Below are 72,089 nucleotides of genomic sequence, written 5' to 3'. Positions count from 1 at the left end.
ACATTTCACCAGAGATGCCTGGAGTGGGAAAGGAACTATCTGGCACAGCTGAGTAGGCATATCCTAAGTATTGGCTGTATGTTTATTAAGCTTGAAGGACAAATAGTTCCTATTGTGCATAAAGCCTTATCTCAGTTTCCTTGAAACTCTTCCTTGAAATTTTTTCAATAATGACTGAAGAGAAAGCTGCTCTGCGAGCACAGCCTTGTACAGTTAGGGGAGGAGAAGAGGAAGGTGAAATTAACATTTCAGAAAATGTTAGAAAAGGCCTTACTCAAAAGCTAACAGACTACAGAGTCACAGCTAGAGGTGGGTCAGTAACCTTCATGATTGAGGCACACGAGTCATATAGAACAGAGGTATTCTATTCATGGGTTAAATTCCCACAAGCAGCTGCACAATCAAATATATTTTATTCTTACACTGAAGATGATGCACCAGATGAATACTGTCCATATGAGGACATTAAAATTCCGCTTACGTACCAGGGCACATATACTGGTCTAAAGGTGCCCTCCCCCACACAAAAGACAAAGTAAGACTAGGTCTGCTCGGAAGAGATGGAGCCACTTGGCCAGTCTTAGCGGCTTACACACCACATCTGGACATTGACTCAATGCCAGTGGCAGACTTACGTTCACTTCATAAAGAAATAATACAACTTTACAGAAACCTGGCACAGTTCGTGATGGGAACACTTACACTTCAGCCAACAAGAGCTACACAAACATGTCAAATTCAGAGTTCTACAACTAAAATTACTCCACAAATGCTATACAAAATTATGGGTATAATTCCCACTAAACGTGAGCAAATGCCATTCTGGATAGCTCAGAAAATAACAAAGCTAGGGTCAGTATTTTCACACACAAGCCCTCAAGAAAAACACAGAATGCTAACAATCTGCTTGCAAATGGGGATACTTTACCAGATAGAGGATTTTACCACTTGCGGTACAGTTTTTGCTGCCATATATACCAGAACTCATGGTATCCCGTCACTAGCAGTAATACCAGACATATTAAGACAAATACAGACTAAGGGCCCGATTCACAGAACTAACTTAAGACAAAATCCTAAACTTACTACCATTTTGGTATTCACAGAAGGCACTTACTCATTTCGGTATTCACAGAAGTTAGGAGTCCTAACTTTAGGACTCCTAAATGCCTTCTGTGAATACCGAAAGTCTTAAAATTAGGATTTTTCTCAGTTTAGGAGAAGTAAAGTTAGGACTCCTAACTTTACTACTCCTAAACTGAGAAAAATCCTAACTTTACGACTTTAGGTATTCACAGAAGGCATTTAGGAGTCCTAAAGTTAGGAGTCCTAACTTTACTACTACTAAATTGAGAAAAATCCTAATTTTAAGACTTTCGGTATTTACTGAAGGCATTTAGGAGTCCTAAAGTTAGGAGTCCTAACTTTACTACTACTAAACTGAGAAAAATCCTAATTTTAAGACTTTCGGTATTCACAGAAGGCATTTAGGAGTCCTAAAGTTAGGAGTCCTAACTTTACTACTACTAAACTGAGAAAAATCCTTATTTTAAGACTTTCGGTATTCACAGAAGGCATTTAGGGGTTATAAAGTTTGGAGTCCTAACTTTTCTACTCCTAAACTGAGAAAAATCCTAATTTTAAGACTTTCGGTATTCACAGAAGGCATTTAGGAGTCCTAAAGTTAGGAGTCCTAACTTCTGTGAATAACGAAATGAGTAAGTGCCTTCTGTGAATACCAAAATGGTAGTAAGTTTAGGATTTTGCCTCAAGTTAGTTCTGTGAATCGGGCCCTAAGTATGGAGCTGAACCTAGGGATGAAATTATTAGGTAATTTTGCTCAGGTATCAGCTATAATATTAGCAAATATAAAAGGGGATGCAGCAGCAGTGGCAATACACCAGCGCCTGGGGGATTTTACTCCTTTACAACAGGAGCATGAATTACCTAAAATTATCACAGACACCTATGCTGAATTAGGTAGAGATAGTTTGGGAGCTAGAGCAACAAAACCTCAACTGTTGGGTGGCCCTGAAAAAGAGAACACCAAGCAAGCACCTGATTCTCCCAAGAAGAAATGGGATAATAACAATAAAAACCAAAAGTTTAGAGAGGATAGATGTCTATCCAGGAGTGGGTCTTCTCAACAGGAACCCTCCGAGAGGAAATACAACCTTAGGAATAGAAATAACATTATAAAACCTGACAGGTATCAGGATACTGATACACGTTCCTCTTGTTCCTTTCAAGGTTCACTAAGAAACTCCAAGAGAGAAGGACGGTCAGAACTCAAACAAGAAGAGCGTACAAAGTCCAGGGACACGCAACGCGCTTCAGACTACACTTCTAAGAAAGAAGAGAAACCTAAACAAAAACCTCAATTTAACAAGAAGAAAGTAATAGGTCTCAAAGTTAGACATGAATAGAATTCTGAGGACTCAACTTCTGAATGGGGAATGGGCTCTGACGATGCTAGACAGCGCAGCAGAAGTAACAGTGGCTCGCCGGAACCTGATGGAATTTCTGTGACAGTGGAGTTGAATGAGCACATCACGGTGGAAACACCTGTTACGGGGTAAGTGTCCCACATAGGTTACATGAGATAACACTCCAAATGAAGGGGGACAAACCCAGAAAAGTTAAAGGTCTCTTTTGGGAGAACCTGACTTATGGCTATGACATCATTTTAGCTGAAAAGAATTGGCCGTCTGAAATTGTTATGGATTGCCCAAAGGGAGAAAAGAGTATTTGACCAGCTTTTTCTAGCCACGTTCTAATATATTTAAAACACGTCTAGTTTTAGACTACCAACATCTGAACATATGCACAAAGACGTTTGCAGTACAGAATGCACAAAGTGCCCTATGAATTAATAACATTGTGCAGAAAAAATACAAAACAACACTAGATTATCTCAAATAAATTCTTCTGCCAATGCAGGTATCTAACCGCATTATCCACGCTAGGTTCACAGCATCAATTTTGTCGACTCCCCCAAGGGTAGAAGAATAGCCCCAGATTGTTCAGCGCTAGGGTGACATAATTACTTCAAAATTTGGATGAAGAGGCATTGTCCTATGTAGATGATATGTATCTGATGGATGATGATTTACAGGATCACTTGATCAGGGTGAGCAACATAACTTTGGGTTTCGCCTCTGAGGGCTACAAATTAAAATTTAAAGAATCAAAAATAGCCCACCTCAATTTCCTATTTTTGGGATATGAGTTATCAAGTGAAGGGAAGAGTCTGGCAGATAACATTTTAGAAAAGTGTGCTCTGCTCCAACCTCCTAAATCATTGAAAAACTTACAATCCATATTTGGATTTTAAAAATTGTCAAAACATACATTTTGGATTATGCAGAAAGAGTAAAGCCTTTCTACGACCTAATCAGATCTGACTTTTCAGTTAGGCATTGGACACCGGAACACACAGATATTATTCGTTCCCTACAAGCTGACATAACTTCAAAACCTTTCCAGACACGCGTATGCGTATGCAATCTAGTGATCTGAGTTATAGCTGGTCAATCTGGGTACACTTACCTAACCTTCAATGAAGGCGAAACGGTACCCATAGCATGAAAATCACATTTGTTCACAAACGCTGAAATGCGCTTTGTTTCTACAGAAAAAATACTGACAGCTGTACAGACCACTGTGGTAAGAGAAAGAGCACTGGCTCAGGGGAAACAAATAATTGTTGTAACTTCAGTACCAGCCTTAGAGGCTGCTACAATGGGTAGCGTTCCTAATGCTAAAGCTTTACATCCAAGATGGACACAATGGGCTAATTCTCTCACCGCAACAGATGTAGAATGTGGATATGACCCAAGGCTAAAAACACAAGAATTTCTGCAATATGAACAAGAATATCCTCTCCCAAATGAAATAATACCTCTAGGTCAGTATGAATACATTATTTACACAAACGGATCTGATCAGTCGGCCACAGGAAGTAAACAATACAGCACCGCATGTGCGATTGTAAAAGGATGTATGCAGGATAGCAAGTTCCTTCCCAGCGATACGAAGACACAGTCTCTAGGAGAATGCATGGCTCAGCTGGCAAAACTAAAAGCCCTATTACTTGCACTAATAAATACGGATCGAGAATTTCCCACACTGATTATGTGCGATTCTTTTTATTGTGTCCAGTCATACAACTAAAATCAACACTACTGGGGTCAAAATGGGTTTAAAGACTCAAAAGGTGGCACAATTAAGCATAAAATGCTATGGGAACAGGTAGCTGAGTTGAGAAACGAACTACCAAGAGCTCATGTGATACACACGCTGAGTCAGCAACGTGATGGCATTCACATTGAAGAGAATTCATTTGCTGATGAAGCCTCAAAGGGGGCAGTTCGCACTGCTGCCGTAGCTGAAATCACTTGTCAAAAATGAGAATAGACGGACAGATAATTGTAGTTGTCATTGCTTCACTCAAAAACAGCCCAGCCTTACCGAAACATTTTCCACTCAAATACCCCTACAACTTAGATGCAAACAACATTACGTATGCTCAAATTCCAGGAGTGGGGGATAGAGTAACACCAAACATGGATTGCAGAGTAGGCTTAAAAGTAGCTGCACACGTGGGTCTGGGTTCTGCACACACAGGAGTTACAGCGACAGTTTCTTTACTGAAACAATACTATTGGTGGCCTGGTTTAACAAAACAGATGAAGAATTTTATCTTAAATTGCGACATCTGCCAGCAGATGAAGCGTTCCACCGTGGTGTGTCCAGAGCAGACACCTTTACTGATTTCAGAAAGACCACTTGCATGTGTCTATTTGGAACACTGCAGCTTTTTACACTCAGATGGGGCATACAAGTATATCATGGTCGCAGTGGATTCATACTAAAGATTCCTATGGGTGTGGCCTCAGCGCTTGGCTGACGCTCGAACTGTTATTAAAGATTTGCAAGTCTTTATAGGGCCATATGCAGTTGGCACATTACATTCTGACAGTGACCCGCATTTAGCTCCAGGGCTTACAAGGAAGCCATGGAAAGTTTGGCTGTAGCATTGCTGTACTCCTCTCCATACCATCCTGAAGTAAATTGGGTCGTGGAGAGGAAAAACAAGACTTAAAGCAATCTTTAACAGCAAGTGTATTAGGTTCGGGTGGTAGTTAGGTCAGTCACTTAAATGGGGTACAATGAGCCCTTATCAATCTGCCAAGAAGTTCTCTAGGGGTATTCACTAGGGGTGGGCGTAATTTGCGTAATCGCGTTACGCAAATCTCTGCGAAACGGTAAAAAATCTCTGCGAACACGCAGAAATTCCGCGAACATGCGGATTTGCTTGTTCGCGATGCTTTTTTCCTGTTCACAATCGCTGTTTGCGTGCTTGGGAAGAAATATCTCGCGAACATGCATTTTGAGAACGCGAACAAGCAAAAAATTTCGCGAAGTCGCGGAAAGCAGAATTTTGGGCAATTTCGCGTTCACTGCGGAACGCGAAATTACCCAAATTCCGCAATTTCCGCGAGCGGAACGGAATTTACCACCCAGGGCTAGTATTCACACCTTGCGAGCTCCTATTTGGGACAAGAATGTGGGTACCTGATCTCAATTGTGAAAGCACAGTGGTGGATGAAAAACCATTTGATATCAATAAACGTTTGGTTGTTTTACAGGATCTAAATAAATCCTGGGCACTACTAACCAACGTGCAAATAAAACGCACTGCCACTGAGGAAGTCAAATCACTCACGGCAAGACCTGTCTGGATCCCAAAAGTTGGGGATCTGGTCAGAGAAAAGATTGAGGACATGAAAGAATTTGGGCCATCGGACAGAAAGCCTGTGCCTGTCCTGGCTGTCGAAGGAACAAGTACAGTACTATATCTGCCCCTTGCCGGCAAAAAAGAAAAGAGATGCTTCTCCATTGATCTTATCAAACCACACTATGTGGCTGATACTGAATAGTAGGCCTCATGGGCTCCTGGGTAGCCGACTCTCTCCTCTCGCTACCATACAGGAAGTTCAGACTGAAAGACTCATAACATTCGAAGAGTCACCAATAAGAAATTTGGAATTCCCAACAATGACATGGAACTCGTTCCTCTGGAAACAGAACTTCAAACAACAAATGAAAGACAAATTTCAATTCCACCAAACACCGATGTCTACATCAATATGCCTCAACAAGGGACACCTGCCGGTTCTACACAACCTGCCGAGCTACCAAAGATTGATCAAACTGCATCTGGCTACTTCCTTGATTTTGATACCTTCTCTCTCGATCTCAGTGAACCTGCGACTACCCCAGTCCAGTTTCCCGTAAGCAACAAATTCATAATTCTTACACGTTTCGGAAAAAGACTTATTTAGTTTCACCTTGGCTCCATCTGTGGATAATATCTGGAACATTGTTTTTCTGGTCTGGATTGGCCTAGTGACTGTCTTTCGCTTACTATTGCATAGAAAATATCTCCCGAAATGCTCTGCAGTAACAAATGTGAACTTGGTCTTTAAACCTCATACATCATCTCATCGCGAACAAAGAGACTTGTTTTCTGTGAACATTACAGGTGTTCCAATTCCAGGTGGTATAGTTTTGGACAAAGTTGATTAAGATGTATTTGGCCCCACTGAACTTTTGAAGATTCCATATTTATTTAACATTTCTCTAAATAATATCATTACCTCCAGTACATTTTCTGTAGATTCTTATTTTGAAACTGTGAATAATATTTTGTCTGATTTAAAAAAATCCGCTACATTTTCAAACAATAAAATGTTAGAGGACACATCTGACTTTGATAGCATGTACTGTTACTATCATTATGGTCATCACGTTTTACACAAATCCAGTATCTCACAAAATGTTTTCACATACCACCAATGGGAACATTCCCCAACACCATCAAAAGTTAGTTCGAAAACGTTTGCACAGAAATCTTTGTATTTTTCAGGGTTTAACTCTTCTGACCCTACCTCATTTTACCATAGGGTTGCACCTACACCTACAGTATGCTGACTAACACCAAACAGATTTATTCTGCATCCTTTATTTCCCAACTGTCTGAAAAGGGTTTCAACTTATGGAAGGACATTATAGACCCAAAATTAGTCTGTGGTTCCAAAGATTGGCAAGTTCAGGGAACAGAAGCACTATTTAGAGCGTGCCTCATTCTGCAACAGATAATATTTCTGAATGAAACTGTGCAACAGACTTCCTGACTTGGACTAGCCAAAAACAAGGAATTGAGCACACCAAGGTTTCCCACACCTTCGCACATCAATTTTACATCACATGGAGGGGATACAATAGATGGCATCATGCAGTACAATATTTCAGACCCAAATTAAAAGGGATGGTTAGTTTGTCCCACAGACACCAAGTGGATGACAATCAAGATTCAGGGGTACAACTGAAGGGTTTAGTATCCATAGGCCAGACTCACGATATGTACAAAGAGAACATCCAGGGGCCGTGACATCATACAGTGTTGGTAAGTTGTGCCTCGATTGGCTAAAAACCTCAACACTGTCCCAGGTGAAACAGCACTTATCCTTACTCTCAGAAGAGGTGGATCTAAGGGATTTTTTGGTAATGTCCCCAAAAGCCACACCAGAAATGTTTCTATTACGCTGTCTATAATGAAATCTGGAAAATATCTCAACAAGAAGCAGCAGAGAGACTCTGTGAAATAGATAAAATGTACCTGGAAAAGGCATTAGCTGCAGCTGACAATGGTATGACTACATTAACATTTAGGACATATTCAAAGGGCAACATTGTATCTTCTGCTATAGATATACTAGAACAAGACTTGTCCATACTACATCATGGACAATCCCAACTTAATTCTATTATGCTATTAAGCTGGACGCTGCAATCATTCCGCGCTGGTTATGTGCCTTGGAAATTTAGCAACAGTACAGCCTATATTCTGCATATAATTAAACTTAAAAGCAGATACCGATGGCACAAAGGGGAGCAAAATATACAATGCTGTGTATTAAAAAACTTGACAAATTACCTTTTACTGTGGCAGAGTCACCATCCAAAAAATGGTTAATCCATGGCCATATAACACTAACTTTCCAGTTTCAGTACTGCCTTGAACTACAACAGGCGGGCAGATATGAAGTGATGGGTAGGGAATTCATCAAGGAATCTTGGGAATTACCATACTGATTTCGATGTAAGAATGGGTTAATATAATTATTCCTTAGCAGCACCAAGTGGATCTCTCATATGCCAGGATATCATGCTTCACGGGGCCTGTAATGGTTCGGCTGCTAACTTTTCCGGTCATTTGAAAGGTTCCCCAGCTGCCGTGATTAATCCGGTGTTCAAGTTGCTTTCGAATGGGAGTTACTTGATGCTGAATGACCAATGTTGTTGTGGGATGCTCCCGGGCATCGCATATCTTGTCACTGTAAGCTCCAGGGTTACTTGCTGTCTGAAAATATTGCTTCCGCCGACCCATACAGTAAGGGTGGCGCAGTTATGGCCTTTGTTGAATATTTCCTTTATATGGTTTGATTCTCTGAGCCAAATGAAAGCCATGCTTCTACAGCAAACCATGCCCTTAACCTCCGCCCGAGAAATTTATGATCGCCAGGTTGCAAGGTCCTCGGCTGAGATACAGGCACTAATACGAACAAACTTCCCTTTCCATTTCACAGAAATGGTACAAAGTATCTTTAACATGTCTGATACGACGGATATTGTCCACCTATTTAAGACCATAGGTTCTGGACTCTTAAGCACTTTTCAGACAATCCTCGGAGTTGTTCCTAACTTCATACACTCCGTATTTGTAAGCATTTTTGGAGGGTTTCAGCTGATCCTTTTTCTAATAGCAGGTATCCTGATTGTCATTTTCTGCTATGCAATGGACATCCTAGTCACCAGGGAGATGGAAAAAATGCTCTTGGAGCGCCGATACCGTGATCGCATGGTAATCCATCTGGGCACACCTCGTCTTTGGGAACTGAGCGAGTCATGGTTCTTGTCATTTAGACCAGTCTGGATCGACTGTATTCTGCCTGTCCTCCGATGCCTGTTCCGCAGACAAGAATGCGTGTTGGATCTCTGTCTAACACTTCCAACAATTGCGCCACCGTACGTTGATGCTTTACTGGACCTAATAACAGCCCATGTTCTGCAGTATCCTCAGTTTATTCTAATGTTGATGTCTGCATTCTTAAAGCCCCCACGGGATGCTTCATCTCCTGTCGGAAAGGATACCGGCTCATCGTATGCTGTGAAAATTTGGCCTTTTTCAAAAACAAGCAAATTTGGAATTTCAAACAAGAAACACTTTTGCTAAACTGCATGGGTTTCAGTCACTCTTTGTTCGGACTATATATACAAATTTATTTAGTACAGACTTTGATCGTTTGCAATACTTCTTCCTTCTTTAGAATTTTTCAGAAATTTTAAATTTTTAAGTACTATTTTGAATGAACTTATTAAATAGTTTGCGTACAACATTTAACCGTATGTTGCCCAGTCGGATGAGGAGTGGGTGTTATGTTCGCTATAGGTACTCCAATATCGGCTCAAGTACTGAATACACCTTTGACCTACATTCCCCCGATATTACACTACATAACGGTTCTTAGTACTGACCTTTTACCTAGTTACGGTAATGTCCAGAGATGACATGGGGGTTTCTCCAAAAAGTTTAAGCCTCATTCATTCTGCTTGAGGATTCTCGGAATCACAGCAGGACAGCAGGCCTACCATCTCCTGCATAATAACTATGTTTAAGGGTCATTCCTCCTGCCATCCTAGTCCGAGATGACACAGCAAGGAGGTATATCCCCAGGGGGTACCACTTTGGGTATATATACACCATATCTTGCTTAAGTTAGAGAATGGAGAAAAGGACTTCCATGCTGACACACTGACGCGAGACGCTGAGGTTCCTGCACGCAGACACTCCAACTCGCAGTGGTCTGACATCCCTTGCAGGGTGTCCATCTCGAGGCCAAGACAGAGTCCCACAGTCTCTCACTTCAGGTAATGGGGTTGACTTTATCCTAGAGGAATTCTTGGCTTTACACCCACAACATGCTAGGTACACTTAGGTACATCTAGTTAGGGTTGCATCGTTATTACTGTCATGTATTTTATATACTTGCCTGTTTTCATTGTTTTAGCACAATGGTAGAAATCCACCATCCTTTTACTCGGTTAGTGCTTATAATCATTTATATCTGTTACTGGCTAAGGGTTGTTTCAGCACACCTATTTTACACTAGAATGGCACTGGTTCAATAAATGCTTATTGAAAAATGTCCCCACCGTTTATTCTGTGCATCTCTCTGAGACAAAGTGAGCATGAGTGACTGAGGGAAAAGTAGTACACTGTTTCCACGATCTTGAGGGATCAGGGTTGTCATGTTCGAAAGTTGCCAATAACTATTCTCTCCTTGGTATAAGGGGTTTCTAGTGGCACTGTGAGCTACCTGGTATCCAGGCTAACATACCAGTTAGGTGTGTCTAGAATCAGTCTGACACCAATCCTATAGTGTATGTTGTCTGAATGCACAGATCCTATATAGGTTTATAGGAACTACAGGACAGTATATTAAGGACAAGATACATGAACATAAGGGTATTATACCATTACGATAACCTTTTGACAGTACACGCCCAAGCATATATGCTAACAAACAATATGAACATGACTCCATGTTACCAATGAAACATTCAAGTCCATGTTGAAAGTTGCAAATTAATGCAAAGTACTCAATTAATATTATACTTGATGTTTGAATTCAAATGTAAAATCAAGGAAAATTGTCGCAAATTGTAAGCAATGTATATATTATTGAGATGAACTTCAAATCCCACAAAGCCTCATAATAGACAGAGGTGGGAGTGGTATATAAGCGTGTAGTAACATAACTCACCAACCGTGACAAAGGCCCTGTGAGGCCGAAATGCGTAGGTGAAGTAGAGCTCTGAGCTAAATAAACAAGCTAATGATGGATTACTGAGTGCGGTGTTATCCTTGTTTATAAAATTTCGAATTGGGCCAGTGGTTCAGCCTCACACCCGCTATTATGCATGCTGGTTGGAACCACTTTGAAGTATCGGAATTGGAAAACCGGCGGCACCTGATACAACATGGAGACAAGGAATAACTCACTGGGTAGAGCGTTGGAGGATGGAGCCAGAAGGTGCCATCTGCACAGGAGTCTCCCCAGGAGGTGAGTGGATGTAAGCATTACGCTCAGTGTTGAATGTCGAAGCCGCTTGAGGAACAAAACAATGCTGTGAATTAAATGCAGCATTTCAGTAACAATAGAAAGCAGTAATACCAGCAAACCAATACAAATACCTCAGAGCGGCAACCAATTCAGTAGGATAAAGAGACATTTTTCTGAAAAAGTGATTAAGGTTTAAACTAACATAGAGAGGGATAACATGGAGGCTCGTAAAGCCAAGTGAGCGGTAAAAATTGCAACAGTGTTCCAACCGGGCACGGATGAGCCTCTTGTAACAGAAAGTGATCGAATCAAACAACGAGGGCAAGACACCTCAATTAAACAACTATTTCTACACATGGAACGTCTATATAAAAAGAAATTAAATAAAAGTTGGGAGACAATTGCGTTACAAAAATATGTAGAAGTCAACCGGGTCCCAAGGGGCCTCAGAATCTTCACGATGCCAATACATCCAGAGACAAGGACTGAGTTATTAGAAGAATGGGAGGCAAGCAACATGCAATGCTCGGTAAACATGATGAAAATTTTGATAAAGCATGCCAATCTTGATCTGGATGAAGTACATGTCATAATTAAAGAAATAGAGCAAAAATCACACAGCACACCAATAAAGAGGAATAGGTGAAACTTAGGAAAGACATGGAAATTCGTCTGGAAAAATATGAAGAAGAAATACAAGAACGCAAACATAGAAAGTCTGTAAGCGACAAAATTGACTATAAACAATGCAGGATTTTAAATTTTGACAAAAGGTTTGATGCTCTGAAACAGAACTATCCAAAAAATAAGTCAGCAACAACTGGAGAAATAACTAGCAAATCTGACGTGAGTGAAAGTGAAGGAACAAACAGTGTGAGCACCTCAACAAAGACCACTTTTTTAGAGGAAATAAGATTGATGCACTTAGATCAGACTTAATGAGAGGCAAGGGAAGGGAAAGAGCCAGAGGGCGTGGCAGAGGGGATTTAAAATCTTTAAAAGCACCAGAGAAACAAAACGATCAAGATGAAAAAAGACAATATCCTTAACGGAATTTGAACAGAAGAAAGTAAATAATGATAATGAAAATTTAATATGAACCTCTCCAAATATGTACTAACACAAGACGAAACATCACTATGGAATAAAAGACTTTCCTTCTGTCCTGAAAGACACTATGACTACACAGATACAAGGATAGATCTATATAAATATGTGCGGAAACTGAAATTGGCAAAAACACATGCTAATAAACCCAGGAAACAAGGTATTTCGGATGCAACAAAAAAACCACAAGAACAAAAAGTGGATCTGACAATAGAACAAAATTCCAGATTCGAAGAACATGTTTGACCTCATGTACAATCTAGAAGAGGATGAGATAACAGAAAGTCAAAAGTTGCAGGAGCTAGCACTAGACACGGACAAACATTCCTATAGTAGGCTAAAAAACAAATCAAAATATTGCCCTACACTATCAACAGGTAACAAAGTTGACCTCTTTTTGGATGCAATTACGAGGGAACTGGACAATATGCCAAAAACTCAACACAAGAATAAAAAGGAAAATCTTTCCACTAAAGAACATACCTCCCTCAAAAAATGTATGGATAATGACAATCTAATAATAAGCCGGCAGAAAAAGGTGGAAACATTGTCCTCCAGAACAAAAGTTATTACATAAAAGAAGCCTACAGACATCTCAATGATGGAACCAAATACAAAAAACTTCTAAGCAATCCCATCATTCAGATGATAGGGGATTTGGACACAAATTTCAAAATTTGGCATGAATCAAATGTAATTAATGATGATGAATTCCGGTTCCTAACTAAAGCACAACTAACTATTCCTACAATATACTTTCTACCAAAAATACACGAGACCCTTTGTGATCCTCCTGGAAGACCTATAGTCTCATCGTGTGGTTCTTTATATGAATTTTTTTTTATATACATAGACCCATACCTAGCACCTATTTTTCACAACTTGAGCTCCTATATAAGAGATAAAGGAGACTTTCTACGAATAGTGGCAGAAACTGTCTGGAACCCATACTACATAATGGCAATTATATAGATGTGGTATCCCTGTATACATCAATAAAACACAAATTGGGCCTACAGGCGTGTGCCTACTTCCTAAAGGAGAGACAGATAACAGAATTACAACATTAAGGGATGCTTTCAACAGTGATTGAAATTTGCTTAAAAAGTAACATCTTTCTTTTGAACCATGAATTTTATCAGCAACTATACGGTACCGCCATGGGAATTTCCTTTTTACCTAACTATGCAAACCTGATGATGGGCTGGTGGGAAAACGGAAATAGCATGGGGAACAGAAAATCAAGAGGCATTGGAAAACATAATCCTTTGAGTCAGAGATATAGACAATCTGTTCATAACCTGGAATGGCAATGAAGATGACTTTATGAAGTACTTTAAAAAACAAAATCAGAACAAATTAAGATTACTTTGCACGTGCTCCGTAAGCCAGACAAGCATAAACTTTCTAGATACATAAATACACATTGGTGAAAGACAGATACATTCAACCCTGTACAGAAAAGAAACCGCAACTAATAGTATTCTTCATTGAACCAGTTTTCATCCGAAATTATTGTTAAGAAGCATCCCGTATGGAGAATTTATAAGGAAGCGTCGTAATTGTTCAAAAGACGCGATGCAAAAGAGAAAACTCTGGACACTGCATTAAGACTAAACAAGAGACAGTACCGGCAAAGAGATCTAAAGAAAAGTATACAAAAAGTTGAAAACAAAACACAAACAGAAACAATGATTACACACAAAGAAAATGACAAACCAATTCCCTCATCTGAAAAACAAGGGGCTCCAAGGCTGATATTAACATACAGTAAAGAAAATACGAGAATTGTCAATATGAGCCAAAAATACTGGCATTTGATATGTAAGGCTCTAGACATAGGCACCACTCTAGCATCATGACCATTGGTGACCTACAGAAAAACAACAAGGATTCACAAAATGCAATAATTGTAAAGCAATTAGAATTAACATCAAACCAATAATTGATAAAGATAGCAAAATGATTAAAATCAAACACAAAATTACATGCATACCAAATATGTTGTTTATATAATTCAATGTGCATGTGAACTACAATATATTGGCAGTACCACCTTTATGTTAAAGAAAAGGATCTTAGAATATATAAGAGCCGTAAAAAATAAAGATATGAACTACGCCACTGCAAAACACATGGTTCAATGTAACACAATGATTGGAGAAAAATGCAATTTTTTGGATTGGATACAATCCCCAAAATGAACGAGGGCGAGACAGAACAAGGAAGTTGCAACAATTAGAGTCTTGTTTTATTATAAGCCTAAGAACCAAGACCCCAATGGGACTGAACAACGACAAAGAACTATGGGCCAGATGTAGGTGGCCAAATAGCGATCGGTAACGCTGAAATTAGCAGAATTCCAGCGTTACCGATCGCTATTTGGCTGCGAGCAATGTAGGTGAGTTTAAACCTACTAGCAAAATAAGGAATCGCAAAATTGCAATTCCTTATTTTGCTCTTGCATTTACGGAATCGGGAATTGCGATTCCTTAAATGCAATGTAAGTAGCACAAAAGTAAGTGCATTTTAGCCTTAAGGAATCGCTAATTACCACCAACTTCAAGTGGCACACATTTATGCCCTTATGCACACATGCACATTTCAGGGGTGCAACAGGGTTCCTTTTGACACCCTGGTACCCTTTAAATAGCGCCCGCTTTTTTCCATTCTTTAATACCGAAACGCTTATAGTGAATATCTTCCCATTCATTCCTATGGGCCTCCTAGCCCATAGGGATGAATGGATAGGTATTCCTTATTAGCTAATCTCAATTTGGGATTCTTTATTAAGGAATGTTAAGGAATCGCTAATATTTTAGCGATTCCTACCTACATTCAATTTTGCGAGTCCTTAATAAGGAATCGGTAAAATTCGCTATTAAGGACTCGGTATTTCGGTTTTACCTACATCGGGCCCCAAATGTTCATTTATGAGCTCATCAGTACCAAAAATACACAATTGCTGGAACTGCCAATAATAAGACAAGGTACAAATCATATGATATAATGTGAAAAGGACAGTATATTAGGGACAAGAATCATCATGAACATAAGGGAACTATACCATTATGAGAACCTTTTGACAATGCACGCCCAAGCATATGTGCTAACAAACAATACAAACATGACTCCATGTTTCCAATGAAACATTCAAGTCCATGTTGAAAGTTGTAAATTAATACAAAGTACTCAATTAACAATAGACTTGATGTTTGAATACAAATGTAAAATCAAGGGAAATTATTGCGAATTGTGAGCAATGTATATATTATTGAGATGAGCTTCAAATACCACAATGCCTCATAATAGACCAACTGTGACAAAGGCCCTGTGTGGCCGAAACGCGTAGCTGAAATTGAGCTCTGAGCTAAATTAACAAGCTAATTAAGGGATACTAAGTGCGGCGTTATCCTTGTTTATAATATATATATCATAAGACGCATCTGCAGCAATCAGGACACCTGTAAAGACCATCTACAGGAGCTTGCTACATTATTTAAAAGGCGAGGCTATCCTCTGCATATCACACAGCAACAAATTGACAAGGTATTGTAGTTACCCAGGGACGCACTTATTTGGAATACCAACAGCAGAATCAAAAGTGACAGAACTCCATTTGTGGTAGACTATTATCCATCAGCTTCCAACTACAGAAATATAATGGAAAAAACATATTCCTTACTGTCCACTTGTGAAAAATTGCAAAAGATTTTTTCCAAAACTGCCAGTCATTGCTTACTGCAGAGCTCCCAATTTACGTTCTCTTATTGTGAGAGCAGAACTCAAGCAAGCTGTAACTAATGCAGAGGTTCATTGCTGGGAATCTAAAAGGTGCATCACCTGTGAATACCTTTTATAAACGTCATCAGTAACTAGTTCTGTTACAAGAAGGACCTATGGAATAAGACAGCATCTTAAATGTTGTTCAACTTGCATTATTTATGTGATTCAGTGCCTGCGCCAAAGCTGTAAAAAACAATATGTAGGCCATACAGTGAATGACCTCCATACATGATTCAGGAACCACAAACCGGCAATAATTAATAAGAAAATGTACCAACCTGTAGCCACTCATTTTAACCTTGTGGATCATTTACTATCAGATTTGAAGATTTTACCTGTAGAACATGTTTTAAAGGAAGAACTACTGGACTCCAGGGAAAACGTCTGGATGTACCGTTTAAAATCCCTGCATCCAGATGGACTGAACGTTATTGACAATGCCACCTGATTACTGCATATCTCAAGAGCTCTCAGGACTGCATTGATTCCACATTCCAAATTAAATCTTCACTCATGATGATTTTTAGAAATTCAGCTGTGTCATCTGTGCAGCCACTGAGCAAACCATCATGTACTACCTGAGGAAGGTGGAAGCTGAAACGGTGCAGTGGAAATATATTTCTGTTCTTTGGTGAATCCATCTGTTTGAGTCACCTCTTTCTTGGATATTGTATTAGTTTGTGACTCATTGTATCCTTTGGGATCCAGATTATTTCTGCCCTGGCTGGCTGTTGTTTTCTTGTGATCCTTCATCTATATAAAAAAAAAATATATATATATATATTAAAAAATTTTATATATATGTATATATATATATATATATATATATATTCAGTGAAAAAACCATAGGTTTCACACACGTTATAGTTAGGAATTAGCATTTAAAAAACCTTAGAAATTCAGTGATGTCATTTGAGATGTCATCAGTGATGTCATGAGTGATGTCACTGACCATGTCATGAGTGATGTAATATGTGACGTCATCAGCAGTGCATTGCGGGCGCGCGAGTTATAGTTAGCTGAACTAACTATAACGGGGCAATTTCAATGGTTTTTTACGAGTAAAATGTCCAGTTAACTATAACATGTGTGAAACCTATGGTTTTTTTCACTGAATTTCTAAGGTTTTTTAAATGCTAATTCCTAACTATAACGTGTGTGAAACCTATGGTTTTTTCACTGAATTTCTAAGGTTTTTTAAATGCTAAGTCCTAACTATAACGTGTGTGAAACCCATGGTTTTTTCAGTGAATTTGCAAGGTTTTTTAAATGCTAATTTTGTTTTTTTTCTTCTATTTTTTTAAACATATTTTTATTTTAATTTTCTATCCTTTTTTAAAGACTATGGTTAAATTTTTAAAATTCTATAATATGTTTTTTTAATATATTTTATAAAATAAACATGTAAAATTTATTAGCAATACATTTTTTCCTTTTTTTTAATTTTTTTTTTAGTACGCGTACCGTAAGCTTACGGTAAGCGTACGGTTTACGCAACGTCCGTAATTTATCTACGCTGTTTGCGTATAGTTACGCAATTTGCGTAGCCGCGCGTCCTCCGCGTGGGACGCGTACGCGTGTACGCTACACGCGCACGTTACGCGGAAGTGTCGGGGAGTGACTGTTAAGCGCATGCGCGCAAGCGCGTGTCTTTTTTACGCGCATGCGCACTTTTGCCGTAAGCGTACCGTAAGCGTACCGTAAGCGTACGGTAGGTCATGTGATCATGAAACACAACTTTTGATTGGTTGAAACTACTTTCAGTTCTAGAACTCTCCTACACCACACCCATTCCCCTCATTTCTGCTTGTGATCCCTTGGGAGAAGGAGCTGGTTTGTCTTTGGGATACGATGGCAGAACAGCAGAGCTCTTCTGAGAGTGAGGCTAGCACTAGCAGCACTGTCTTGAGGCAGAGATCGAGGAAACAAAAGCCCTCTTATGTATGGGATTATTTTACTTTTCCTGAAGGCCAGCAAAAGGTGAATGCACCCTTAGTAACTTGCAGGCTGTGTCAGCGTGTACTTTCTAGAGGTAATCCTGACAGGAAGTATTCCTTTGGGAATCACACCATGAAGAGACACCTCCAGGATGTACACAGAAGGACACATGGTCATCTTTTTCGAGGTAACTCTTCAGAAAGACAAGCAAGTACATCCACAGCAGCTCAGCCTGGACCATCATCTGCAGGGCTGACTCCTTCTTCTGCAGGTCAGGTGAGCCCTTCATCTGTGGGGGGAGCATCTCCTTCTGCTGGCCCTCTGGAAATTAACCCTCGATTTCTGAGGGTTGATATTCGATGTACCTCTTGTCATGATCTAATTTGTCATAGGGAGACCAGTGTTTCCCTAGTGAACAACAAAATAGATCAGCACACTTGTCACAGAGACTAATTTTTCCATGCTTTCTTTCCTCTGTCCCTGCATGAACACAACGGTTCTTTTAAGAGCCAACCTTATCTTTCATCTTTTTTTTACATATGTTTTTAAAAACTTTTTTTTTTTTTTTTTACCGTACGCGTACGGTGCGCGTACTTTTTAAAAAAAAAAAAAAAACACTAAAAATCAATTATCACATTACAAGGTCCTTGAGAGACTACAATTATTATTATTGACTTACCATACCCACTCAAAAAAATATTTATTCATTTGTTTTTTAAAAAAATAGCTTTAAAAATGGTTCTAGTTTTCGAAATTTTTCTATATCAATCTGAAAAAAAAGAAAAAAAAAGTATTAATATTTTTAAAACATTTTATTATACAGTACACATATTTACATATTTTTCAAAAAATATTTTTGCCTTATTTTTGCTGTTTTCAGAATATATTGCCTTAGTGATGCTGAATGTATTTGCATTACAGACTGAAACCTGAAAACCCCACTCGCTTGTAAATACTGTGCATGATTATACATGGCAAGCAGATGGGTGTGTGCTAAGAGTCTGCTTCTTCCCCCAAAAAATCGCTCCCCCTTTTTCCTACTAATGCAACTGTGAAATCACCAAAAAAAACCGCAATAAATCTCTGCCTGTAATTCCTATTTCCACACAGAGTCATGTTTTCACATTAGTCCCAAAACGAAATTTCTTTGCCAATTTGAAAGCACACTTACTGCTCTTTTTTTTGGGGCAAGTGAAAATCACTTTTACAGACTGTCACATTATGAAACCACTTTTTTCGATTTTCTTAAATGCACATGTCCAAACTTCTTTTTCAGACCACCTCCATGTGTAACCTGGGTGGCTGCCTACACTCCAGCAAGGGCAACCAGCCTTAGTGATGCTGAATGTATTTGCATTACAGACTGAAACCTGAAAACCCCACTCGCTTGTAAATACTGTGCATGATTATACATGGCAAGCACATGGGTGTGTGCTAAGAGTCTGCTTCTTCCCCCAAAAAATCGCTCCCCCTTTCCATCTAATGCAACTGTGAAATCACCAGAGCAATACGCAATAAATCTCTGCCTATAATTCCTCTCTGCACACAGAGTCATGTTTTCACATTAGTCCCAAAACGAAATTTCTTTGCCAATTTGAAAGCACACTTACTGCTCTTTTTTTTTTGGCCAAGTGAAAATCACTTTTACAGACTGACACATTATGAAACTTTTTTCGATTTTCTTAAATGCACATGTCCAAACTTCTTTTTCAGACCACCTCCATGTGTAACCTGGGTGGCTGCCTACACTCCAGCAAGGGCAACCAGCCTTAGTGATGCTGAATGTATTTGCATTACTGAGTCCAACCTCAAACCCTTAAACTATTCTTTTTTTTTCCAGTACACCTTAATTTATTGTGAAAACATACTCCATATTATTTTACATGTTCCTCACATTTAAATTTCTCCCAAAACAGAAAATGATAAACGCAACTACAACAAAAAGAATTTCCATTTCTATTATTCATTTCTTAAGTTACCACATACATCCCCTCTCAAACTCTAAACTCACCTTTAAAATTAGTTAGTTGTGAAAGAAATGTGACACTCAAACAGCAGATTATCAGAGCCAGGATCTCTGTTGTGTTCACCTCTCTCCTCTCAGCAGAACCAGATAATGGCAAACTTTCCCTCTATTTTTCCACACATATACATGTAAGTTTCAAATCTCAGTGCTTCCCCCTTTTTTTCAAATGTAATCACACATTTCTATTGGTTGAAAACCAACCCTTTTCCAAAAGTACCCTGCCCCCAACTTGACTTCTGCCTAGTACCCTTCCCCCAACTTGACTTCTGCCTGCTACCATAGCAACAGCTCATGGAACACTGCTGTGTGGAGTTAGGTCAGAAGTTCGCCACACAATGTTTCAATTCCACAGAGCAAGAGTGCTTGACTTTTCAAACCTAACAGCAAATCCATAGTACTGTTCTTTGGTAACACATTTTTTTGTACCAATACAAAACATGCTTCTATTAGTTTACACATACAGCCTAGTTTTTATTCTAGAATGGTATGAAACAGCCAATCAGTTCTTTTTGTTTTGAAAAAAATATGTATGCCTCCATTTCCAAACTGTCTTTCTTTTCATATTGCCATTCTACTGAAAGACACCTCCTGAGTGCATCCAGTTCTCCTTTGAAGATGTTCACAGTGTGGATTGTAGGGCACAGCTATGTCTTCTGGAGTGAAAAGTTTGCAGAGAAAACAGATATGGTGAGAGACCTTGCTTTGCCAAATGTAGACATTAAATGGATTGGTCAGAGAGGGTTAAAGTGGCACCAATTGATGCCATTGGTGAAATCCTTCATGCAAATCCAACACCCTGACCTCATAATAGTGCACTGTGGTGGCAATGACCTAGGCACTTTGACTGGGGTAGGTCTGGAAATGCTTATGAAGGACACCTTTGCACAACTGTTTTCACTTTTCCCTAAAACTGCCTTTGTGTTTTCCAACATATGCCAAAGGCAAAAAGGGAACTGGTCCAATCATTTCTGTCCGCAGATTGACAAAGCAAGAAAGCACGTCAACAAATCTGTTTCTGCTTTCCTCCGTGACTATGGTATGGGTGCCATTTACCACAACAACTTGCGTTTTGACATGCAAGACATTTATAGAGGAGACGGTGTGCACTTCAATGATAAAGGGAACAGAGTCTTCCTCTTGAACCTTAGACTCTGCATCGGTACTTACTTGTAGGTACCACTAAAAAATCATTTCATAAACACAACGGCTCTTTTTAGAGCCCCCTAATATCTAAACACTTAAATCTGAATTTCATTTATTTTTTTATTTATTTTTTCTACCGTACGCTTACCGTAAGCTTACCGTACGCGTACCCCGTGATTTTTTTAAAAATCAATAAATGTTTTCTTTGTACTTTACAGTCCTTCTTTGACCCCCTCACAAATGTAAGGGGGTCTGTAACTCTCCTCATTGCCCCCTTTTCTTGTTTTCACTCTTTTTTTTCTGAGTGAAACACACAAAATGGCGGCCGCCGCTTCCTGGTTTCGGCCGATTCGAATGTTTACTAAGATCTAACAGCCAATCAGAATCGCGCTCGCGCACGCCACCGTACGCTTACGGTAAGCGTACGGTAAGCGTACCGTAAGCGGGCTCAGATATATATATTGATTTAAAGGCTATTTTCTCAGAATCTACTGAACAGATTTACACCAAACCTACAAAAGGCACTTCCTTGACATAGGGACTACCTCTCTGCCAAATTTCTAGTAATTCTGTTCAGCCGTTCGGGCTGTAGCTCGTTCTAAAGGTCCTATGGAAAAATGCATGGGAAAAACGCGTTTTGGGACCCCCCTTTTATCTCAGCCCCCGCTTGACGAATCCCCCCGAGACTTTCAGGGTAGGAGCGGAGCGTAGCGCCCCACCTATTTTGAGAAATTCGCGAGGATTCATCGACCGGCGCCAAAGTTATTCAAAATAGAATGTTGCGGATTTCCTATGGAAAAGGGGTCCTAACTATAACTACCTACTGGCGACCGCCAGTAGGTAATATATATATATATATATATATATATATATATATATATATATATATATATATATATATATTCACTGAAAAAACCATAGGTTTCAGGGGCGTTACAGTTAGCTGGACATTTCCCTCATACAAAACCCTAGAAATTCCCCCGTTATACTTAGTTCAGCTAACTATAACTCGCGCCCCCGCAATGCACTGCTGATGACGTCACATATTACATCATTCATGACATGGTCAGTGACATCACTGGTGACATCTCAAATGACATTACTGATGACATCACTGATGACATCATCCAGTGTCTGTGTGTTTCTATAAACTTTAAATATGTTGATTATATATAGGGAAAGGCATATTGAAGAATGAGTGAGTGTATAAGTGTATGAATGGATTATTTTGTAGGTGCATGACTGACTCTATAAGTGAGTCATTAAACGTATCTTACTGAATGCATGGGTTAATGACTAAACTGTGTGAATGACTGTATGCGTCTGTCTGTTGGTGTGTAAGCGGATGCATGGTTTTGTGAATAGGTACATGAATATCTATATAGGTTATTGATTGGTTGTCTGAGTGTCTGAGTATCTGTATGGGTACCTGAGTGTTTGCGTGGGTGGGATGTGTGCATAGATGTGTCAGTGGGTGATTTACTGGATGCATGGTTTCAACACTAGGTCTGTAATAGACTGTATGGGTGGGTGAATATCTGTATGGTTGTGTTAGTGTGTGAATATATATTTCATTAGTACATGTGTAATTTACTACATATATGAACGGCAGTATATATGTATGTTGGAGTACAGAAATGACTTTAACTGACAGTGTGTGATAGTGTGAGTGGCTGTATGGATGAGTGTGTGCTTGTATCATTGATTGTATAAGACCATAAGAATGTGCTAGTTTTTGTATGAGTAATTGGCTTGTGTGTGTATAACTGTATAGGTGAGTAAATGGCAGTGTGATTAATTATTTGCATGACTGAGTATGTGTGTGAGTAACTCTATGGATGAGTAGCGGTGTCGGATTGTCTATATAGGTGTATGAGTGCATATGATAGTCCTGTACTGAGTGACCATAAGTATGAGTGACTGTACGGGTGAGTGAGTGGATGGGTGTTTAGTAGGCCTGGGCTAAAATTCCATTCCGCTCGCGGAAATTGCGATAATTTGACATTTTTGGGTTCCGCGGAAAGCGCGAAAATGTACAAAATTTTTGCTTGCTCGCGCTGTAAAATAATACATTTTCACGTGTGCGCGATCGCCTTACCTGAATCCCCGCGTTCGCCGACAAGTTTTCCTGATCCGGTCGCGTTCTCCACGAGATTTTGGATTGTTGGTAGCCATTTGCGCTGTCTCGCGACAGTTCGCGCCCGCAGTAACGTCATTCGTCGCGCGATCACGTCTTTCTTCTCGCGATCAAGCACCGCGAGACAAGTGAAAACAAGATGGCCGCGCCCTCGAGCAACCGCATGGGTAAGTTGGCGAGCCGCGACCACACAGAAAATACCGCGAACGGGCGGGAAAAAAACTTCCGCATCTTCGCAATATTTCCGCGTGTTTGTGGAGATTTTTAACATTTTTGCGATAATTTGCAAAAGTGAATTTCGCAAATTCCACCCACCCCTAGTGTTTAGACCTAAGACTCTGTGATGGGGTATGTACTTATTGGTGTTGGAGTGTTTATGGTTTTGAGAGTGGCAGTATGTAATTTAGAGTGGGTGTATCAAAGGTTATATTAGGGTGTGACAAGATGCCTCAAATGATCACATGAATGACGTCATCAGTGATGTCATCAGTGATGTCATTTGAGATGTCATCAGTGATGTCACTGACCATGTCATGAATGATGTAATATGTGACGTCATCAGCAGTGCATTGCGGGGGAGCGGGTTATGGTTAGCTGAACTAACTATAACGGGGGAATTTCTAGGGTTTTGTACGAGGGAAATGTCCAGCTAACTATAACACCCCTGAAACCTATGGTTTTTTCAGTGAATTTCTAAGGTTTTTTAAATGCTAATTCCTAACTATAACGTGCCTGAAACCTATGGTTTTTTAAGTGAATTTCAAAGGTTTTGTAAATGCTAATTTCTATCTATAACTTATCTCTAAAGCTATGATGTTTAATGATTTTCATAGGATTTCTAAATCTTTATATTTCAGTGTGCCAATTCCTTTAATTATGGTTTTTTTTATATTGTTTTTCACCATTTTTTAAAGTTTTTTTCAATTAATTCTTTTAAAAATAAAAAAATATGATTTGTTTTTAATTATTTTTTTTTTTAAAAAAGTGTACATTTTTTAAAACTATTTGTTATATTTTTTTAAAATTTTTTGTAAACTATATTTTGAATACTTTTTTTTTTTACAATTTTTTGGGGATTCGCGCACCCTATGCGCAACTTTCTCGATCCCTGCGTGGAACATAGTCGCCATTTTACGATTGTAGTGTAGGATCCGTGTACGATATGCGACCGGTACGCGGATCCCATGTGACCTGAAAAAAAGAGATTTGATTTGTTCATTACACTTCCTATTCTAACTATTGAAAGACCCCACCCATCTCAATCATTCTTCTTTGACCTTTTTTGGAGGAGCATCTCTCTGCAGAGAAGAACTTTTTGGGGGAGATTTCCACAGCTGCCATTCATTTCATTCTGAAGAAAATGGCTTCTGGACAGCAAGCACCATCTGATTCAGAACATTCTTCAGATGATGGGTTTCTTCCTGAACCTCCACGCCCTGAACAATACACTTCAGTGGTTTGGACATTTTGTTCCTTTCCTGAAGGACAAACAAAAACCAATTCAACTAAGGTCACGTGCAAAATTTGCCAGAGGGTCCTGTCGAGAGGTGATCCAACCAAAAAATACTCTTGCGGGACCGCAAGTATGATGAAGCACCTCAGGACTCTCCACCCCGTCAACCTGGCAAGGGAAGAGTGCAGAAGAATGCATCACAACCCTCCGCCAGCAGTGGCAAGTACATCTGCGGCATCGCCATCTGTTGTTCACCCGGACATACGTCCCATATTTGGACAACTTAAAATTAGTTGCATTAAATGCAACAAACTGCTCTGTTATGGTGAGCAGTGCATTGACCTTGTCTGCAGGGCGCAGAGAAACCATCACTGTTAATGTTTTTTTTTCCCTAAAGTTCACTATTTAGTTCATCCTGTTCCCTTTTTTTGTTTAAAAATAAATAAATCACCAAATCGTTGAAAAAAGACCCCAAAAAATATAGAAGAAAAAAAAAGTTCCTGTCAGAACTAACTTCTCTGTTTAAAAAAGAGCTATATTTGTATGTTAGTGTGTAAAAGTTTAGATGAATGTATGTGTAGTGCGTAATTGACTGAATGAATACATTAGTAGCGTATGATGAATGTATAAGTGCAGAACTATAAGGAAGTGCTGCAGCATCAAACAGTAACCTCTTTAACTGCAGTGTGCTGTAGTACTTCCGAAGCACAGGGATGCAACATATGTACATAAATATGTTGCAAGTCTATGCTTCTCTATGCACGGCTGCTTAAACTGCAGCCATGTGGTGACCCAGGCCCCCTTGCACCGTGGTGCAAGGATATCTGTGTCATGTGGAGTTTGTTTTTGTGCAGGAGGACACACCTTCCTGCACAAAAACAATCAATAAAGGCATTTTTCTCCTTCAATGTATGCTGAGCATTGTAGCATGCATTGAAAGATAAAACATGAGGAGAAATGAAAACAATTCTCCTTGCTGTGCTTTGCTACACCAATTGGAGAATGGTGCAGTATTCACACACATGTAGAGATTTATGATTTCTGATAAATCTGGAGATGTGTCTTGTTCTATGAGTATTCCGTGCAATCACGCACATCAACACTTATAGAACGCCCTTTCAACGCAAAGTGGTGTGTATAATAAGGTCGTATTTACATGGAGAAGAAAAGGTACACAGAGTGCCTTTTCCTCTCTTTGTAAATATGAAAGAGTGTCTTGCGCTATAACTATGTTACAAAAAGTGACATATTTCTGTTTGGAAAATTGCTTGCAAATGATAGGAGGTAAGCACAGAGTTTTGTCTGCAAAGATGCTCAAAGAAGAATGATTGAAATGATTGCGGTCCTTCAATAGGTACAATGGGAAATATTATGAACCACTTAAATCTGTTTTTTTGCAGGTCACATAATATCCTATGACAGGGAGATTCCAAAACTACATAGGTATAAACAGGGTGTTTTAAAAACTTATTCAAACTTTGTAGCTTCTTGCAGATCTGCCCATTCTGCATATTAATACTTAGTTAAACTTACCTTCACAGTAATAGAAATAAAAAATGGTACACATTTTTTTCAGATTTTTTTGTAATGTAAATTGGGGTAAATTGCTTATTTTATAATTAGGATCTGTGAAAGAAAAGAAAAAATAGTTATAACATGTAATAATACATTTTTAACAACACAGCATAATTAAGTAATTTGTTTGCCTTTTTTGCTGTTCTCATAATATATTGAATTTCACTAGAAATAGTGATTTCAATCGTACTCATCACATAACAGCGGGCAAAAAAAAACAATCAAAAAGATTGTTTAAAAAAACCCAACATGCTATTCTCAGTAAAATACCAAAAAATACAAATCACACATATATGAAATGCTTATGGCTAACTAAATTTTATAACTTTAACTTATAAAAACTGTAAATGTTGTCGCTTTAAAATATTCACTGAGTCAATGAGTACGAAAAAGTCCATAATTCAAACATATACCTTTCCTTGAGGCCAAATGGTATTTTTGCACAGTTTTTTATGTAAATTGTCCAATGGTAATCCTAATAAATTATAATATTAAATTCCTCAGAGAGTGAATTATCTTCCTAAAACTTTGGCTTTAAAAATATTAGGTAGGAATTTGGTAATTCACTAGGCAAACGTTATTTGAAAACCAACTGGGCATCATTACAAAGTGTCCAGCCTTTGTCACATTTTAGATAGGCAGTGTAATGTCCAGATGTTGTGGAAGGACCATCATGGAAAATTATTGCAATTGCTACAAAAGTCCTTCCTGATATTGATAGTTGTGTTGCTACAAATTGCTTTATTAAAGTATTCAATGTTCTTCCATCAGCTGTGCAACGTTGATCATTAAAATTATATATTGTCAATATTTTTTTTTAAATAATGTGGATAACATTTCTGATTTACATTGGCTACACTCCATGTTTTGATTTGCACCTTTTACTAATTTATTGAAAGACACTGATTTACAGTCCGGTAATGTTAAATATAGAAATCTTTCAGTGTCTACATTAGTGCTAGATGTATGCATTCAATTTTCACAATGATGTTCCCATTTGTAACAAAGGCCAAAAATATTTTCTATTTCTACACCTTCATTTTCAAAAATGGTAAGCATATACATTAAAAATTCCTAAGCATCTTGTTGGATATTTTGCGTAAATTGTGTAGAACCAGAACACACATCCAAAAGATTACAAGCATCTGAAACAGTTTGCATTTTACTTGTATCTGTTGTCAATTTTTCATAAACAGAATGCAACAAGGAACAAAATCTTTTTTGCCGATTTTGCATAATTTGATCTTGCAAACCTTCAAGATAAAAAACATTGACCACTACATTAGCATAGCAGTTGACACCTGAACTATTTTCAAACTGATAACCAACAATCTCTTCAATAGTGTCCTTTTTCTTTTTACTTGCAATCACAACATTATCTTGTTCTTTTCCCTTCTCTACACCTTCAGTACATATATTCTCAAACCTTCTTTTTCAACCAACCACACGCTTTTCAAATACAGGATATTGACCTAAATTGGGAGCATACGCCCTTCTTAACCTATTATACTCTTTTACACAGTTTTCATCTGCAGTAAACTTTGTCTCATCAAAATCAATCAAAAACAAACCAGATAATGTTCTGACTCGCCACAAAGCAACATCTGCCATACCCTCTTTAAACACGGTAGATCCAATGTTCACCAATGCACTGTCTACACTTAATCCTTGAGATTTATGAATAGTCACTGCATATGCCAAAGAAAATGGAAATGTTTCCTACGGACATATAAATCTTTAACAAGCAAAAAACGAACTGAACGACCAATTTCTTTAACTTCTTCAATCTGATCAAATTTAATTTTTAAAAATTAAATTCCTTCTTTTTTATGATAATTAACAAAATCCACCACATTACCCATTGCTCCATTAACTAAACCTTTTTCTACATCTAAATTACGCCTTAAAATTACCCGACAGTTTACATATGCATATAGAGCCTTTTCTAAACCAGCCGTTTTAGATATCTTTTTTTCTCAAGAATCCAGTTTCGTTTTCAATTTTCCCGTCCAAATAATAGTGATTCCTTCATGCTCTATTTTGTTGATGGCTTCCATTTTTATAATTTCTTCATTTTCCAGTTTCAATAGTTCTTCGCTGAATATAGAACACTCGCGCAGTGTTGGCATTAAGCAGATCACTGATTTATTTTCTGCAATTTTCATGTACACTTTCTCGGGAACTACATTTTCATTTGGAAACAAATTGGAAAGTAATTGACTCTGCAAAGCTTGTTTGCCATGTTCTGTTAGAAGTCCAATTCTTATATCTTGAAGAATACTTCCATATTCAGCATCATTTGCCTGTCGCATATTTGTTGTCAGTTCTTTGTATACAAAATATGTCCAAATGTTCACGTTACCAACACTACCAAGAGACTTTCTGGTATCTTCATGAGCAAGTGTTTTAAATACTGCTTGTCCTTTTACCGGAGTCAGTTGCAGTAGATCTCCAAAAACTATTACGTGTTTTCCTCCAAATAAAACGTCATACTCTGTTTTAAGAATTTGCTGCATTCTTAAATTCACAAAGGCAAGCATCAAGTTTGAGACCATGCTTACCTCATCAATAATGAGAAGTTTAATTTTCTTCAGGACTCTTGAAACTTCACAACAAGCTTCTCCAGATAGCTTGTGGTATTCCAATTTGTTCTCATGCTCTACTGGTAGCATTAGTAAACAATGTAAAGTAATTCCTTTAATGTTATGTGCTGCCAACCCAGTTGGAGCAGTGACAACACAAGACAAATGCGACTCAGTTGTTCTCTGCAGATAACTTGTAATTACTTTAATTAAGAAACTTTTTCCTGTTCCATCTTGACTACTCACATACATTCAGATAGGTTGAAATGATGTACATGAGGACCCTTTCTTTTCATGAAGTAATCCATGGTCAATCTGTTCTTTCACTTGTTGATATATTTGTTTCTGTTCAACATTTAGTTGTTTTTCCAAGTTTCCTAAATGCATTTCATCTTCTTGAGTTTGATGCAATGCTGTTTCCACCTCATTCATGGCAATTGCTGCTTCAATTTCAACAATTGGTTGTCCTAGTGGATCTTGACTCAGTGCAGCAGAACTTTTACCGTCTTGAGAACTGGCTCTAGCAATCTCTGATGCAATTTTAGCTTCTTGATCAATTTCATCATTCAACATTTTCACATAATTTGCAAAAGCACTGCATTGTATGCTATCTTTACAAGCATTAAATGAATCTTCATAGCTCTGAAAATCTCCAAGTAATTCCAGTTCTGAACGCCATGGTTTGAACATTTGCAAAAGGGCTAAATAGTAAAATTCCCTTTTATCAGCAGTGTTGCAAGTCAGTTTCCTGTGATTAATTAAATTTCCTTTCCTTTGTTTCACCAAACATCCTTCGGAACCAATCACTTAATATTTTCCATCATTGATGTTCTCTGTAGTATTCCGCTTAAAAGTGTAGTTTTGCAGCACTTCATAGAGACACATGTTCTCAAGATGATGACTTCTGTTTGGGTAATATGTGTCCAACATATTCGTTTTCAAAAGATCTGTACTTTCTGGTTCATTTTCTGCTAAATATTCAATTTCTTGAACAGATTTCAGTACCCGATTTCGCATTTCTGCAAGATCTAGACTCACCCAAATGATTCTTCTACTTTTGGAGTATAGACTTGCAAATGATTGCCGATCTGAGCATTCATATGCGCCAATTTCACGATGTGATAACATCTTCAAACTGAAACTGTATAATTTCTTACTTAGAGTCTTCTCGTGAGATTTCTCTTCCCACAGTTTTTTTCAATTCCGTCTTTTCTGATTTAGTAATGTAGGAAGTTACGTATCGAGCAACAGCAATGGAATTGTCCGCAACATACTGAATATCCATGTTAGCGTTCGACATGGATAAAATAACTGGATTGTAGTCATTTATGTATTTTGACACTTCGCTTCTTCTTAAGTTGTAGGTATTTTTCGGAGACTTTCTTGTGATGGTATGTCGTACAGCTGTCATAAAACTGTTCACTCTTCCTTTGGATAATATAGGACATGGAAATCCAAAACGACATTTGGTATAGAACTTATCCTTTGACTTGTACTTTCGTCGACAGTATTTTCCACACCTATGGCTTTGGAATCGTAAGACTTGTTGTTTAAGTTTTTATCTTCTCTGCTATTGGGTACAGCACATGTGGCATAATCTTCAATGAAAGACAAAACAGTATCATCTGAATCTGTTCCAAATTTGGGGGTGTCCTTGATCCATAACAACATATGTATATGAGGAGCACCTCTTGCTTGATACTCCTTTCTCCAAAAGAAATCCACAACTTCTCCAAGAGGAGGATTCTTTTTATTGCAGATGAAAGACATCATAGCTTCAAATCTATAATTGAAATATCAGCATACATTAACAGGATCCAAAGAGCACAATTCTCCAGGTTTCTTGTATTCAATATTTTTTATATTGGAATTTGCCTCTCGAAGAAATTCAAGTAAATCATCCCAAGCATACTCAGCACAGCTTAGTGTAACGAACCATGTAGGAGTTCCTAAGTTCCATAGCATAAATTTCAGTTCTCCATGATGACTGTATGAATATTCTATAGTCCCACGCTGACATGCCATCAGATTAATCAACTGAGATTCTAAATGATCATCTCTCTGATGCACTTTATCCATAAAATCCTTTGCAGTTACATTTTGCAGATGCATTCCAGTTTTTAAAATGTGATTTACTGCATATGAAAGTCCAGACAAGTCACTTTCAAACAGAAGATGAAACATATAAGGGATACATTGTCGAAATCTTGGATCTTCTGCATAAAATCTTGTTGTCCGATATTCAGATGCAGGAATATGCACCGGACGTTCATCATATCGTCCACCTTTTCCTGTTGGAAACAACTGCGGGAAACAACTGCGGGAAACAACGAGCTTCCAATCTCTCTTCCCACACACTCATGGGACTTCCTCTTGCTTTTTTCATTTAGAACAACTCAATCGTATTCCCCATCACCTCTTTGGAATGAAGTGGATGTACACTGTAATGTTCATAGATTCCTTCACTTCTGGACATGTCCACTTTTTCAATTTGTCCACTTAATGTTTCAGTATCTTCTGCTAAATCTATTTCTTCTTCTCCTGCAAACACATTTCTATAGTACTCATTAATTTTTCAGATACAAAGATGCCTTTTGCACTTTTCTAACATCAACTAACTCTTGCCAGATTTTCTTATTCTTAGTAGGAACACCATTAACTAGAATGACTAGTGGTTCATTTTCTGCATGGTCTACACCAATAGTTTCAATGTTTTTCTTTAAATCTAATGGTAAATACACAACTCTTCCTTTCAATCCTCTTTGTAACTCTGATGGAGGTAATTTACCTGTTTTAGGCTCCATACGAACAATAGCCTGAAACGGGTGCACACATTGAATGAGAATAGACTCATACGTATTTAAATCTATCAGCTCTGGCGGAATAGCAACCAACTCTAGATTATTATGAACAGCTCTAGCAGGCATTTTATTCTCATCTAATTTGTTATAACAATATTTGCAAATACGCTGCTCAGATCCCAAATCAAAACAATCCTCTACCAACAAATAAGTTGTAAATTACTTCCACTTATCATTATTTTCTTTTTCACTTTTTAAATACAGATTGACACTCCTAGTCTGATTTTTATAGTGAGTTCGCCAACAACAAATACAAGAAACATTTGGTCTTTCACCTGAAATTACCTTAAACTTTGTGATTTGATCTTCAAAATGTTTTGTAATCACGGGTTCTAACTTGTCTTCAACATTTTGTTCTACTAATGTGTCAGTTTCTGCACTCTCTTGCTGAGGACCAAAGTAACAAAACTCAATATCATCACAAACCTTCTTCACATCTGATACTGACCAATGCAAAAGAGCACTGTTCAACTCATTTAACTTTAGTGCTGGACTTTTTGCATAATACAATCTTCTCACTAACTTCCGCATTTGAGTATGATGTACTGCCAACATCTTGAAATGGTGAAAAACACTTTGACAAACTTTCCTAGAAAGACAAACCAGAGATTGACCTTGCAAACCAGTATTTTTTCTCACTCTGCAAGGGTCTAGTCACTTTAATCTTTTGTTTAATACTTTTTTTACTATATGCTCGTAAGAAACTACATAATTTATCAATAGATTCTTGTCGTACACTACAAATACTACTGCAATCCCAAGTGTACACAGGGTGTTTAGGACCTCTCCCTAGAACTTCATCATCTATCACTTCTTCTGCATTTCTTTCAACCATTTTCTCTTTGTCAATTGGATAACCATCTCTAACCTCATGACCTCAACCACTGGTGTCAACTGCGTGCAATAAATTATTGCTCTGTAAATAACTCTCTTCATTAAAGAAAGGCTCTGAACTTGAACTGTGTTTCCATTCTCCCAAAAAAACATCACAAAAATTTGTTCTGTTAATTACTCTTTTCCTCCTACTTTTGGCCTTCATTAAATGGATTGTTTTATCTAGTGATCAAATTCTGTTTAATACTAAAATGAATGGTTTCCTTTTTACTTCAAAAGCCTTTTCAACAATGGTTTCAATATACTTCTTTTTATAAAATAGAGCTCTCTTTTTATATTTCTTCACATCTTTTAGCAAATTATGTACTACTCTCTTTTGCATATTTCCTTATACTGATTTTGGCTTTTTTTTTACCATACTTTGTCTCCTTTGACTGTCCATTTGCTTTTTTGGTTTTCCTATTATTTTGAATATTTTTTCTAGTTGAAGCATTCTCAGAGGTTTCAGCAGTCTGTACATTCTGCCTGGTCCTACACACATTTTTAATGAAATTGCTTTGTGATCTTACCAGAAGATTTTTTCTTTTTAGCCACATTATGTTGTATATAATCACAAATAAATGTATATTAATAACTTTAACATTTATACTTTTCTATTACTAAACAAACACATTTTATATTAATACTGACTAAGAAATTATAGCCCTGAAGCACACGTGTGACGATGGTTAAAACACTACATGCATAGTGCATACTACTTTGAAACAGTTCATGCCCTAAAGCCTGCCTCACTGAAAGACTACATGCTAACTGACTGATTACACTACTATAAGGAGAGCCACTGAGTGAAATCACAGTTGTTTGAATTTTACTTCATTGAATAGATCACTACATGCTACTAAAAGACTCACTATGGGTTTGCAACAGCAGTCACAGTGTGTTTGCTGGAGTGTATGTATAGTAACTGTGGAAAGGTAGGCCTGATACACAAGTGTAAAACTGGTTAGACCACTATATACATAGTGGATAGTTACTTCAAACAGTCCTTGTCAAAAGGCATGCTTCACTGCATGAGTACCTGAATACTGACTGAAACATTAGAGTAATGCAAGGATAGTAACAGAATGAATCTTTTAAGGGTTTGGGTTTTTGTGCAGTAAAGATTACTACATGGTGCCGGATGAGTCACTAGAAGAGAGTAAGGGGATTGACAGGGTGTCTACTGGAAGTGTATGGATACTGACTGGCGAATTGAAGGTGTGAAAGACAATTGTGTACGTAGTTAGAGGCCTACATGCATAGTGGATAGGCGTTTGAATCAATCCATGTGCTAAGGCCTGCCTCACTCCATTAGTACTTGGGTACTGACTGAATGTTTAGAGTATTGCAAGGAGAGTGCCTGCATGAATTTATAAGTGTTTGTTTTTTGGCACAGTTAATGGATTACTTCATGTTACTGAAAAAATCACTGGAGAAATGCAAAGGGAGTGACAGGGTGTTTGCAAGAACTGTATGGATACTGACTGGGATATTGATGGTGTGAAAGACAAGTGTGTAGATGATTAGAGACCTACATGCATAGTGGATAGGCATTTGAATCAATCCATGTGCTAAGGCCTGCCTCACTCCAATAGTACTTGGGTACTGACTGAATGTTTTGAGTTGTGCAAGGAGAATGCCTGGATACATTTATAAGTATTTGTTTTTCGGTGCAGTAAATACATTACTACATGGTGCTGAATGAGTCACTGGAGAACTATAAGGGGAGTGACAGGGTGTTTGCTGGAACTGTATGAATACTGACTGGAGAAAGACAAGTGTGTAGGTGGCTCGAGACCTGCATGCATAGTGGATAGACGTTTGAAACAGTCCATGGACTAACGCCTGGATCACTGCATAACTACCTGGGTAATGACTGAATCAACTTCCACCTGGAGAACAACAACGACCGCAACACCATCACCCTGCTCGACAATCTCGCCAACCTCGGACTCAAGCAGCTGGTGTCCAACCCCACCCACCTCGCCGGACACACACTCGACGCCATCTTCTCGTGCAGCAAAGACATCGCCTTCAGCCACGCCACTAGACTCCACTGGACGGACCACAGCTGCATCCACTTCAACTTCAGAAGAACGACGATCCACCACCACCAGCAACTGGTTGCCCGAAGAAGCTGGAACAAGATCACAGCTGACCAACTCGCCGCTTCCCTGAGCCAGCACCCTCCCGCCAGCTCAGCAAACCCCAGCCAGGCCGCCGACAACCTCACGAAGTGGATCAGCAACTGCGCGGACGAACTCGCCCCTCTGAGGACACCGCCTAGCAGACCCGGCAGCAAGAAGGCCCCTTGGTTCACCGACGAACTCAAGAGCTCCAAGAAGAACTGCCGAGCCCTCGAGAAAGCCTGGAAAGGGGAACCAACACCAGACAACATTTCCGCACTCAAGCTTGCCACCCGGAAGCACCACCAACTGATCCGCGCCACTAAGAAAACTGCATTCAAGGACCGGCTGGACAACAACGCACACAACTGCAAGGAACTCTTCAACATCGTCAAAGAGCTCTCCAACCCCAACGCCGGAAACAACGACATCACCCCATCGCAAGACCTCTGCAACTCCCTCGCCTCCTACTTCCACAACAAGATTGCGGACATACACAACAGCTTCAGCACACAACCGACGCCCGCCACGACCGAACCACCGCCCCCCACCACCACCCTCCGCGCCTGGACTCCGATCAGCACGGAAGACACCGTCTGCATGATGAACTCCATCCACTCCGGATCTCCAACCGACCCCTGCCCTCACCACGTCTTCAACAAGGCCGACCCTGTCATCGCTCCCCACCTGCGGAACATCATCAACACCTCCTTCGACACCGCCACCTTCCCGGAGAGCTGGAAGCACGCCGGACTCAGCGTTCTACTCAAGAAACCTACAGCGGACCCCACCGAACTCAAGAATTACCGCCCCATCTTGCTCCTCCCGTTCCCAGCCAAAGTCATCGAGAAGACCGTCAACAAGCAGCTGGCCGCCTTCCTCGAGATGAATGGATCCCTCGACCCCTCACTGTCGGGCTTCCGAGCCAACCACAGCACCGAGACCGCACTCATCGCTGCTACCGATGACATCCGAGCCCTGATGGACAATGGAGAAACAGCGGCCCTCATCCTCCTAGACCTCTCCGCGGCATTCGACACTGTCTGCCACCGCACCCTTGTGCAACGCCTCAACAACGTCGGAATCCAGGAGAAGGCACTGGATTGCATCAGCTCCTTCCTCAACGGAAGAACACAGAGAGTCCGCCTACCACCGTACAAGTCAGAGGCCACCGAAGTCATCTGCGGCGTCCCTCAAGGATCCTCGCTGAGCCCCACCCTCTTCAACGTCTACATGAGCCCCCTTGCGGCCATCGCACGCCAACACAACCTGAACATCATCTCCTACGCTGACGACACCCAGCTGATCCTCTCCCTGACCAACGACCCCGCCGCAGCCAGAGCCAACCTTCACGAAGGAATGAAAGACGTAGCCGAGTGGATGACGACCAGCCGCCTGAAACTGAACTCAGACAAGACGGAGGTCCTTATCCTGGGCTCCTCACCCTCCGCCTGGGACGACTCCTGGTGGCCCCCCGCCCTGGGCTGCGCACCCAAACCGACAGACCACGCACGCAACCTGGGCTTCATCTTGGACTCCTCCCTCACCATGACCAGACAAGTCAACGCCGTCTCCTCGTCATGCTTCAACATCCTGCGCATGCTACGGAAGATCTTCCGGTGGATCCCCACCGAGACCAGGAAGATGGTCACCCAGGCCCTCGTCACCAGCCGACTGGACTACGGCAACGCCCTCTACGCCGGAACCACCGCCAAGCTCCAGAAGAGACTCCAGCAGTTCCAGAACGCCTCAGCCAGACTCATCCTCGACATCCCACGACATAGCCACATCTCCGGACATCTGAGAGACCTACATTGGCTTCCCGTCAACAAAAGAATCACCTTCCGCCTCCTCACCCACGCACACAAAGCCCTACACGATCAAGGTCCCAGCTACCTCAACAACCGCATCAACTTCTACGCTCCCAAACGACATCTCCGAGCAGCCAGCCACGCCCTCGCCGCCGTCCCCCGCATCCGAAGAACGACAACGGGAGGAAGATCCTTCTCCTACCTGGCTGCCAAGACCTGGAACTCCCTAACGACCGACTTGCGCCTGACCCAAGACCACCTCTCCTTCAGGAAGAAGCTCAAGACCTGGCTATTCGAGCAGTAGCAGCACTCCCCCCCCCCGAGCGCCTTGAGACCCTCCGGGTAAGTAGTGCGCTATATAAATGCCTATGATTGATTGATTGAGAGTACTGCAAGGAGAGTGCCTGAGTGAATCTTTTTAAGTTTTTGGGTTTTGGCGCAGTGAATAGATTAGTACATAGTGCCAAATGAGTCAGTGGAGGTGTGCAATTGGAGTGACAGGGTGTTTATTGGAGTTTATAGATACTGACTGCAAAATTGAAGGTCTGAAAGACAATTGTGTTGGTAGTTAGAGGCCTCCATGCATAGTGGAAACGCATTTGAATCAATCCATGTGCTAAGGCATGCCTCCCTCCATTAGTACTTGGGTACTGACTGAATGATTAGACTATTGCAAGAAGAGTGCCTGGGTGAATTTATAAATGTTTCAGTTTTGGCACAGTGAATGCATTACTACATGGTGCTGAATAAGTCACTGGAAGAGTGCAAGGGGAGTGACAGGGTGTTTGCTGGAAGCACATGGATTCTGACTGGGGAATTCATGCTGTTAAAGACAAGTGTATAGTAGGTTAGAAGCCTGCATGCATACTGGATAGACCTTTGAAGCAGTCCATGTGGTAATGCATGGTTCACTGCATGAGTACCTGGGTACTGACTGAATTATTAAACTACTGCTAGAGAAACTGCCTGGGTGAAACTTTTAAGTTTTTCGGTTTTGGCACAGTGAATAGATTAGTATATGGTACTGGATCAGTCACTGGAGGAGTGCAAGATGAGTGACAGGGTGTTTATTGAAGTATATAGATACTGACTAGTTAATTGAAGAAGTGAAAGACTAGTGTGTAGGTGACTAGAGGCCTGCATGCATAGTGGATAGACGTTTAAACAGTCCATGAGCTAAGACCTCGGACACTGCATGATTACCTGGGTACTGACTGAATCATGACAGTACTGCAAGGAGAGTGCCTGGGTCAATCTTTTTAAGTTTTTGTGTTTTGGTGCAGTGAATAGACTACTACATAGTGCCAGGTGACTCACTATAGGTGTGCAAGTGGAGTTTATAGATACTGCTGGGAAATTGAAGGTCTGAAAGACAATTGTGTAGGTGGTTAGAGGACTCCATGCATAGTGCATACACATATGAATCAATCCATGTGCTAAGGCCTGCCTAACTCCATTACTACTTGCATATTAACTACATGTATACAGTATTGCACGGAGCGTTCCTGGGTGAATTTATAAGTGGTTGGGTTTTCACACAGTGAATGGATTAGTACATGGTGCTAAATGGGTCTCTAGAGGAGTGCAAGGGGAGTGACAGGGTGTTTGCTGGAAGTGTATGGATACTGACTGGGGAATTGCAGGTGTGAAAGACAAGTGTGTAGATGGTTAGAGGACTGCATGCATAGTGGATAGGCATTTGAATCAATCCATGTGCTAAGGCCTGCCTCACTCCATTACTACTTGGATATTAACTGAATGTTTTCAGTTTTGCAAGGAGAGTTCTTGGGTGAATACATAAGCAATGACTGCCTTCTAATTCTACCAAAACTTGAGAACAGGAAAGGTTTTTAAGCAGTTATGTGTATGCAAAGAAATGAAGTACCCAAATGCTTCTCTCACAGTGGTTCCCAAATGCACACAGACTCACAGTGTGATTCTAGACAAGCAACACTATCCCTTGGACCTTACCAAAACACATTCACTATTCTGGAAGGAGTAAGGGACCTGCACACAATCTACATATTTCACTACGGCACTTTAGTGTCAAAGCCTGACACATTTTATAAATGCATAAGCAATAACTGGCTTCTAATACTACTAAAACTTGACAACATGACAGGTTTTAAAACAGTTATCTGTCAGCAAATACACAATATAACCAAATGCTTCTCTCACAATGCTTACCCAAATGCACACAGACTCACAGTGTGATTCTAGACAAGCAACACTATCCCTAGGAGTTTCCCAAAACTCATTCACTACTCTGGAAGGAGTAAGGGGACTGAATACAAATCTACATATTTCAGTACTGCACTTTAGTGTCAAAGCCTGACTCATTTTATGAATGCATAAGCAATGACTGGCTTCTAATGCTACTAAAACGTGACAACATGACTGGTTTTAAAACAGTTTGGCGCCCGCAGGTGATGGCGGCGTTCCAGTGAAGCTCCGGGGCAGCGGAGAGAGACTAGCCGGTTCCCGTTCGACTTTCCTGGGGACGACTGGCCGAAGGAGGGTCGGAAGATGCCCTGACCTCCCTCGTGTTTGGTGGCAGCATTTTGAGGCTCCGCGACACTGCAACTACCTGTCGTAAGTTCTGACAGGATTCACTCGGGTGCGGCCGCCATTTTGGATCCGCCGAGTGAGGCGCACCATGTTGCGGTTCTCTACCGTCAGCCCAGCGCTCTCCATGCCTAACTCCACGCATCTCTAAATGACTTGTAACTCGCCTGTTTAGTTGTTTCCTCTTACTTACACGGAGCCACTGCATTATTGGATCACATGTTCTTCTTAAAAGGCGCACGGATGTCGTTCTCACATGATCTGCTCTTGCTTCATATTGCTGTTTCTGTGCAGTCCTTTAAGTCATGAATTCATCGTCGCCTGTATGGACCCCTCTCTGACTTTTTGCTAGTGGCATGTTGCTGTGTTGAAGCATACCAGGTGGCTCCCTGCGCTCAGCACCATTGCTCGCTGTGGACTCTTGTGAGGTGCGCGAAGGGACTTTTCTCCTCACCAATTTATCTGACCTCATTTTTTGTCGCGCAGTGAGTGGGTGCCATCTTCCTGCCATATAATATCATATGAACAACGCTTTATTCCTTTCACAGACGTTTTTTTTCCACTTCTTCATATGCGCTCTGACGATTATTTCTTTTGAACTGCTGTGAAGTTGGCTGCATTCCTTTCACGAATTATTCAGCTACCATCGCACCTCTGTTGTGTTATACCTTGTGTAGCCTTCGTTTCTACTTCCTGTGACCTCTGCTGAGCTAGCAATTTCACGGCTTTGTTACATGGGCAGACTTAAGTCAATGTCGCGCTTGCCTCGCTCTACCAAGCCCCAGATTGTGAAGAACTCTAAGGTTTTTTCTGCTTTTTCACAATTGGAAGATTCTCTTAACTCGTCTGGCTCTGACACGCCAATGGATCCTCCCAGGAACCCACAAGACAACTCTAAATCTAACATGAAGAGACTTAAGTCAAATTCTCTTTCTCCTCCAAAACATTCGGGGCCAGTATCCATAGAGTTGTTGGAGGAGATAAGATCCTTGCGTCCTTTCATGGAAGAGACCAATATTAAACTCCAGGTTCTTATGGATAATTGGTCGCAAATGGAAACAAGAGTAACCTCGATTGAAAAATCTGTTCAGTCGTTCCAAGAGACATCCTCTGTGGTCTCCAATCTGAAGTCTCAAGTCTCAGATCTTCAACAGCAAGTGGAGCAGCTGGAGAACAGAAACCGGCGCAATAACCTTCGCATTTATGGCCTGGTTGAAGGTCTTCAGGGGTCCGATCCAATCACCTTTTTCAAGTCGTTCCTCCCCAAGCTCTTGCACCTGTCACAGGATAAGGTCCTCAACATTCAATGTGCTCACAGGCTGGGTCGACCACCTTCTTCTACTTCTTCCTCTCAGAGGCCTAGAGGGGTTATCATCTACTTTCTGGAGTACACCGACCTTCTGATGGTTTTAGCGGCGGCCAAATCTTCTCCAAATTTAACCTGGTCTGGTTCTTCCCTGTTCTTCGCACAGGATTACGCTAAGGCTACTGCTGCTCGGCGAAAGGCTTTTCTGAATTCAAGAGCGGATCTGCGGGCAATGGGGGCGCGATATGGCCTTTACCACCCATGCCTATTCAAAGTTACCTACAACAACAAAACTACAACTTATGAAGATCCAGTGCGCTTACAAAGTTTTATTAATGCGCACAAGTCATCTGCCATGGATGCCTCCGGTCCTTCATCTTCTGCTCATGGCTGACTATTGCTTGTATATTTCTCATATGGCTATTGCATTCTCTTCTATACCTCTTCAGGAACTTTCTCTTGGTTGTAGTTCATCTGAATTTTTCTGATTTTTTGATTACCCACCATGCTAACTCTTTACTGTCTATGTATGATGGTTGTTCCTTGTCTTTCCTGTTAGTCATGGTTTCTACAGGCTCTCCCGGCATGTTTTAATCCTTTGTTTCTCCTTTTTTCGTCTCACAGGAATTTGTTCCCGTATTTGATGATGTCTCTCGATCTCTGCCTCGTCGTTCCTGGTTGTGCTACCCCACCCATGTGGTTCCTTCCTCCCTCCACCCTCTCTCGTATCTCTCCTTCGTAGGTATGTTTTTTCCCTATTTCCTTCCTTGTTTTCCTAATGCATCTGTTGGTTTTTCCCCCTCTCTTTCCTGTTTCCCTCTTCCCTTGTTCATGTTCTTGTTCATATGTTTATATTGTGATTTAATATCTCTGACCGGACCTTTTTGCCTATATAAGGGTTGCATTCCTTGTTCTTCTTGGCACACCTATTTTACAATTTTTTTCTTTTCTCTGGTTTCCTATTCTTGTGTCTATAATGTTTCCCTATATTCTCCTTTTTGTGCTAGTGCTCTTGCTCTCATTTTTGGTCAGAGTTGTACTCTTTGTCGTTTTGGCTACACTTCTCTTTCCACTTTTTCCTTATTTCTGGCTTTTTGTGTTATTTTCGACGCTGTTGCATTTTCTTCTTCCTTTCCTGCTATGGCTCACGTTCCTGATCGCTTGCTTCCTTTGTTTTACTTCAGCGTGTTTACACTGGTTTTTCTTTTATCTCTCTGTCTTATCTCCTCTTCATGGGTGTTCCTTTTACTAGATATAATATTCACATGTTTTGCAGATAAGTTACTGTTATGTCGTTGAACATATTATCATGGAATGTGAGGGGTATTAATTCTCCGATTAAGCGTCAACGGATTTTATCGCACCTTGCCAAACTGAATGTTGATATTGCATTCCTCCAAGAAACGCATTTAACGGAGGTAGAATCTGCTAAGCTTAAACGTGGTTGGGTGGGTGAATTGTTTTATTCGCAGGGTGATGGCAAACGCAATGGTGTGGCAATCCTTTGTCGTAAGTCTCTTCCCTTCCAGGTCCTGGCCCATGAATCGGATGCTTCTGGTCGATGGGCTTATGCTAAGCTATCACTCAGAGGTGTTCCAATTTCTCTCCTCAATGTTTACGGTCCTACCATGGGTGAACCTTCTTTTTGGGCTGATTTCTCCCCACTCTTAACTAAATTTGTGGACCACAACTTTATTCTAGCGGGGGATTGCAACCATCCTCTCGACCCTTTTATCGATAGGAAGTCCATGGCCCCCCATATTCCCAACAAACCTCACAAGCTGTTTTGCCATGCTATTTCGCAGCATAAGTTAGTAGATTCCTGGCGCCTTTGTAATCCAAGGTTGCGGGAGTACACTTTCTACTCTCCCTGTCACCACTCCCAATGACGACTTGATTACATCTTTGTTTCACACAACCTCACTCAATCACTTACACTCCGAGATAGGCCCGATACTGCTTTCTGATCACGCTCCTGTTCTCACAAGCGTCGATGTATTCCCTAAAAATGCTGGCTCTAGGAGATGGCGTTTTAACAACTCCCTCCTTCTCGATCCCAAGTTTACGTCCACCTTTACTTCCTTTTTTGATGAATTCTTCCTGATTAATGATGATGCTACTCTCCCTGACCACACTATTTGGGATGCTTTTAAGGCAGCAGCACGTGACTTTATTATTAGTTACGTTGCGGACAAACGTAGGAATGCACGAAGACTCACTAAAAATCTCCTTTCTGACATCAAGAAATTGGAACATGCGTATTTCACCTCTCATTCTGCTGATAGCTTGACAGCCCTTGTTGCAGCAAAAATGACATTTAATGAGAAATCTACGGAGGATGCCTCCATGTACTTATTGAAATCTACTGCTAAATTTTATGGGGGTCGGAACAAAGCGGGGAAGCTCTTGGCTAATTATTTGAAGGTTAAACATAATAAGTTAAATATTGAATCCATTTATGACTCTGATGATACTTTAAAACACATGGATGCTGACATTCTCGCTGAATTTTCACGTTTTATGAGACTTTGTATACATCTGAAACTCATTCCTCTCCTAGTTCCCTTGCTCGTTTTTTCTCTACTATTCGCGCACCACCCGACTTCCCCATTGATCTCTCTTCTTTAGAATCCGATGTCACACAAAAAGAATTACTCAATGAATTGCAACATCTCAAACCTAACAAAGCCCCTGGCCCTGATGGTTTTACCGTCAAATTCTACCTTCACTTTTCTAAATTGTTGATTCCACGATTGCATTCCCTTCTCCACAACTTTATTACCCTTGGTGCTTCCTCAGGGACATTTTCGGACGCCCATATTTGCCTCATACCTAAGCCTGGGAAGGACGCGCAATACTGCAAAAACTACAGGCCCATATCCTTAGTCAATATTGACTATAAACTTTTCGCCAAAGCGCTGGCGATCCGCTTAGATCACCTTCTTCCTGATCTCCTAGGCGAGGAGCAATCTGGGTTTGTCAAGGGCCGACATATTACGGACAACACTAGACTCTTATTCAACATCCTGTCAAAGTCTTCCCGTTGTCAGTACTCACTTGCTGCGATTGCCCTTGACGCCGAAAAGGCTTTCGACCGGGTTGAATGGCGCTATCTCTTTCATACTCTCACTTGGTTCGGTTTTGGTCCTAGATTTATTTCTTTAGTTTCCCTGCTATACTCACATCCCAGAGCGGCAGTCTTTGCGAATGGTCAAATTTCCTCTTATTTTGATCTTGGCAGAGGCGTCCGCCAGGGTTGCCCTCTGTCTCCCTTTCTCTTTAACCTCGCTTTAGAGCCTTTTCTGTCCAGGCTGCGTCAGAATCCTGCCATTCATGGTTTCCAATTTGCAGACACTCATATTAAACTCGCTGCTTATGCAGATGATATTTTACTCTTTCTTTCGAACCCTACAGAATCCGTTCCTGCTTTTATGAATGAAGTTAGGCATTTTTCCTCTATCTCTGGGTATAAGCTTAATCATGACAAATGCGAGATCCTTTCCCTGACCAAATTTACTTTTAAACAAGAATTTAGTGATTCTCGGTTTACTTGGTGTCCTTCACATATTAAGTATCTTGGTTTACACATTACCCCCTCTATTTCAGACACTGTTTCTTTATGTATGTCCAAATGCACACAAAAGATTGCAGACCTCACTGCTAGATGGCATCCTTTATACCTTTCCTGGTGGGGTCGTCTCGATACTATTAAAATGATGATCTCTCCTATTATTCTTTACACGCTCTCCAATATTCCAGTGTCCATCCCAGCGAAATTCTTTACAAAAATCAACTCAACGTTATCCTCGTTTTTATGGAACTCCAAAAAACCGAGAATGTCCCTTGTCAGGCTCACCCGTCCTGCATCGGAGGGTGGTGTCAATTTTCTTGACTTTCCTGCATATCAGAAGGCCTTTTTATTACGTCAAGCCTCCCTCTGGTTACTAGATCCCACTTCTCCCTGCCCTCTATGGGTTAAGGTTGAACGTACTCTCCTATCTCCATTTTCTTTTGCAGAATATCTTTCTTTCTCCCGTAAGCCCTCTTTGATTCCTACTTCTATTCACAAGTACACTCTTAAGCTTTTATTGTCGGCTACTCCTGATTCCCCTATGACCATTGCTGACCTCCTTTCTTCCCCCATCTGGCATAATAAATATCTCCTAATCGGTGGTAAGCCCTTCTACTGGAAATCTTGGAGAGTCCGAGGTTTGATCTGGATCTCGCAGCTCTTCTCTGGCCCCACCTTTATCTCTTTCCCTGATATCTGTTCTTCCTTTGGCCTAACTTTGTCCTCTGTCTCCAAATATCTTCTACTTAAAGCTGCTGTATTAGAGATTTATGAGCGACTCTCGGTTTTTCCCCCTCCCCCTGTTTTACGCACCCCTACCTTTCAACTTCATTCTCTCCTACGCAATACTCCCAAAGCGTCTCTTATCTATAAGTACCTCCACACACATGAGTCTATTAGACCTAAATCCAAAGTTGAGCTTCAATGGGAAGCTGATCTCGGATTGGAATGGCCGATATCTTTATGGGACAAAATCTGGGTAAAGCTACGTAAAACTTCTAGAGCGGCTTCCTTGACACAATCACTATTTTTCATTTACAATAGATTACTTCTCACTCCTTCCACACTACATAAACGATTTCCCACTACCCCAGACACGTGTTAGTCGTGTGATTCTCCCAATGCCACCCTACTTCACATGTTATTTCTTTGGAGGCATGTACATGCTTTTTGGTTACAGGTGTGGGCTCAAGTCAATGTTATTTTTCACACTTGTATTCCTCTCTCCCCCACCCACCTTTTCTTGGGCAGTTTGTCCCCTGATTGGGATAACGTTGATATGTATGCTCGCATTGTTGATTTATTACTGGCTGTTGCCTTTCAACAGATTACTGTTAATTGGAAAAATACTTCCAATATTTCTTTTAAGGCGTGGTGGTACAATGTTTGTCATAACCATAGACTTGATAATGCCTTTGTCTTTCCTATTCAATTAGCAGCTAGACATGCGGACCTATGGCTCCCCATTACGTTATATTTAGACAATTGTGTTGCTCGTTCCTTTTGTCCATCACCTGCTCAACAGGAAGTTCCTAAGCCCCCATGATACCCTTTTCACATTCAGAATTTATCAACATGCTGTTTTATTTTCTTGCTCTTTGCATATAGTTGTTTAGTAATGGTTGATGTAATTTCCCTGTTTCTTTTTAAATGCCCATGACTATTGTTTTATTGTTTTTGTTGTACACTTTCTCATATGCATTGTATTTTCTAATCCCCTCCCCTCCCTCTTTACCCTCTCTCTCTCCTTCCCCCCCTCCTATTGATATTCTGTACTGCATTTTCCTTTTCGTTGCTTAATAAAATTCTTTTAAACTTAAAAAAAACAGTTATCTGTCAACAAATACACGATGTTACCAAATGCTTCTCTCACAATGGTTGGCCAAACGCACACAGACTCACAGTGTGATTCTAGACAAGCAACACTATCCCTTGGACTTTACCAAAACTCATTCACTACTCTGGAAGGGGTAAGGGGACTGCACACAATCTACATATTTCAGTACTGCACTTTAGTGTCAAAGCCTGACTCATATTATGAATGCATAAACAATAACTGGCTTCTAATACTACTAAAACTTGACAACATGACAGGTTTTAAAACAGTTATCTGTCAGCAAATACACAATATAACCAAATGCTTCTCTCACAATGCTTACCCAAATGCACACAGACTCACAATGTGATTCTAGACAAGCAACACTATCCCTAGGAGTTTCCCAAACTCATTCACTACTCTGGAAGGAGTAAGGGGACTGAATACAAATCTACATATTTCGGTACTGCACTTTAGTGTCAAAGCCTGACTCATTTTATGAATGCATAAGCAATGACTGGCTTCTAATGCTACTAAAATGTGACAACATGACAGGTTTTAAAATAGTTATCTGTCAACAAATACACTGATATAACCAAATGCTTCTCTCACAATGGTTGGCCAAATGCACACAGACTCACAGTGTGATTCTAGGCAAGCAACACTATCCCTTGGACTTTACCAAAACACATTCACTACTCTGGAAGGAGTAAAGGGACTGCACACAATCTACATATTTCAGTACTGTACTTTAGTGTCAAACCCTGACTCATTTTATCAATGCATAAGCAAAGACTGGCTTCTAATGCTACTAAAACTTGACAACATGACAGGTTTTAAAACAGTTATCTGTCAACAAATACATGATGTTACCAGATGCTTCTCTCACAATGGTTGGCCAAACGCACACAGACTCACAGTGTGATTCTAGAAGAGCAACACTATCCCTTGGACTTTACCAAAACTCATTCACTATTCTGGAAGGGGTAAGGGGACTGCACACAATCTACATATTTCAGTACTGCACTTTAGTGTCAAAGCCTGACTCATATTAGGAATGCATAAACAATAACTGGCTTCTAATACTACCAAAACTTGACAACATGACAAGTTTTAAAACAGTTATCTGTCAGCAAATACATGATGTTACCAAATGCTTCTCTCACAATGGTTACCCAAATGCACACAGACTCAGTGTGATTCTAGACAAGCAAAACTATCCCTTGGACTTTACCAACACATATTCACTACTCTGGAAGGAGAAAGGGGACTGCACACAATCTACATATTTCTGTACTGTACTTTAGTGTCAAAGTCTGACTCCTTTTATCAATGCATAAGCAAAGACTGGCTTCTAATGCTACTACAACTTGACAACATGACAGGTTTTAAAACAGTTATCTGTCAGCAAATACACGATGTTACCAAATGCTTTTCTCACAATGCTTACCCAAATGCACACAGACTCACAGTGTGATTCTAGACAAGCAACGCTATCTCTAGGACTTTACCAAAAGTCATTCACTACTCTGGAAGGGGTAAGGTGACTGCACACATTCTACATATTTCAATACTGCACACTACTGTGAGAGCCAGACTTATTTTGCAATTGCATAAGCAATGACTGGCCTCTAATGCTACTCAAACTTGACAACAAACCACATTTTAAAGCAGTAATCTGCAAGCAAATACATGATGTTACCAAATGATTTTCTCACAATAATTGCCCAAATGCACACAGACTCACAGTGTGATTGTAGACAGCCAACTATCCCTTGTACAAAATACATTTACTAGTCTACAAGATGTAAGGTGACTGCACACATCGCAGAAAATCTTCTACTACACATTAGTACGAAAATGTTTCTCTCAAAATGATTCCTAAATGCACACAGACTCCCTGTGTGATTCTAGACAAACAACACAATCCCTTGCACTGTATCAAAACACATTTCTTAATCTAGAAGGAGTACTACATTTTAGTGTAGAAACATGACTCATTTTGCAAATACATAAACACTGACTGGTTTCTAATTATACCAAAACATAAAAACAGCACAGTTATCTGTCTGCAAATGGATTCTACATGCACACACACTGACAATAAGATTGTAGACAAAAAAAGTACTCCCTGCACTTTAGCAGGAGAAATACATTAGTCAGATTAAAATCAAAATAGACCACATACATACCCTCACAATTAAATAACTCACCTTTCAAGTTGTTTTGTAGATTAAGAAGTATGTCGGTCATGCACCAGATTTTCTTATACAGAATCTCTGCACTGTGCACCTGTCAGCAAAACCAAAGAGTGGCAAAGTTTCCCTCTCTTTTTGCATACATATACATGTAAACATCAAATCACATTCCTTCCCACATTAATTCAAAAGCTAACACACATTTCTATTGGTTAAACATTTCAACCCTTTCCAAATGACATCATTTTGAACCCTACCCCCAATCTGCCTTCTGCCTGTTACCATAGAAACAGGTCATGGAACACTTAACTGAGCACACAGGTCACAAGTTCAGCACATGATGTTGCTAATCAAAACAGCAAGTGTGCTTGACCTTTCAACATATCAGCTTATCATATATAATGTTCCTTTCAATCAGTTTTTGTTAACCAATAAGAAGCATGCCTTTAAAAAACAGAAACATGCACCCTAGTTTCCAGTGTAGAAGGTTGTCAAACAACCAATGATTTCTTGTCTTTTTTTCAAAACTGCATCTTAGCCACCATTTTAGAAAAATCTTACTTTTCAAACTCATTTACAGAGACCATCTGAGTGCATCCAGACCTCCCTTCAAGATGCTTAGAGTGTGGATTGTGGGACACAGCTATATTTTCTGGAGCCAAGGGTATGCAGAAAACAAAGGCATTCACAAAGACCTAGGTATGCCAAATGTAGACATTAAATGGATTGGACAGAGAGGGTTAAAGTGGCACCAATTGATGCCATTGGTAAAATCCTTTATGCATCTCCAACACCCTGACCTCATAATAGTGCACTGTGGTGGCAATGACCTAGGCACTCTGACTGTGGTAGGTCTGGAAATGCTTATGAAGGACACCTTTGCAGAATTGATTTCACTTTTTCCCAAAACTGCCTTTGTGTATTCTAACATATGCCAAAGGCAGAAATGGAACTGGTCCAATCATTTTTGTCCACAGATTGAGAAAGCTAGGAAACATGCGAATACATCTGTTTCTGCTTTTCTCCGAGACTATAGAATGGGGTCCATTTACAATAACAATCTGCACTTTCATATGCAAGAGATGTATAGGAGAGATGGAGTACACTTTACGGATGAAGGAAACAGAGTCTTCCTCAACAACTTTAGACTCTGTATAGGTACTTACTTATAAGTACCAAAAACTCTCAATGAACACAATGGCTCTTTTTAGAGCCACTCAAGAACAAAACACTTAAGCTTGATGTTTGTCTCCCAAAAATTTCAGTTTTTTTCCCTTGGAGTCACGCACCCAACGCGTTAGGAACCGTGCGCCCTACATGAGAGAAATCGTGCACCCAACGCGCTAGGATGCGCGACTCCTAATTTTACCGTAAAAAAAAAGATAGCCCCTATCACTAATTTTTATTATCCCCGGGGACCCCATCGCCCGGTGCTTATATAAACACGTTGGGGACCGTGGGGGGAGCCCCCACGGTTCCAGCCAGCTCCCCGCATCCTTCGGGAGCCGGCATTGCTTTTCCACATGGGGAGCTGCTGACATGCAGCTCCCCGTGTGGAAAAGCAATATGGTTTGGATTTTGAAAGAGAGAGCAGGTTTCCCTGCTCTCTCTTTCAAAATCCAAACGAGTCTTCCGCCCTCTCATAGCAATCAACAGTGTCGTGGGGGTAGGCACCACAGGACACTGTAGGAGTCTCCCGCCCTCTCATAGCAATCAACAGTGTCCTGGGGGTGGCGGTCCCCAGGGCCCTCGAAGGCTCTAGGAGGGGAGCCACGCAGCCCCCCTCCCTCAATAAATTAAACCCCGGGGTGGTGGTCCCTGGGGCTTGGGGGGGCCATTCAGCCCCCCACCCTATTTATTTTCTAGCCCCGGGGGTAGCGGTTCCCGGGGCTGGGGGGCCCCCCTGGGCCCCCCTTTTAACTGTTTACGTATTCTGCCCCCGGGATTTGGCACCCCGGGGGCTAATTATTTAGGAAGTGCGAAAGCCCGCGCTTCGTTTTTTTTTTTTTTTACAGCCGGATCCACACACCCTGCGCGCATTTTGCCGTTTTAAAACAAAAAAAAGGGGCCCTCGGGGGTCAAGAACCCCCTAAGCAACACTAGAGGGTCAGAGTATTTCTACCCTGCCCCCTTTACATCTTTCACACACTTATTTCCCTTAGTTCCTCAGCCTTGCTTCTACCGAGGCACAAAATGCCTGCCAACAGTTCCTGGTTTCGAATGTTGACAGACACTTCACAGCCAATTAGCATTCAGAGCGTGATCGGGAGGGTGCGCGCACGGTTCGCAGAGGGTGCGCATAGGGTGCGCGGATCCTGCGAGGCCATAGATATATATGTACATTTAATTCTAATTTTCTCGAGAACTACCAAACGGATTTACACCATTTAAGCAAAAGGCACAAGTCTGAACTGAGGACTACCTTTTTGCCAAATTTGGTGTAATTCCGTTCAGCAGTTCGGGCTGTAGCTGCGTCAAAAGGTCCTATGGAAAATTGCATGGAGAAAACGCGTTTTGGGACCCCCTTTTTTCTCAGCCCCCACTTGACAAATCACCCCGAAACTTTCAGGACAGGAGCGGTCCGGAGCTGGCCAAAAGTTTTGAAAATTTCGCGAAGATTCGTCAACCGGCGCCAGACTTATCTGGAATAGAATGTTGCGGATTTCCTATGGAAAGTAGTCCTAACTATAACTACCTACTGGTGATCGCCAGTAGGTAATTTATATATATATATATATATATATATATATATATTATCTACTGGCGGTCGCCAGTAGATAGTTATAGTTAGGACCGAGTTTCCATAGGAAATCTGAAAATTCTATTTTGAATACCTTTGGCGCCGGTTGACGAATACTCACGAAATTTTCAAAACTAATGGGGCGCTCCGTTCAGCTCCTACCCTGAAAGTCTCGAGGTGATCCGTCAAGCGGGGGCCAAGAAAAAAGGGGGGTCCCACAACGCATTTTCCCCATGCATTTTTCCATAGGACCTTTAGTCGAAGGTACAGCCCGAAAGGCTGAACAGTTTTACTTGAAATTTAGCAGAGAGGTAGTCCTCAGGTCAGTGAAGTGCCTTTTGCAGGTCTGGTGTCAATCTGTTCAGTAGTTCCTGAGAAAATAGCATTTAAAAGCATATAAATATCTATAAGCGCGCACCGTGCGCGCACCTCGCGAGCACCGTGCGAGCACCCTAACGTGTGCGAGCGTAATTCTGATTGGTGGTTACATGTTAGTCAACGTTCGAATCGGTCGAAATCAGGAAGTGTCGGCCGCCATTTTGTTTGTTTTCAGTGCGAGAGTGAAAAAGGAAGGTGGCGAACGTGAAAAGGGGGCAGGGTAGAGAGTTCCTGACCCCCTAGCCTTTGTCAGGGGGTCCCTGAAGGACCCCGAAGGCAGAAAAAAATGTTTTATTTTTTTTTAAAAAATCGCGGGGTTGCGCGCGCCGTGCGCGCACGGTGAAAAACCAAAAAAAAAAAATGTAATACGTCGTTTATTGTAAAATAAGTATATAAAAAAATAATAATACATAAATAAATTAGCATTTAAAAAACCGTACAAATTCACTGAAAAAACCATAGGTTTCACACACGTTATAGTTAGGAATTAGCATTTAAAAAACCTTGCAAATTCTTTTAAAAAACCATAGGTTTCACACATGTTATAGTTAGGTTATTTCACTCGTAAAAACCCAATGAAATTCCCCCGTTATAGTTAGTTCAGATAACTATAACTCGCGCGACCGCCACTCTATCAAAAGATTGATGTCATCAGTGATGTCATGAGTGATGCCACTGACCATGTCATGAGTGATGTAATATGTGATGTCATGAGCAGTGGATTGCGGGCGCGCGAGTTATAGTTATCTGAACTAACTATAACGGGGGAATTTCATTGGTTTTTACGAGTGAAATATCCACCTAACTATAACATGTGTGAAACCTATGGTTTTTTAAGTGAATATATATATATATATATATATATATATATATATATATATATATATATATATATATATATATATATATATATATATATATATATATATAGATATATATAGATATATATAGATATAGATATATAGATATATATATTATCTACTGGCGGTCGCCAGTAGATAGTTATAGTTAGGACCGTGTTTCCATAGGAAATCTTAAAATTCTATTTTGAATAACTTTGGCGCCGGTTGACGAATCCTCGCGAAATTTTCAAAACCAATAGGGCGCTCCGCTCAGCTCCTTCCCTGAAAGTCTCGGGGTGATTCATCAAGCGGGGGCTGAGAAGAAAGGGGGGTCCCAAAACGCGTTTTCCCCATGCATTTTCCCATAGGACCTTTAGTCGAAGGTACAGCCCGAACGGCTGAACAGAATTACTTGAAATTTGGCAAAGAGGTAGTCCTCAGGTCAGGCATGTGCCTTTTCCATATATGGAGTCAATCTCCTTAGTAGTTCCTGAGAAAATTGAAGTTATAGGTACATAAATATCTATAGGCGCGCACCGTGCGTGCACCGTGCGTGCACCGTGCACGCACCATAACGTGCGCGAGCGTAATCCTGATTGGTGGTTACATGTCAGTCAACATTCGAATCGGTCGAAATCAGGACGTGTCGGCCGCCATTTTGTTTGTTTTGTGTGTGCCAGTGAAAAAGAAAGGTGGAGAACGTGAAAAGGGGGCAGGGTAGAGAGTTCCTGACCCCCTAGCCTTTGTCTGGGGGTATCTACTCCGTTATTTTGACCCAACTCACAGCCACATCTAAAGACCAACACGTGATACAGCTACTGATCATGCAGCTCTGACACCCAACAACGCCACAACACCCAGCCCCACCACCACCAGAACCTCCCCCTGGACCACCCCTCCTACTACCACCGAGGCAGCACAAAACAGAACAACGAACCTTCCCAAAACGCCATGCCCCTCAGCCACACAATAGCTGAATGTTGGGAGATGAGCAACCAACTATATATGAAGATGGCAAGTCACCCATCACTGATAAAGCACACAATGCCAGGTGTAACGCTCATGTGCTGCACAAACCTTACTGTGAAAAGAAGAAACCTCTCCATGTGTAGATATATTATTGATACTTGTAGTGTAGTGCACAGTGGACGCAACCATGGTACCTCAGACAGTGGGGAATATCTTGATCATGTAGCTGTGTTGTCCCCCCCTGGAAGCGGAAGGGGAGTGGGCTGCTCCAACGTACGCCACTCCAGCGTAGGAGTATGAATAAATAGACCAGGCCCCAGGTGTGGTTCACTTGTGGGAAGACCAACGAGTCTGTCAGATTGGCAGCCCTCACCCTGGCATGTAGCAGCTGCCATAACCGCGGGCCTCCTCAACACAGCACTGCAGACTTATGTCTGTACCGACTACTGCCTTCAATCTACACTACAGACAGCACAGCTCACAATTCAGATGTAGGGGCGATTGCAGATATCGCAGTCCAGTTTGCAAGACACGTTGCTCCCAGTGCGGCCCACCGAGACCACGCATCAACGCTGTGTGCTTCAGGTGCTATTAACCCACTGCACCATAAGTTATCACCACGTGGCCTTATCAATGCAGAATTCTTTAGACAAAACACATTGCTCCCAGTGCGGCCCGCTGGGACCACGTCTCATCGCAGAGTGTGCACACTAGGCCTGGGCGGTAAATTCCGTTCCGCTCGCGGAATTTGCGGAATTTCGGTAATTTCGCGTTCCGCGGAGAATGAGAAATTGCCCAAAATTTTGCTTTCCACGACTTCGCGAAATCTTTTCTTGTTCGCGTTCTCAAAATGCGTGTTTGCGAGATATTTCTCCCCGAGCACGCAAACAGCAACTGTGAACAGGAAAAAAGCATCGCGAACAAGCAATTTCGCGTGTTCGCAGCATTTCGGCATGTTCGCGGAGATTTTTTACCGTTTCGCGGAGATTTGCGTAACGCGATTACGCAAATTCCGGCCCACCCCTAGTGCACACGCTGAGTACTCCAGGTGCCACTAACTGTGCAGCTCAACTCAATGCCACGTGCCGGTGCACCCATCCTGACCGCTGCCTCTGCCCTACACTGAAGTTACATGCTTCACAATTCAACATCAGTAGCGACGCAAATTGTGTAAGAGACTGTAATGGGTTAAGAAGACCAAATGTTCCCAATCTGTGCTGCTCAAGTCAACATCACCTGCCTGTGGGCCTTTGCTCACCGCTACTTCTGCCCTGCACTGTGGGCAACCGGCGACAAATGGTACCACTAACTGTCTTCAACACAAGCCGATCCCACATGTATAAATGTGTCCTGAGTCCTCAAAAGCAGTGACCACCGCACTAGACTCCCTTTGATCACTGAGGGGTATTTCCACATGGAATACCAGTGACACGTGGTGCCACTGAACCTGTACTACGCAAGTTTGGGTCACCAACATATGCACGTGGCTGTGGACCCTAGCTCACCGCTACCTCTGCCCTACACTGTGAGCGATCGGCGACAAATGTTACCACTAACCATCTTCAACACAAGCCGATCCCACATGTGTAACTGTGTCCTGAGTCCTGAATGGCAGCGACCACAGCACCAGACTCCCTTTTATCAGTGAGAGGTATTTCCATATGGAAGGCCGGCAACACGTGGTGCCACTGAACCTGCACTACGCAGGCCGGTGGGGCCACCGATGTATGCACGTGGCTGTGGACCCTAGCTCACCGCTACCTCTGCCCTAAACTTTGGGCGACCTGCGACAAATGGTCGATCCCACATGTGTAACTATGTCCTGAGTCCTCAATGGCAGTGACCACAGCACCAGACTCCCTTCGATCACCGAGGGGTATTTCCACATGGAAGACCGGTGACACGTGGTGCCACTGAACCAGTACTATGCAAGGTTTGTTTGGGTCACCAACGTATGCACATGGCTGTGGACCCTAGATCCCACATGTGGAACTATGTCGTGAGTCCTGAATGGCAGTGACCTCAACTTGCCAGCAACCACAGCACCATACTCCCTTTGATTAGTGTGGCGTATTTGCATATCGAAGTCATCAATGTGGAAAGTATTGCCGACGAAAACATAACGCAAAAGATACATTTTACACAAACTGTCGATTTCCATTTCCACATCTAGTAATTTCCCGAGGAAGAGTGAACAGTTTTATGTCAGCAATGAGACATACCATCACTCGAAAATCACCCAAAAATACTTATAATTTAAAAAGAACAGAACCATCGAAGTACAATAATGATTACAATACGGAGATTTTGAAGATGTGAAATGCAAATATGAACATACAATATGATGCACATAACTCTCACTATGTCACGTCATATATTACCAACTCTGAGAAGACAGAATTGAAAGAAATGTGGGAAGAAATTTCACAGGAGAAGACAATTAGGAAAAAAATGTACAGCTTCAGTTTGAAGATACTTTCACATCGAGAAATTGGATCCTACCAATGTTCGGATCGATAGACATCTGCAAGTTTATATTCAAAGTCAACAGGAACCATCTGGATAAGTCTAGGTTTTCCTGCGGCACGAAATCGAGTTTTAATATAAATGTTATAAAACAAATTTGTGATGATATAGACTTACGTTTCTTTGCTAGTCAAGAGAACTGTACAGAAAATAACAGTTGGATATGTCTAGGTGTTGATCAACAAATGGAAGAAAATACTGTTGTGAAGTTTGAAAAAGAAATAACAAAGTTTAAAGTAGTTTCTGGTGAAAATCCCAACTATGTTTATATTTACTCATTATAAAATTCAAACTAGGAATGTAGATGTACTACCACTAACCCTGTTCAACACAACTCGATTCCACATGTGTAACTGTGTCCTGAGTCCTGAATGGCAGTCACCCCAAGTCCCTGGCTGAGAACACAGCACCACACTCCCTTAGATCACTGAGGCATATTTCAATATGCAAGGCCAGCGACACGTAGCCCCACTAACCCTCTTTAACACAAGCCGATCCCACAAGTGTAAGTGTGTCCTGAATGGCAGTGACCCCAAGTCCGTGGCAGCAACCACAGCAGCATACTCTCTTTGATCAGTTAGACATATTTCCATATGCAACGGCGGCAACACGTGGTGCCAATAACTCTGTTCAACACAAGCCGATCCCACATGTGTAACTGTGTCCTGAGTCCTGAATAGCAGTCACCCCAACTCCGTACCACCACACTCCCTTTCATCAGTGAGGGGTGTTTCCATATGCAACTACAGACTCCAGTAGGCAAGTAAGTATCACAGTCCTACACCCTACATATTATCCTTTTAGTATCCTTGCTTCAAGAACTTTTTTTTATATCAGTTATAGCTTTACTACAATGACCAAATTAATCTTCAAATGAAAACTAAAATGGAATACCAGTCTACACTGCAGGCAGGACAGCTAGCAATTCCATTTTTAAATGCTAATTTCTAACAACAAGATTGTACTCAGAAAATACAACACTTCGTCAGTGTATTCTATATTTATTTCATCTTTTCATCATACGCCTACACTGCACTCACTAGGGCTCCCAATGGAAAAATTTTCTTCATTCATTAACTACAGAGTCCACTAGGCAAGTAACTATTACAGGCCTTAAATCTACATAATATACTTTTAATATCCGTTCTTCTTGAACATTTTTTATATCAGTTATACCTTTAGTACGCATTACGCATTGTACAAGCTTTATTCGAGATATTTCTCATAAAAGCACAGCATAAAAACATTAGAGATTAAAAAACATTAGAGATTAAAAAAACAAGATATTTACAAGATATTTACAAATATAAATTCATATAAGCGTTCTGTGCAGCTCATACAGTATTAGCATAAAAAAGTTTACATTTGACAAGTAATTTTACATTATTAGCCAATCAAAATAAAAGGAAAACCTGATTAACTGGTCCCCCCCATTAAACGTTGCCTGATGGCCCAGGCCCAACCCAAGTATTTGGCTACCCCAATTACTATCGATTCATGGGTTGTTGTACACACAATTCTTAAAGCCACTGTACTGTCACGTGTCCCCAGGTTTTTACATACAGGGGTGAGCCATAGTCTCCTGGGTAATGAGTAGGCTTTGCATACAAATAGGAAGTGACCTACACTCTCCTCTGCATTACCACAGGCTGGACATAACCTGTTAGTCGACTTATGCCAACGTGACGTTAGTTTTTTTAAGGGAATGGATCCGGATCTTAGCTGGAAGACTAGCTTCCTATCCATTGGTACCGTAATAGTATCCCAATAGTTTTCTAGGATAGGAAAAATTTTTGTCTCCAAGAAACGACCAGCCATAGAGTCAGACCTAACGTCTTTCAGCAGATTGCCACCCACCCAATCCCAATAACGTAATTTGAGGTCTTCTTTGCTTGGGAACTCTTCTTCCGCTGGGTTATTCCAAAGATTGGAAAACCCCAAATCAATTAGCATTGCCCTTAGATTTTTAAGCCATGTTATCTTGTGAAAGATGTCTTCCTTAATTATCCAGAGAAAACCCTCTGCATATTGTCTAATCTCTGGAGTTGTCCAAAGACGCCTCCAGTAGAGAACAGGGCGCAATCGCGCTCTGTCAGTAATTGGGCGTTTACCCAACTCCAGGAACAATGGTATTAGGGGGGTGCTCTGAGTAAGTCCTGTAATCCCTCTAAGGAACTTGTTCTCAGATATCTGTAGGGCCGCAAGATTGTCCCAGGCCCATAACTCCGCTCCATATAAAGTGGCACCTAAAACCTTGGCATCGTATACTATAAGTGCGGGTTTGATCGGCTTTGTTTTTGATTTGCGGTGTTCACCCCTCAAGGCACCTGAAACTTGTTGATGTTTTATGACCACTTTTTCCAAATGGTGCAACCAGCCAGCGCTCTCTGCTATCTGTACCCCTAAATATGTAAACTCCTTAACAGTGTCTAACTTACAATTATTTAGGGTTACCTTGGGATAGATTCTACGGTTTGGGGTAAAGGCCATTAATTTTGTTTTCCCCACGTTTACTTCAAGCCCGTGCTCTGTGCAAAAGGTATCAAAAATATTTAATGCACGTTGCAGCCCTGCAGGGGTTTTCGACAAGATAAGAGTATCGTCAGCGAACATCAGGATCGGAACCCTGGCGTCCGCTAACGAAGGTGCGTCTACGCTTGCTTCCAACATTCGCCTAACAATCCCATTAATAAATAATGAGAAGAGTAAGGGAGCCATGGAGCAGCCTTGTCGGACACCCCTTTCCACGGGAAAGTCCGAAGTAAATTCGCCATTCCCACCCCACTGTATTCTTGCGAAATTGGATTCGTGAAGACGCATAATTAATGTAAGCAAATCAATAGGAATTCCCATTTTTCGCAAGACCAACCATAGCTTAAACCTGGGGACTAAATCAAATGCCGCCCGCAGGTCGACAAACGCGACATATAGGCAGCCTCTTCCCAGTAAAACCGTCTTCCACCGCAGTATGGTAAAGCGGAAGACCTGATCAATGGTACTGGTAGCTCGCCTAAATCCAGCTTGGTATATGGAAAGGGCATTGTTGGCATCAACCCAGTCCATAAGCTGATTTGCAACCATTCTTCCCACTACTTTTTGCATGGTTGCTATTAGGCTTATGGGCCTATAATTGGCAGGCGATGAGCGATCTCCCTTCTTATGGATGGGAATAATAATTGCACCTTTCAAAAGGTCGGGGACCACCCCCCCCTTGGCTAGGGCATTTGCTACTAAAAAAATATACCTCACCCATCTCGTCATATCATACTTAAAAATATCCGGGGGTATCCCATCTAACCCTGGCGCTCTCCCACTTTTCACAGATCTAATCGCGATTTCTACTTCTTTGGGGGAGAACATGTTGTCAATAGCATAGACTGGCGCTATGCCTTCACCTACCCCGGGGTGCATGACTTCAGCATATTGTGGTCTGAAGTAGTCAACCCAGGCTTCTTCAGCTACATTATTATCTGGCTTTGCAGGGCCACCTCCTCTACCCCACTTAATAATTTTCCAAAAGGACCTAGAGTCCTTCTTGTTAGAGGCCTCTTTCAACTCTGCCCAGTGGTCTTCATCCCATTTCTTTTTTGCTTGGAAAATGGCCAGTTTGTACAGTTTCCTTGCCTCTTTTATTGCGACGCGGTCCCTGTTCCTAATAGCTTGTCCCAGTACTAGACGTGCAGATCTACATTGGCGATTGAACCACCTTCCAACATCCTGGGTTTTCCTCCCTTTCTTACTCTTGGCCAAAAAACATGGTTTGAGGAGGGAAAATAACTTATTGTGGATATCGGTGATATCCCTAACCCCGGGAACTATTGGATCAGCCGCCTCCATTGCAGTAATTGCGCTATCAACCTCATTGTTGATATAGGTCATGGTTTCCTCGTTAGCCAATACCCTTGGCCATTTCAGCCTACGTTCGTCGTTGCTCATGACCGGAATCTGATCGTTCTTTAGATACAAATTTCCCACTCCTGGATTCCACCACCTATGGGTCACACAAAGGGGGTTGTGATCACTTTCTACTCTAGGCCTAATGGTCATATCAATAACCCCCTGCCACAACTGTAGACTACATATTATATAATCGATTCTGCTCCTGCTATTACCATTATCGAAGGTACAACTACCCTCCTTATCCCCTGTAGTTCTCCCATTCAGTGCTCTTAGACCATGTTCCATACAAATAGCATTTAGTAATAGGATGTCTTTTGTCCACCTTGGGACGGGGTTTAAACATAAAGATGGTACTCCCCAGAGGTTGTCCTCATCCTTCCCTAGGGGATCATTTGTAGAATCTAAAGGTTCAAAAGTCCTATTAAGATCCCCGGCTATAATTACCCTGCTATCTTGGGACTTTGTCTCTAAGCAGGCAGACAACAGTTCTAAGGTCGAGGAATTGGTTGTGTTACTGCCTCTTATATAAACATTATACAGGTCCAATGACGGACCCTTATCTGCTGAGATTCTTAACAGTTGTAAGTCGCTACTTCCCAGGTCCAATATTTTGATGGTAATGTCCAAATCTTGTTTTACCCATACAGTAAGACCTCCCATGGGCCGACCCCTACCACCTTTCAATGCTGGTATCGAAAAGTTTAAATAGCCACAACAAAAGAGGGGTTCACAAGCCCAGGTTTCTTGGAAGCAACATACATCGAACCCGCAGATATATTCTGCCCAGAGTTGGGAGTCTAACTTGCTACTCAACCCTGCCACATTCCAGGATAAAAGCGTACCAAAGCTAAACTCAGACCCATCATGATTGTTAGTATAAGAAGACACTCGGGAAATCATTGGGCTTTTGATGTTAGTAACTACCTTCCCCAGATCATCAATGGGGTCAGCAAGTTTCACAGTACTAACATTTATATTTTCCATCCCGGTACCTCCCTCTACAACAAAACTCCCCTTCTCTGTGTAACCAGCAGTTAAGATTGTGTCAATAGAACTAACATGATCTTCACAGGCCCCCTTGGACTCATTATTAATCCCTCCAGTACTACTGCTCCACTCTCTAGTAATTTGTCAATATCCCCACCCTGAGTCCAGCCGTCCAGCTTGAGAATTATAATAAGTACATGCGGTATAGTTCTGACCAAATAATGAAGCTGGTATGGAAGTAATTGGCCATGATACAGCAGAAGGGTTCAGGGGTTCGTTATGCAGGCTAGTCAGTACACTGGTTGGGCGGGGGTAAAAAAAGGTAAGATCTACAATTCTAATATCTCCCTTGTTTTCACCCCATCCCTGCCTAGTTATCCATCCCGCCACCCTTGGATCTTGAAAGTTGACCACAACACAGTCCCCACCCAAACTTTTTGGTGTATACCCTATCCAATCTATTCTCCTTACCCCTATGATTAACCCATCAAGATCTCCTGGGAGAGGTCTATTCTCCCTTAACCAGTGCATGGTCTTATTTTTAAGCATCTGGAAGGTTTCTCTCTGCCCTATGGGGAGTGGTGGGACGTTTGTAAGAACTACTACATAGGGGAAGGAATCCGGAGTAAGGTTTACTGGGGGTTTTCTGTGGTGTGGCTTTATCACGGGAGGTGGGATTGATTTGGAAACTATAGGACCAGGACAGGGTGCAGGTTTCAACACCAACTGAATATTAGTTGGTTGGGTTGGAACTAAAACTTTACCTGCTGGAAGACATACATTGTCCCCTGTCCCAACCGCAGGATTGTTTCGAACTAACTGCTTGTTGGTTACTTTTGTGGGAACTGAAGCGTTACCCACTAGGGAACATACAGTAACCCCTAAACCAGCCACGGGTGATGTATTTTGTGACTGAGATACCATCGACTGGGGTGGATTTGTGGTATTAGTGGTATTAGGCTGAAGTTGGACAGGGCCTAAATATACCAAGTCAGTAGATTTGGTAGTTGTTTTGACAATGGTGTTACTTGTCTTCGGGGGTGAAGGAGAGTTGTTATGAGACCTTCTACCCTTATCTTGAGTGACAAGGTTAGTATTATCATGGGGCTTTATACTTAAATCCACCCTTGCATTAGATTTAATCAATGATTTTGTAGAATAAAAATTATCTAGTGTTGCCTGCTCAAAGTGGTTTAACCTATCAGAGAGCTTGGCAATTCTATTCTCTATCGGGATAAGTATTGATCTGAGTAATCTTTCTAGCTCAGGGAGCAGGTTTGCAGGTGGGAGCAATTTATCGTTAGTTGATAAAGTAGACTCAAGGCAAATTTTCTCTTGTGAGTCTAGGGTACCCAAGGGAACATGATTTGAGTTCTGAACACTTCCTATACTATGATTTTCTTCAATAACAGCCTCTCTTGTACCCACAGTTTTGTGTAGCTTCCTTTGCTTTAAAGGAGGTTTGGCCACATTTTTAATTTTCTTTGTGGGGCTGTTCTTTTTCTCTTGGACCCAAGCTTAGGTCGAGTCGGGATAACCTGAGCACCTGGATCAGGAAGCAATATGAGACGGTTGTGACTCCCACTGGAACTATTCAAATCTGTAACAGTTTCCTCATTTATTATTTGTGTCTGTCCTTCAGATTGTTCATTGGCAACTGGAAAGTTTACTGAAGATAATGGAGTCACCAGAGTGGGATATGTTTGAGTTAAATACTTGTCCGTAGAATTTTTAAGCAATTCAATTGATTGTCTGCGCTCTGCGCGCCTCTCGGCCAAGGTTAACTCTTTATCAATTAAAGATGAACGGTTAAAAAAGAATTTATCTAAAGGGCCAATAGCCAGTGGACCAATCTCAGTCGGTGGGGTAGTTGAACGGGCGCTGGTGGTACTTGTTATGGCAGACATTGCCCTACTTCACGCCAATACAGGATACAAAGAAATTCACTTTCTAGAAAGGAAACTGTAGAATACTTGTCAGGCCCCTGCAGCCCCCGGCAAACTCCGTCGCGCTCCCGCGCAGCGTATTCACGCATTAATTTATGACTCTGGCAGAGGCTACCCGGTTGTTGGGGGCGGGGAGGGAGAGCGGGCCAGATGAAACAGGCGGGGTTGCTGGGACTTCTAAGAAATGTAGTCCCAGCCCTCTTGCTCGCAGCCCTCAGCCCCTATATTCCCCCAGCTGCAGCTAGCAGCCCACAAAGAAGAGCACCCCTCTGTGAAGCGGGACCTGTGCAACGGGTTCAGCCAAGCGTTAGTCACAATACAGGGAATCCACGGTCAATCTGGGTAGCAAAGGCAACAAAGGCATTTGTGTCCAGGTGTCCCTATTGTATCTCTACCTTCTACTAACACGTGGGGGTGAGCACAATACAAACCACAACGTAATGTATGAACAGTATATGCTGTAGATGAATCCAAGATCCGTGGCCCAGCCCTGTCTCCTCTGGCCTCTGAGGGCCACAGAGGGCCCGCCCTTTGCCCGGGCTTAGCCCGGCGCCGCCCGCGCGCGTCCCGCGAAGCGGAGGGAGCCGCGATCTTTTCAGCGCCTCCGGGCGCGTGGGTAGCGTCAGCGGGCGCTCAGGCGTCTGGGGGTTGTAGTCCTCAGCAGTCCAACAATGGCGAGGAAGGCACACAGGCTGCAGGGCCCAGGAGCAGCAACGAGCACACAAGCGCTCAGGTAAGGCAGGGCGTCACAGGGAGTCACGGAGACCTCCGGCGCAGATACGGGCCTCTGGTTTGAATTTTCCCGCTCCCCGAGGGAGCCGCGATCTTTTCAGCGCCTCCGGGCGCGTGGGTAGCGTCAGCGGGCGCTCAGGCGTCTGGGGGTCGTAGTCCTCAGCAGTCCGACAATGGCGAGGAAGGCACACAGGCTGCAGGGCCCAGGAGCAGCAACGAGCACACAAGCGCTCAGGTAAGGCAGGGCGTCACAGGGAGTCACGGAGACCTCCGGCGCAGATACGGGCCTCTGGTTTGAATTTTCCCTTTAGTACAATCACCAAATTCATTTTCAAGTACAAACGAACACTCAGCAGTCTACACTGCGGACAGCAGACTTCGCAATTTGAATTTTGGACACGTGGTTCCAACTAACACTGTCCAACACAAGCCGATTCCACATGTGTATCTGTGTCCTGAGTCCTGAATGCAAGTGACCCCAAGTCCATGGCAGCCACCACAGTAGCAAACTCTCTTTGATCAGTTAGACATATTTCCATATGCAGTGACCCAAAACTTCATGGCAGCGACCACACCACCACACTCCCTTTGATTAGTGAGGAGTATTTTCATATTGAAGGCTGGCAACAAGTGGTGCCACTGAACCTGCACTACGCAGGCCGGTGAGGCTACCAACGTATGTACGTGACTGTGGACCCTTGCTCACCGCTACCTCTGGCCTACACTACGATCAGCAGTCGTTCCACATAACGCACATAACTGTGTCCTGAGTCCTGAATGGCAGTGACCCCAAGTCCAAGGCAGCAACCACACAACATACTCCCTTCGATTTGTGAGGCATATTTCGATATGCAAGGCCAGCAACACATAGTCCCACTAACCCTCTTTAACACAAACCGATCCCACATGTGTAAGTGTGTCCTCAATCCTGAATGGCAGTCACCCCAACTTCGTGGCAGCGCCCACAGCACCAGACTCCCTTCAGTCTTATTTGTTGTTCTTTTCTTTAAATCATTTTTTATATGTAAATCTATACATGTCTAAGATTCTTCTTTTTCCAACCGCACAGGGACACTTCCGGGGCCAAGAAGGTTATTGGGGGTATGATGGTAATGTGGTAAGAGAGTGCGTTACCTGCTGATGTGGGGAGAGGCAGCATCAAAGAGATATCATTCACAAAAATAACTCCGATATGTTTTCACAAATACCTCGGACAAATGCCAGCAGGCGGACTGAATCACAATGATTTTTCAATACTTATGTAGTGTGAGTTATGAACAGTTCGCACCCAGGTTTGCAGAGGGACAGCTGCGGCTCGTCCACTCTACTCACAGACGCAGTACTACGAGCCGTCCGCGCCATTGTAGTTATCCCTGCCCTGTTCCATCGTACACCACGCCATGCCATGCCACGCCACTCAGATTACGTTCCGACGATGGCCCCACATACCTACCTGTCGCAGGTATACTCACTGTTGGTGTGCAGGTCAGTGGTCTAGTTCTCAACATCTCACAGCCACTCCCTGAGGGCAGGTTTGCACACACACCACACCCATCGGGCCTGCATCACAGGCCATGTGACCACGCAAATATTATAGATCGACAACATCACATCCTTTATTGCCGGTGCTGACTAGATGCCGGACGCGCCACGTGTCTCAACCATAAAGAGTCTTTCAAAACTTGCGTAAAAGGTTACTCGCACCCTAATCTGTATAGCCCTCAGGGGCCTACCACCCCCTTGGCGCGGACTTCACATGCACAGGGTTAGTGCCACCCGAAGCTCATATGACCATCAGGGACCTACCACCATGTGGCACGAACTTAACTTCCACAGGCTTAGCGGCCCCAAAAACTGATGTGGTCTCTGCCATTGATGACTCAGGACTCAGCAACATGTATGATATCTGCCGGGCCATAGAGAAGATGATGTGGTCTCCGCCATTCATGACTCAGGACTCAGCGACATCTGTGCAATCCGCCAAGCACCTGATGTGGTCTCCGCCATTCAGGACTCAGAGTCTGGGATGCACGGAGTTTTGATGGGCACGTGGAGTGCCGACTGCTGCACACTCCGGTGGCACCAGGTAATTATTTGCTCATTGATGTGCAGGGGCGGCAGTGTCTCTCTCTCTCTCTCTCTCTCTCTCTCTCTCACTCACTCTCTCTCTCTTTCTCTCTCTCTCTCTCTCTCTTCTCTTCCTTCTCTCTAACTCTCTCTTCCCTCTCCCTTTCTCTCTCCCTTTCTTTCCTTCCCTCTCTTGCTTTTTTTCCTTCTCTTTTTCTCTATGTCTCTCTTCTTTGATATGCGCATTACACACATCCTTATTTTGTGCTTTATTTTCCAGGCTCAGTCGTCCACATCCATGGTCCCCACAGCAGTGTTCCACCTTGTTATTTTGTATTTTTATTTATATATTGTGTTTATTACTTTATCGTTGATATATGTTACAAAAAAAATAAAGTTTGAATTTTTTTTTTTAATAACGTTTCTGGTTGTTTTCTTAACTGCTGTGTATCTCTTTCTTGTTCTTATTACCCAAAAAAAAATCTTCCAAAAATTTCTGCTCAAAAAAACTCAAAAACTTAACTGATCAGTACCTGTCCACTGCTTCCTTCTGCTCAACAGGTCCTCAGCTGTATGTACCTTAGCGCCAGGATGCCCATAGGGTTGCAGAGCGCTCTACAAATGCTATAATAATAATAATTACTGTTATTGGTTGAAGTCCACCATGGTCTTAAATTTTGGAGGACTTATCGCGGGAATACTGGTGATGTCTGCAGTTTCCACCAACTTCTGAATAGTGTGTTAGATTTATCTCAACTTTACTTCGATTAAAGTGCTGATAATGAAGTGCAGGCTAGCCGTTCCCGTGCAAAAAGACACAAGGTGCACCTTTGCGATTTATTCTAAATACTAAAATCCTGTATTGAATTTCACTGATGTAGTGGCTGCACTCACAGTGTACACACAAAATCATTATGAAACCTCATTGTATTTATATTGATTGGGAATCGGGCGTCAGGTGCTAGATCTTGACTACATACACTGCCCAGTTTGTATATTGTCCTGCACACGCAAAAAATCTCATCACAACTTTCACACCAACTGCAATGCGAAACAAATTCTGGTGATATGCCACGTTAGCACCAGGGATTTTACACCTGCTTTCTGATGGTGTTAAGCAGGACGACTACCTGCACCATGAAAGCGAACACAGCCAAGAGCCACACCAGAACACCCACAGGTGCCATAGAATAAATGAGCATGATACAGGGATACCCATGAGGGCCACAAGACTCTTCAGAACAACTCCGAGACCGCAAACGCCCCCCAAACCCGCATCTGAGCAAGTGTGTCCCTCTGGTCATTGTGTTAGCATGATAGGCACCAGCCCTGCAACATCACAGTGTGCTATCACCTCAGCGTTGGCAGTGAGCCTGGACATGTAGCTACGCACGCATCCTCCTGCATGTATAACTGGCGTGTGCTGGTCCGGAGTACACAGGTCAGCGCAGGGGTGTGCCTATTTGACAACGGGAACGGCGTGTCTCGGACATCTCCGTGTACAGGAAGTGCAGTAAGTGTGTCTCTGTGTTCTGGTGTGGCCTGCCACAAGGGCCACAGCAGTCGAAGTTGTAAAGTGGCATGCACCCCCCTCCAAATGCAACAGTGATGGTATAGTTGGAATGCAGCAGCTTATGCGCAAATAGGCATTACAATGAAGTGCCGTACGAGTGCACGAGATACAACAGCGCACCGTACACAAGTGTGGGAGCTCGTGGGAGGAAGGAGCAGCTGTTTGCAACGTAGCAGACAGTGAACTCGCCCATGTGCCACGTGCTGGGCATCTCATTCATGATGACCACGGTCGCAGACATCCCACAACACCAAATACCCGCCTTTGTACACATCCTCTATGAATGCAGCGTGTTTTTCACTTCTATGCTCGTTCACTGGTGTGATGTTGGCGAGTTGTGTGACTTGAGCTCCTTGTTGATTTGTTTCATTGTGGCCATTGTTTGTCTATACTTGTGCTATACTTAATTGTGCATGTCTGCCATTCTGCCCATCTCCCCCCGTCACCCCACTTCCTGCTTCTTCCTCTTCCTGGTGCTGTTTAGGCCTGGGCAAAAATTTCGTTCCGTTCGCGGAAATTGCGATAATTTGACATTTTTGCGTTCCGCGGAGAGCGCGAAAATGTCAAAAATTCCGGTTTCCGCAGCTTGGCGATAATTTGTTTCTTGCTCGCGCTGTAAAATGATACATTCTCGCGCGCGCGCGATCGCCTTACCTGAATCCCTGCGTTCGCCGACAAGTTTTCTCGATCCGGTCGCGTTCTCCATGAGATGTTGTATTGTTTTTAGCCATTTGCGCTGTCTCGCGACAGTTCGCGCCCGCAGTGACGTCATGCGTCGCGCGATCACGTCTTTCTTCTCGCGATCATGCACCGCGAGAACAACTCAAAACAAGATGGCCGCGCCCGCAAGCAACCACATGGGTAAGTTGGCGACCCGCAACCATGCAGAAAATCTCGCGAACATGCCGGAAAAAAACTTCCGCATCTTTGCGATATTTCTGCTTGTTTGCGATAATTTTAAACATTCTCGCGATAATTTGCGAAGGTTAATTCCGCAAATTCCGCCCACCCCTAGTGCTGTTCTGTCTATAATTTTGTTGCTCCACACATAAATACATGTAAAGAACAAATTAGAATAGTTCCTTGATTCTTTTAGGTTTCAAAACTTCTCTCGCTTAGTTTCTTTTTAATTTTCCTTATAAACTGTTTTTTTAAATAGTCAACAACACATAGAAGTAAGAAGTGCAACGTATTCTATCAACACACTTTCTAGAACATTCTACAACATGTGCAGGTTAAAAGTTCATTAATCATTTTAAGCTTAACCATATTTGTTTCCAACATTTTCTCGAACATTTAATGGCACGTGCAGGTTAAAAGTTCACGATTGTCTTAAGTTTGAACAGTGCCTTCCAAATGCAAGTAGCAGGTGTGATTGAGTTGACAACTTTTATCCTATGATATGTACTCTACGTTGAAACTGCTTTTTCTTAACCAATCAAAAAGATGCTTTTCCACAAAACGAATGTGCACCCTACTTTTAAAAAAGAATGCTTTTCGTCTCCCAATCATGTATCGTTTTGTATGGCAATAAAAAGTAGTTCCCCATCTTTAAACATATCTCTTATTCTACCAAGGAACTGCATGAGCTACAGACATCTTTCCATACCTTCCAGCCATACCTTCAAAATGCTAGTGTGGATCGTAGGACATATCTATATTTTCTGGTGCAAAAGGTATGCAGGACAGAGACGTATTGACTTAGACCTAGGTTTACAAAATGTGGACATTAAATGGTTTGCACAGAGAGGATTGAAGTGGCACCAATTGTTGCCTTTGGTTAAAACCTGTTTGCATCTCCAACACCCTGACCTCATGATTGCGCACTGTGATGGAAACGACCTAGGCACATTGACTGGGGCAGGTTTGGAAATGCATATGAAGGACACCTTTGACAATTGATGTTACTTTTCCCTCAAACTGTCTTTGTATACTCCAATATATGCCAAAGACAGAAGTGGAAATGGTCAAAAAATGTTGTCCTCAGATTGAAAAATCTAGGAAGAAACTCAACAAAGCTGTATCTGCATACCTCGAAGACCAAAAAATGGGGTCCATCTACAACAACAACATACGTTTTGATATGGCTGATATCTATAGAAGTGATGGAGTACACTTCACAGATCACGGAAATCGAGTTATCCTGAATAATTTGAAGCTGTGCATCATCACTTATATGTAGCTCCAACTAATCAACACAAGGGCTCTTTTTAGAGCCACCCTAAAACTGACAACTTAGGCCCGCTATTTTAGGGCCAGGTAACGGCAACTCCCAGTCCCTTGCCAAAATGTATTCTCCACACTGCTGTGACGCAGCAGCCAGACCATCTGACTTTGCAGCACAGAGCTTGCGCTTTGATCACCACCTCTACTCCCCCACAGGGGTGAGTAGTTTGCGCTTTACAAATACCGTATTGATTTACCTTCTCACTCCCTATACAACGCCCCCTGGTGCATTGTAAGTTGGGGGATTATGTCCCCTTGAATCCTGTGGGTCCCTGGGGTCCAACTAGCCCTCCAGGTACCTCCAGTAAGCGCCACAGAGGTGCGTTGAAGAGAGGTGTAAAAAGGTGCGTGGCCTGGGCCACCTCTCTGCAACGCAGATGTGTGGCGCTTACTGGAGGTACCTGGTGGGCTTGTTGGCGCCCAGGGCCCCGCAGGATTGAAGGGGAATTAATTCCCCAACTTAAAATGCACCACAGGGCGTGTTTGCACACGTCACCTCAGGCCCCGCCCCCTCCCTTCACCACTGTGTAAACATGCCCCGTGGCACGTTTTCAGTTGGGGGATTAAGTCCCCTTGAATCCTTAGGGTCCCTGGGTCAACTAGCCCACCAGGTGCCTCCAGTAAGCGCCACAGAGCTGCGTTGCAGAGAGGTGTAGAAAGGGGCGTGGCCTGGACCACCTTTCTGCAATGCAGCCCTGTGGCGCTTACTGGAGGTACCTGGTGGGCTAGTTGGCCCCCAGCGACCCTCAGTATTAAAGGGGAATTAATTCCCCATTGGAAAACACGCCACAGGGCACGTTTGCAGAATGTTGCTGGGAGGGGGCGGGGTCTCCGGCACAATCGCGGTGTTTTGTATAATTACGTATTTTTAGAAGGGGGGCTGTGTGGTCCCCCTTCTTTTTACATTTTTGGGGCCCTAGGGACCCCATCCCCAGGACCTTACCCCCATTTAAAAAAAAAATTGTACAGGAAGTGGGCCACGATGGCCCCCCTCCTGTGGCCCTTTCCAGCCCCGGGGACCCCATCCCCCAGGGTATGGCCACATAAATATTCATTTTTTATTTAGGGGGGCTGCGTGGCCCCCCTCCTGAGGTCTCTATGGCCCCAGGGACCCCATCCGGCCATTATTTATTTTTTTATTATTATTTTTTGAGGGGAGGGGGGCCACATGGCCCACCTCCCGGGAAACTTCTGGCCCCGGGGACCCCATCCCCCAGGGCCTGACCAATGGTTTTTTATTTATGTTTTGGAGGGGGGACGCCTGGCCCCCCTCCTCAGGCCAATTATGGCCCCGGGGACCCCATCCCCCGGCGATCCCTCAAGCCCCCCACCCAGGTGTATATTTAAAAAAATAGTAGCACCGTGGGGTGCCCGTGCCCCCCGAAATTATAATTAATAAAAGCCCCAGGGTGGCGGTCCCCGGGGCTTGTGGAGGCTTTAGAGGCCCCCCCACACTTAAAAAATAAAAAGCCCTGGGGTTGGTGGTCCCCGGGGCTGCGGTGAGGCCGTGGGCCCCCCACAAATATTTATGGAAATCACCGGGCGGTGGCGGTCCCCGGGGATGTGGGGGCCTGCCTGGGCCTCCGCAATTTCAAATTTGCATGCCCCCGGGACTTGGCCCACCCGGGGGCTAAATAATAACGAAGCACTATTTTTTATTTTTGGCCAAAACTCGCACTAGGTGCACGAATCTCGACAATTTTTTAAATGTTTTTTTTGGCCCTGGGCAGGCCAAGGGGGTCAGGGTGTTTCTACCCTGCCCCCTTTTCTTTTTTTTGCATTTCTTTCTCACAAGATGGCTGCCAACACGTCCTGGTTTGGAGTGTTGACAGCCAATTAGAATAAAGCGCGGATCCACCGTGCCTCTAAATATCGAAACTTTATTTTTTACATTTTCTCAGCAACTACTGAACGGATTTACACCATTTAAAAAAAAGGTCTCTTTCTGAACCAAGGGCTACCTTTTTGCCAAATTTGGTGTAATTCCGTTCAGCAGTTTCGGCTGTAACCGTGTCTAAAGTTTCCTATGGGAAATTGATTTTCCGACCTCTATTTTTTTAATTTCTCAAAAACTACTGAACGGATTTACACCATTTAAAAATAGGGTCTCTTTCTGAACCAAGGGCTACCTTTTTGCTAAATTTGGTGTAATTCCGTTCAGCAGTTCAGGCTGTAGCTGTGTTTAAAGTTTCCTACGGAAATTAGGATGGAGAAAACACGTTTTGGGACCCCCCTTTTTTCTCAGCCCCCGCTTGTCGAATCACCCAAAAACCTTCAAGATAGGAGCTGATCGGAGCGCCTCACTAGTTTTAAAAATGTTGTGAAGGTTCGTCAACCGGCGGCAAAGTTATTGGGAAAAGAAAAAATGTTTTTTGAATAGAAACAATGTCCTAACTATAACTACCTACTGGCGACTGCCAGTAGGTAATATATATATATATATATATATATATATATATATATATATATATATATATTCACTGAAAAAACCAAGGTGGCCCCCCTTATTGGCCCTGGGGACCCTATCCCCCAAGACCTGACCCCTATTTTATTTATTTATTTTTAAAATAATTGGAAGGGGGCCACGTGGCCCCCCTCCCAAGGCCATAAATGGCCCCGGGGACCCCATCCCCCGGGGCATGGCCGTTTTTAAAATTTCTAATAAATTATTGAAGGGGGGGCTGCGTGGCCACCCTCCTCAGGCCATTTTTGGCCCCAGGGACCCCATCCCCCGGGGTCGGCGTTTCCTTTTTTACAATAATTTATCATTCTTGATAGGGGCCGCGTGACCCCCCTCCCAGGCCACTAATAGCCCCGGGGACCCCATCCCCCAGGGATGGCTCTCTCCATTGGGGACCGTGGGGGGGTCCCCAATGCCCCCACGGTCATGCCGGCTCCCCGCCTCCTGCGGGAGCGGGCATTACTTTTCCACACGGAGAGCTGCTAAGATGCAGCTCCCCACCCATGTATTTTAGAAGCCCTGGGGGGTGGCGGTCCCTGGGGCTGGGGGGGCTGTGAGCTCCCCTGCAAATATTATTAGAAAGCCCCGGGGGTGGCAGTCCCCGGGGCTGACAATAAAAATATTGCCCCCGGGACTTGGCCCACCGGGGGGTTAAATAGTAACAAAGCGCGGGATT

The sequence above is a fragment of the Triturus cristatus genome, chromosome 1_2 (genome assembly GCF_964204655.1).
Source record: "Triturus cristatus chromosome 1_2, aTriCri1.1, whole genome shotgun sequence".
Taxonomy (NCBI): domain Eukaryota; kingdom Metazoa; phylum Chordata; class Amphibia; order Caudata; family Salamandridae; genus Triturus; species Triturus cristatus.
This window is presented reverse-complemented; position numbering follows the sequence as displayed.